The 64,526-nt window shown below is 39.5% G+C and overlaps 1 protein-coding gene across 1 annotated transcript; it reads right to left on the bottom strand.

Annotated features, from left to right (window-relative positions):
* Positions 1 to 6,511: 6,511 nt before the first annotated feature.
* On the bottom strand, positions 6,512 to 61,960 carry pdgfd (platelet derived growth factor d). Its single transcript, XM_034701503.1, has 7 exons — positions 61,443 to 61,960; positions 33,720 to 33,909; positions 32,261 to 32,438; positions 24,466 to 24,525; positions 20,932 to 21,145; positions 12,259 to 12,476; positions 6,512 to 9,678 (listed from the first exon to the last, which is right to left on the bottom strand). The coding sequence occupies exons 1-7, from the start codon at positions 61,558 to 61,560 to the stop codon at positions 9,544 to 9,546; spliced, it is 1,113 nt and encodes a 370-aa protein (XP_034557394.1). The 5' UTR covers positions 61,561 to 61,960; the 3' UTR covers positions 6,512 to 9,543.
* Positions 61,961 to 64,526: the final 2,566 nt, after the last annotated feature.

Below are 64,526 nucleotides of genomic sequence, written 5' to 3'. Positions count from 1 at the left end.
GAGGTTCCTGTGCTGCCAGAACAAACTCTTTTACAGCTAATACCTTCCTATACACACACATGCACACAGACACAGCAGTGAATCAGCTCCATCAAATTAAAGTGACTCCAGTGCCTCAGGGCTCATGTTATTTGTTTCTTCCTGCACCCGTCTCTCTTCCTTTCTTCCTCTGATCCCTCTGCCCTGTTCTTTCTCTCAATATGATGCTGCAATTTCCCAAACCTGGCTTTCCAGGAACTGAGATTTTAAAAGTAATACGTCAAACTTTTAAAAATCGAAGACAATGTTTCATGCATTGGAGGACCATGAAATATACAAGCAAAAAGCACAAGTGCTGTGATATACTGTCAGTTAAAATTAACAGAAGCCTTTCTGTGCAGTATTTCTCAAAGACTTGGAGTCACTCCTTGGATCATAATGGGGAAAACCTCACCCAGAAAGACACACACCTCAGTTCTTGACTTGCACTTAAAGTTAATCATTTATTTAATGGAACAGTTTGGATCTGAGAATGTCATTTTTATTGGACTATTTTAAATGTGTGAGTGAAGACTCACAAGCACGACTGTCCTTATTCTCCTTATGTCTGCAGATCCCTCACATACGGTCTTTTTCCATTATTCAAAAGAAATATCTAATATTCATACCTAAATGAAAGCTGTTCTATAATGTAGTGTGAAAGAGGGGGAAGACGGGAGCGAGGGACAAGAGTAGGGAGGGGGACTGAAGGTCAGGAAGGGCTGAGAAATGGTAGTGTATGTGTGTGTGTTGGTGTTTGAGCTAGAAAATAAGAGGAGAAAAACTGGAAAAGAATCACTGAAAGGGAAGAAAAAAGATTAGATGGTGGAGTCATATCTCCGTCTATACTTTCTAAAAAATCAACAAACATCTCTCATCCTTAGAGAGGAGTCAATTCAAGGTGTTTTGAGCTCTGCTTTTTTAACATTTTGTTAGTATGATGTGAACAGTGAAATTTGGATGCAAAAAAATAATCTGTCTTTGCGTGTAACACAGGGCAGCTCTGTCTAGCTACATTGTGTCTCAGTTATGGGTCATATTCTCACCATTCTTTCCTACCCGCCTCAGTGACTTCATCTGCTCTCCTCCACCTCCTCATCATCTGTCTGTGTGTCGATTTTTCTATGTCTGTCTGTGTCTCTACACCTCTTATTCTGTCTTTAGGCTTTTTCTTCTGTCGGTATGTGTTTCCTTCTTTCTATAAATTCACATCATTTGTCTCCCTCAACTCTTCTTGTCGAGCACCATCTTTCTGTGCCAAGTTTAACACCCCTCTCCATGTGCCTGTTTGTCTTTTTGGTCAATTCATCAACCCTGTCTATCCCAAACATTGTCCATCCTGGTTAATTATGATGAGCCTCCGCCCTTACTGACATCATGCTTTGGGTTTTTCTTCTTTTGCCCAATTTTCACCACGAAGAAAAGCCCTGCTTTACTTTTTGATGGACAACATGTGTTTAGGGTGGCAGAACTCAATCACAGCTCAACTAGGCACATATTTCTGAAAGACATTTAACCAGCTGGAGACACTAGAGATGACCCTCAGGACAGGAGAAACAATGTTTTTTCTTAAGGTCCTTTTTTGCACTTTTCATTTTCATTGATTACAAACTGTTAGTAAGTTAAGGTGTACTTATAGAGTCAGTTAACCATACAATCTTTCTCTTTAACTTCCTTCAGAGTTTCATAAAACTGTCTGCTTGATAGATGATGTCTTCTCCACCATTCTTGTCAAAGTAATATAAAAAAAAAAGATGATTTTGAATGATGTCACAACCCTCATGTTACTGTTGCTAGTCTGCAGCTGCGCCATGGCACGCCTCTGCCATCCCCACAGCTTTGAACTTTCATACAGACAGATCCCACTACTGTCTAATGTTGGAGTCTTAGTGATTTCACATTGCGTTGCAGAGAGTTAAAAACACAACAAGAGCTTCAAATACATAGGCAAACTCTCAGACATCCACACACATTAGGCTGTTCTGCCCTGCCTGCTCTGATGGCTCACAGTGATCCCATCTTGACCCTGTAACGCCTCTGTTTCTTCCTCCAATGCTAGTGATACAGCGATGGGACCACTTGGTCCCACCATCCCAACCACTGAGACATTCATATTCACGTTGAGACACTATAGGGGCACAGATATCATGCCTCTAAAGAAGAGAAGGGCTTATGACCCACGCCAGATCAAGGAAAGGCAAGACAAGGGTGGAGAGACGCATTACTTCATAAACTTAACTCGTAAATTTAATTGACTTACACACATGCCATCATCCACAGAGCTGGTCACATGTCTAAAGATCGTTAATTATTGATTAACTTCTAATATGGATGTTGATTTGAAAAACGATTCCCGAAACCTTTAACTTCTGTTAATTCTGTTGTCTTTAACGTTGTCGTTTCCATGTTACCTAATGGCAAAAATACACCTGATCCGTGAATCCATCTCCACTCTGTCACAGCAAGGGAACTGATAGGTTTCTATCCTAGTCAATGTGGTAACTTCCATTGGATCCGCTTGGTTGCATTGAGCCTAAAGTAGGTTTTCTAAAGCATTTTGAAATAGTGTAAGAAGAAAAAGGAGCCATGGAAGGTGTTATGAATGCAGGGTGCTGAACCTGTCACTTATACAGACTGTGAGATTGAAAATTGACACTCTTCGACACTGTCTCTAGATATGCACCATCAAAGAGAGTGAAATATGGGAAATGACAAACGGGATATAAAATATATAGGAAGATAAAGGAAGACGGGAAAGAGATATGGAGACAGAGGTTTGAATAAAGCTCCTCAGATGTTTCCCTCCATCTTTTATGGTTTCATTTCCTGCTTTCCTGGGTAACAGCAGGGTGGTGATTTGTCCCGATAAGAAAGACAAAGGGAGCATCATGGGACAGAGAGGATGAAAGAAAGAAAAAAAGTCAATAAGAAGAGAATCATTGAAACCAGAAATTCATGCAGTACCAGTGGGAGGCTGGGACACTGGCATAAAAAGCACAGTCGAGACTGAGAGACAGAGTAAACTACAGCAGGAGAAACAGAGTCAGGTAAAGAAAGGCCTCTTTGATTGTACTGATATATAAAGTATGTGGGTGTATTTTAATTTATGCATGTTGTAGAAAAATGGAGCAAAGAAGAGAACATTACAATCTGTAAGACAAAGAAATTCACATTGTGTGTATGCGTGTGTGTAGCGCAAAAGATAAGAAGCTGCTGACAGACACAAAGACAACCTTATATTAATGATAGCTTCAAAGTCTCTCTGCTGCCTCTTTCTCATTTCTGACTGATGCCTCTCTCTCTCTTTCTTTATGGTCTCTTTATTTACTTAACATTTCCAAACTTAACCTTTATTTACTTGACAACTTATCACATAATCTTAATTCTCTTAACTCTTTCACAGAACCTCTCACATCTCTGTCCAGACTAAGAGAGAGCTACTCTGTTTTGAATTCAAAATCTCCTCAGTGATGGACTGATGGATGAAAAGATTGATGGACAAACGACTTGCTGGTCAGTAGCCCGTGCGATATGGTTGGGAGCTTGTTCGAGACAGGCTGCTGTGTATTGATAGTGGTACAGGAAGGGTTACCACAGCAACCGCTGAGGCCAGGAAACAGCCTTGGGTGATATAGAAAAAGACTGAATGGAAGAACATTTTAAATGGAATGTTCATCCGAATGATGAAAAAGGCTATTTTGATTACTTTTAACTTTCAAACATTTGGTTCATGCTGTTCATTTCATGTTGGAGTTGGTGTAATTTCCCGTCTCAAAAGGATCATCATGTATGTTGTGATGATTTGAAAACAAATGTAGATCTGAGTGTCCTGAGAAATCCATCTTTGCTCTGAATAATTCTGAAGTGGACACTTGAAACCCATATTTACTTGAGGTTTTCTGAATGTACAGGGTTTTTAGCTATATGCTAGAGTCTTAGGATGCTGGTATTTTGTTTATCAGTCCAACACTTCAAAAGATGTTCAGCAGGTTATCTTGAGGATGAACTGATTTGTTTGTCTTTTATGATTCCCTGACTCTCGTAATGCTAAGGTCAGACTATAGACCACCTTTGTGGTCACTGTGTTAGATTAAGCAATCACAGAGCTACAAATTTGTGTTGTATCTTGACCAACGGACTTGACAGACTTCATGATGGTTACCTGACCAGTCATCTTGATGACATTGGAGAAGGAGCTGGGCTGTGATTTAAACGTTATGATGCAACTCTAGCTTTTTACTAACGCAAACAGCAGATAGTCACCTGGTTGCTGAAATGCATCTACTATTTCTCGCCAACATTTTTCTTCTTTCAGTCAGTCACAGTAGTCTGACGACATAACACAAAGACAGGGACGTTGTTGCCAAGGCTTGTCAAACTTCGATCCCACAGCACCGACTTCATCATTCTTCTTTTGCTATGTTGACTTTGTTTGTTTACCCTCGTAACTTTTGTTCTCATTAGTCTATGCCACTGATGTGATGGAAAACATTGTAGAATGCAGAAAGAATAATCAAACATGCTAGACTTTCTCTTTGGAGTGAGGCGTCCCAGATGTGGCCTTAATTGGTGTTCACAAAGACACACTAGAGGGGATAAAACGATTGATTTTCAGGGCCAACGGATCAAATGGCGTTTTTTTTTTTTTGCAATGGTAATGCCTATTTTCTACATAAAACCAATGCAGTTCAGTGTTTTTAGTGCTCAGTGTCCTAAAAGGGAAAAATGCTGTCTTTTTGTTGTAGTGCTCTTGGTTGAAAAAACTTGAGCGCTCACCAGTTCCACACTACATCATGAAAAATGAAGTTGCAACCAATGTTAAAGAATAAAACCCCAATGGGAAGCGCTAAAAACTGGAGTTCCTTAAATGTGTCCACTTGAGGCTAACTCTTAAAGCCTAGGAGCATGTGTACAGTACAGAGACGAGTCAACTGGAAGTCCATTCATATGAGAAGCTCTGTGATATCCAATGCGCCTGTGAAACTCCTCCCCTCTATAATATTTCAGTCTGAAATCTGCCTTGATTACGTTAAAAAACTTTGATTTCTGTGATGGATTTTGGAGAGACTGCATGACAGTGTGTTAGATTGGCTAAGGCTGCCAACTATCTTGGAGGCTATTTCCTTCAATTCAGTTGCCTATGTTGACTAATGAGTGAGTTTGTATGAAAATAAACTCTTTAATCTAGTTATAACACACTGTGAATCAATGTAATGTTATTCTGCCAACATGTGGTTATACATGATAAACACATTTCTTAATTCATACACCTTTGTGGGGCCGGGAGGGGATTATAACTCATTTGTTTTGAAGATGTTAAGATTACTAGTTTTGCATAGTCAAGCATAGTTAGCAGTGTGGCTGACTTGACTGACAGATGGGCACATTGTAGCTGTTAGCCAGGAGGCTAAATGCCTGCTTCTTTGGCTCTTGTGTTAGTACAACTGATGGTGGGGTTGAGCCAGCGTTTCCATTATGGCAATTGACATTTCTGGGCTTCAACACTCTGCTTCAGAGACCAATGGTTGACGTCACTGAGACTATGCCTATGTTTATACAGACTAGGGGAGAAAATCACCACACTTGTTATTTTGAGTAGACAATTTCTACAGATCTACAGCTGTTGCTAATGCTACGACAAGATATCTTAGTAATTGTTTTTATTTTCTTTTTAAAATGTGATTAAGCAAATATGAAGCATACAGAGCATTTGAATGCAGAATTGATAGTCACTGCTAATGGAATCTGTAGCAAAGGACACACATGAAGAACTCTGCAATCATGAATCAATTACAGATGTGAACACGCACAAATCTGTAAAATGGATCATGGTCCAATCTCCACCATCAATCACATGAAAGCACACAAAACAACTGAATCACTGCCCACATTTCAAAATGTTCAGAAATGTATTTGGTCATATTTTTCTCATTGATGGTATTTCTCCAGTTTGAAATATTAACCATGCCAGATATTTACAGGCGGTATCATCTTCCTGTGCCAAAAGCAGAATAATGGGCACAAAACAGGCAGTTAACATGGATGAAACTGTCAGATATGCAGATTTTTTCTGTCAACTTACAAAAGTGACAACTTTCAAACAAGCATATTTATAAAGTGAATGCAATGACTGCTCCCACCAACTCCACGCAAAGCCCTGTAATAAATATTAATTGGGTACTTGATCTGGTCATGCTGAAACTAGTACAATTGCCTCAAAACTTACGGTAGACTGTATGTAAAAGTAAAGACAAAGTTAGCTGTCAGGCTACCTTAACCTTCCTGTGTGGTGGTTCTCTTGCTATTCACAGGATCACAAGAGTGGGGGGTTGTAATTTGCAGATATTTGAATGTTGTAACACATAACCTCTCCTGAACTTACCACAGACACATTTGTCTTGAAAGCAGTTTTTGATTTGTACTGAGCTGTGTACCCAGTGTTGTGTGCTTGAGCGTCTTAAATGTTTATTATCAGATTACTGCCCAGTTTTTTCTGACATCTTTATTTTTTGAAGCATAGCAAATTCTTTATTACACTGTACAGGTAATTTAACAGAAAATGTGTACAGTCAAATACCTAAAAAATGGTGGGTTGTTGAGAAAGCAGTGGAGGCAGTAATGCTACAAACACTTTATTCATCAAGATCAACCGGCTGATGTTTACATCAAACAAAAAAAGAAAGATAATAAATTATTTATTAAAGCATACAGTTTGTCATGAATATTATTCTGAATACAGCAAAGCAGGTTGTTGCTTATAGTATCCCAACAACTTTTTTCTGAGTTGAAAATATGACAATACAACCCCTAAGAGGAGAAGAGCTGAATCTTTGCACCTAATCTTACTGAAAGCATGACATTTTCTCAAAGGTCTGTGGTTTTGACGTTAATTTGACATGAGTAAACCAAAGAAAAAAAAAGATCCTAATAATTACACAAGCAGCTTTTAATGCATGACGTTAAAGAACATGTGGTTCTATTGAAAATAACTTGAAGGGAAAACAAACAAGTTGTGTGGAAAAAGAGGAATGTCACTTTGGAGCATGCAACAATGGAATGTGCTGATAACACCAGCAAAACTGGTAGACACAGGATGCACACGCACATGAACACGCACGCACTCACGCACGCACGCACACACACACACCTCACTTTCATTTACAATCCATAAATTTGCAGGAAATCATGTGTTGGCATCAGTTCTGATGAAAGCCCTTACATTGTTGTTGGTACACTATCTATACTTCTCTAATTAAGCATCTTGAAAAAGAAATGTTACCTAATAACCATCTGGCTCGTTAGCAACTGAAAATATAAAAGGGTAATTTATCTGCAAACCATTATCTGTGAAATGTGTGTATGTGATGTGGAAATCTTTTTGTTTTGAATGCAAAACAGGGAGAGATGGCAAACTTTGAAAGACAGCAAAGTGAGGCTGTTTTCTTTGATGAACATCCACATCAACAACATCTGTGAGTGTGTGTGTGTGTGTGTGTGTCTGTCTGTCTGTCTGTGTCTGTGTGTGTCTGTGTCTGTGTGTGTATGGGTTTATTGCATGGATTACTCACTGCACGATCTGACAAACTCTTGGAATCTCTCAGATGGTTTTGTACCCTGCACCTGTCAAATAACAGCCTTGACTTTACAGTACTCACACATGCACATGAAAGCGCTGGCGGCACAGCTGATCGGGTTTCACCGTGACGATGAAATCGTCTCAGTGTCCACTCATTCTTTGTTTTGTCTGTCTCTAGAACAAAAGTAGTGTGTAAAATCCCATTTTCTCTGCGTAAATCCAGCCTGCAAGCCTGTCTGAGCGTGTGACGGCGGGACTCATGGGAGCTGATGATGACGGGGAGATGACAGATGACAGTGTCTTTTATTTCTAGCAGCTGGGTCATGTGTATGGGGATGATAAGCAGTTAGTTTGAAGTCTCCCTCTGTTGCTTTGATACTTGAGTTACCCATGCACACCATGCAAACACATTTTTCATGCACAGTCGCAAGCTTGTATGTGCTGCCAGCTCTCACAGACTGTCAGTAACCCTTCACCTCTTAAACAAAAGGACGTCTTCCTGAGCTGTTACACACACACACACACACACACACACACACACACACACACACACACACACACACACACACACACACACATACATACAGAGACACACACAAACATACTCAAGTTGTATTTCAGCATAGTCCAAAAACATCTCCCTAATTTCCACAGTTCTCTTTTAAGTTTTCATGCTACTGCAGACTTAAAAGGCAGTCATTCAGATCGTGCTTTATATCAGCGTCTTCATGAGGGAAAAAATAAAAAGAAGTGTGCCTTAAAATCAGGCTAGCTGGATTCACAAACATGCTGATTGAAACCACTGATGTAGCTGCAATCTTTCATGTGCTGGATCCTGAAAGTGGCTCCTCTCTCTGCTCTCATCTATGAGCCCTGGTAATCTACAAACAGGACGCTTGATTGTCCCTTTTCTGTCAGCCGTGCTTCCCAAAACACTCTCCTTCTCTCTTCCTGAGTGGCTCTCCCGCTTTCCTCTTATGTATTTAGGGTGTAAGGATGGCAGTTTAATGCACGTTCGGATAATTCTGGTTAGCAGCTGGAATGCCAGGAATGCTCTGAAAACTGGGCAGAGCGAGCTGCCCAGTCTGATAGATTCTTTGATGTGTGTGAGAGCGAGTAATGAAGGGCAAGAGGGAATCAGACTCCGTAAGAAAGGAGGAAAAGGAGTGAGAAGTGTATTGGTGCAAGGAAGTACAAAGGAAAGTTAGGATGTGAGCAGACAGGAATGTAAAAAGAAAGGAGGGCTTCTCTGAAATATAGAGCAGTGTAGACTTCAGTATAAGTAACTACAGCTTTTATCTTATGGTAGAAATAGAGGCCTGGAGTGAATGTGTGTGCTCGTGTGCAGTGCAGATCTGGAGGGTTGTAGTTAGCCTAATTTCACATCAAGATAAAGGGTTATTTTGGTTTACACTTCCTTCAACCCCTCTCCCTCCCTTCGTCTCCCTCTGTCTCATGCTCACTCATCTCAGAACGCTCCTGGCAGAAGACGTGCCTGAAGTTTCTAGAAACAGTCTTATGATAACACGAAGAGACTGGAGCACAAACACAAGACACAGGAATAAAAAACAGTTTACACAGTGGTTGGAGACAGTTCAATTTCAATTCAATCGAGTTGGCACCCATAAAAATATCAGGTTTTTGAAGAAAAGGAGCACTTTATGGTACTTTAGTGATGTTTAAACGTTACATGAACATTTGGATTCTAAGCAGAACAGCAAAATGAAACAGTCTTGCTAAAACATGTATGCCTTTATAAGTTGGTCTGTGAGCATAGAAAGGTAGATGGTCTACCTTTAAGAAAGAAATGGTCAGGTTGCGGTTTGTCAGTCAAAGTGTTGCCGTCTTCTTTGCTGCATGTGTTGCTGTTATAATACAAAGTCTGTTGTAAAATAGATAAAATACAAATTTGTCCAACAGTTCCAGATCCATGTGTCAATATGAGTGTCTCAGCGGGGAGGCTGGGAGGGACACGCACACTCGCACTTTTCATGGTGTGTGAGAAAAATCTCATCTATGACCCAGCGCACCTTTGGCCTCCGATGGCGCTGATGCAGGGAGACCTCTGGGGCGTACTTCAGCACCTTAAAGAGACAGAAAAGATGAGGTCAGTGAATTCCTTTTTGTCTAATACTTTGCTGGCCAACTGTTTCTAATGTAAATAACCCTTATTAATGACTTAGGTACAGTCCAGCAGGGGATGTGTGCTTTGGCGTGCTGTGCAATACTGCAGTACGAGGACAAAGAGACCCCAGGAGAAAAAGCATAGACCGTATGAAAAATGTGAGTAGAATCCGTGATATCGCCCATCTGTTCCATATTGGAAATGCTGAACACAACCTAACTTCTTCCAAGCTAGTGTGAGGTAAAGAGGAGGGCCTTTAGCATTTTCAATTACAGCTACAAGGTGCCCGCCTCCCAATCAAGTCAGCCATGCCCTTATTTGGGCAAAACTCTGAAGTTTAACATCTTCAAAAATAACTAGTTGTGAAAAAATTAACCCCCCGTACAGTCTGTGCCGATAGAGAAAATAGCTATTTAGCCTTAAATCATTTTTTTAAACCTGGCTGTAAACATCGCCTTTTTTGAATGGGTGTGTATGTAGTTTCTAGTGTTTCTGCAGCCAGCCTCCAGTGGACGCTTGATGAATTGCAGTTTTAAGCACTTTCGCATGAGCTTAATATTTAAGACCGGAGGTTGTTGCTTGGTGAAAAGGCAGCAATGATTCACTTTATCATCTGAATCTGAATGAAACAAACAAGCAACAGGTGTGACAGCACATTAAGATCAATATTTAAACAGTGGGTCCACAACAGCTAACAAGGTTCTGTTTACAGAGTCTATAAAAGTTGCTATCAACTGACTGAAAAGCTAGATTTAGTCAGCATTTCACTAGTACTGACTTCTTTTGCAGATTACCAAGCTGTGCACAGGTGACACTTGTAATGTGAAAATGGAGTGGAAGAACAAACTGTTCCAAAATAGATGCAGTGAGTTTCTTTCTACAGAACTCAGTAAAAGCAAGGCTGCCCAAGATTTATGTCAGGACTTCCCGACGCTGAAGCAACGCTGTGAGTAATGAAGTGTTTCTTTAGAAGTTGAGTCAGTGAAGGAAGCAGTCACAAGTAAGAGAACCTGCAAAGATGAGAGAAGAGGAGCAGGATGGAAATCAGTCACAAATACAAAAACACAAAACAGTAATCTCATACTGAAGAGAACCCACATGCCAGCAGTTTTAATGCACACACAGTACATGCAGACACAAACACACCTAATGCATGCTCTCACAGACAGTGACTTACACACACAAAGAACAGTGACATCCCAAATCCAACTTTTGTCTAAATTTCTATTGTATGATTTTTAAAAGAGAGAGGGAGCGACAGAGAGAGGGTCCTGTGGACCGTGTTTCAATAATGATGCTATACAAGAACAAAGACACAAAGAGATGGAGGGAAAAGAGAGAGAAAAGAATGAATGACAGGCTTAAAGAACAAGAATGGTGCATTGCAAGGGGATAAATTGAAAATGGGAATTGGGAGGAATGAAAGGATGATGGAAGCCCACAGAGGGAGAGGAAAAAAAGAGAGAGATGGAGTGCTAACAATGAACTCAGTGAGATATGGAGAGATTGGAAAAAGAAGACTGGGCCAACGTAGAAATGGATGGATGAGAGAAGCAGGGAGAGAGCGAGAGGCTGCTGGTGCAATGCTGCTTCATTGTTGATGCAGCACCTGGCTCTGCAAGCTCAATCTCTCTCTCTCTCCTTCTTCCTCACTCACTCACTCACTCACTGTTCACCATCTTGGCTCCTTTCAAATATGCATCAAAAATGTGCTGTAGTCTATGGTGGTCAACAGGGACAAATGAGCAGCTTCTGCCCAAGGACGACTCACATTTCAGAACACAAAGAAAATCTCTGTTAATGTATAAAGCTTCCTTTGGACTTTTGAAATTGATCTAGTTTATTTCGTTACCAAAAACTTAATCAGGAAGCCTCAAGTAGAAATCTGTTGTAGTCAAAAAAGGTACTCAAAATATAACTGGAGAAGTTTGATACCAGTTGCAGCAAAGCTTTATTCTCTTCCAGTGGCCAAATCCAAATTAACCAGAGAGCAGACTGAAAAATAATCATATTGACCATGGATTATATATTATAACTTTGTAAATGTTACCCTCTATAGATGTTTTGATTGGAGGATGACATCACACCACTATTTTGGTCCAGGAAACATGAACACATTCTCTGAAAGCTCCAAGTATTTTTAGGGGCTTGAACAAAATGCTGAGTCAGCAAAATAAAAACAAACTTGTACTAGCTTGTAACCCTCTCTCTTTGCTGTGCACACAAAAATGTGCATGACACATTAGAGTAGTCAGTATTTGTATCTATGTGTGTGTGTGTGTGTGTGTGTGTGTGTGTGTGTGTGTGTGTGTGTGTGTGTGTGTGTGTGTGTGTGTGTGTTGAATGCTTTGGAGCTGTGGCTCTTAGCTCTGTTCTTTATGACTGACTCTTGCCAAGAATGATTTAATCTGTCTTTTTGCATTTCCCTTGTCTTTATTTTCATTTTTCTTTATTCATCTTGATCCAAAGAAATGGAAAAAAGCTTCAGTGCTATTTTGGCAGGTCAACCAGGGTGTCTTGATGATGACGTAAGCCCTACCTCGTGTAGTTTGAGCAATGTCTTTGAGGCCTGACAGGTGCAGCCGTTGTTCCAACTGTTGGTTCCACAGCCACAGTTTCCTCCGCAGCGTTTGACCAGCAGACATCGAGGGAAGAATACAGCGTTGGTGGCTCTCAGCTCCTCACGTAGGTTTACTGAGTAGTTCCGAGGAGTACAGCTGTAGCGTTTCACGTCGTCGTACAGACGGTCAAGATCAACTGGAGAGTTGTAGAGAAAAGCAGATAAAATAACTGATTAGTAAAGGTTTCACGGTATTCATGCTTCCTTTTTCTTTTTTTTTACTTCACTATAGAGGTTGTGTTGAAAGTGTGTCTTGCGACCCATTTTTAGTTAATAGTAGTTGTTGGTAAGACAAAATACTGCTCTAATGCTGTTGTGTTTTGACGTTTTCCAGGTTTCCCAATTCCATGGACATATGGATCTGACCCCTGGCTGTTATTTCACTCCTTCCCTCAACACTCAGCATTGATAAAGAAGGTCTGCAGGGATATCAGGTAAACAACAGTTCCAAGCCTTCAACCTACACCTAGCCAAAAATACTGTTAGCCAACTTGCATTATTGCTTGCTTGGAACACATCCTTCATATTTCAGAACTGCTAAATGTTTATGCTAGCAAGGAAAGGGGCACCAGTTCGCCTGGCAATTACATGCCCTATGGATGTTGTGTTAGAAAAATGTTTGCAAGGAAGAAGTTGAAGGCTAACATTAGCCGTTGTCTAAAGCTAGCCAATGGACAAGCAAATATAGTGTTGTCCATTGAAACATGGCTTGTTTTTCAGATGCTAATCATTTGATGAATGATGAAATCATAATGATTTTTAACCATTTTTATTTTCAGCACCCTAAAAACCTTGAACACAGTGAACAAATACAAAGGTTTCTGAGTACCCCTCCCTCAGAGTGAGGTTAGAGAAAAATGGCAGCTGTTTGAATATGGTGAATTTAAATTTGAACATTTCTTTCGTACCCAACAACACTTTTATTAAGGTCACACAACTATTTAGAAAAAAGGGTGAAGGAACACAAATTGTTCCTATTTATCATTGTGGAAGGGAGGTACATAAGCTAAAGTCGCTTTAGTTTACACTAAAACATGCTAATAATTGTTTGAACAAAAAGGATTGAAAGATGAAGGAACTATGAAATACGAATACAATTATAACAAGAGTTGATTGTAGAGAAGGAAAGAGAGATAAATGGAAGATGGAAAGACAAAAAAGTAAAGATGGAGAACCCTGTGCAGGAGAGAAAGCAGAGGCTTATAATTGTTTGCAGATTGAGTGTATTAACTGAAGTCTTTCTTTACATCAGTACTTAAGAGAAAATCACCTCGTTTGTGCACACATGACCTCTGTTCATTGGGTTGCTCAAATCGTTCAAACCTAATTTCTGGATGAATCAAAGCGACCACTGTAAGAGCTAATAGGAAATCAGGGATTAGGGCACTGGTCCAGAGGGTAAAACCAGGAGACACAGAAAGAGGAGCTTGATTAAAAACTGACTGTATTTGCATTTGTTTTACTAGTACTGGCATCAGAGACCACGGACTGAATAACATGAGCCACATTGTTGCCTTGCACAAGGAGAGCCTGAGGCAAACTGTAGCAGGTAAGCTTTTATTTTGAAAGTTGAGGATACATTTGTAATAAAGCACTGGTAGGGATTTCCTGGGATGACAGTATGACCGTGGAGGGTGATCATAAAGTATATTTTAGGGAATATGGTGAGAACACTGCATATTGCCTACAGTTTGTTTGCAAATCAGAGAGACTTTGGGCGGTTTTAAGGAGGAAACGAAGACTAAAAACTAAGGAGGGAGAGAAAAGAAGAGAATGAAGCACCAATCAGCGACAGAGTGCCCTGTTACCAAGGCTATCCCCGGCAGGATAGTCATCACCAAACTGTCCTTATCATTGATGCTAATTTCACCAGGCTGTTAATCGAATGACCAGATTTTTAAGGTTGCTCTAAACTGACAGAAACCCACATTTGGTCTAAAATATTCAAAATAGCTTTAAAAAAAAAAAGCTAAGAAATAACGGTAATCAGTTGATTTTTCTTATTTGCAGTGCAGTTTAGTTTATCCATTGATAACACTGAAAAATAGAAATGGTCAAGCATCTTAACAGTAGTTCTGTGAGGGCAATCAAACCCCACCAGGTCTAGGTTTTAAACTGTGTATTTCCATTTTAAGAGCTGAGCCCAAAGACCAAAAAAGTAAGGTTACTCTTCCACTGGGACAATTATTCACCAGTGCGAGAAGAACTGATTCCAAAATAATTTATTTTTTTCTTACACTGATAAACATGTGAGTTAAAGGGTTTAAAGGAACATGAAATGATAAGAGAGCTTCTGGAAAGATGAGGAGCTACAACATGACCATGTCAGATAATTCACTCATTGCAGAATTCACTCAAGGAGAGGATGACTGGACAACTCTTCAGTAAAAGCAACGAGACATGAAAGAAATGGCTGATGCATTATTCTTTATGTAAGAACATGACTGTCCTTCACTTGAACAAAGCGTGAGGCCATGATTCTGTTGACTTTGCAGTAAAACATAGATGGTGGACTTAGCATTTGCATATGTGATACTATACTCCACAAGGGACACATACACTACACTAGACATAAATATTTAGCAGTCTACAAGGCATCAAGGCCAAAATCAGTAAATGCTTGTTAATGTACTGGGATCTGCTAACTCCATTTTAATCAAGATAAGGGCTTTAAGTTTACAGATTCACCAGTTGGTTTCTTCTACAGATTATGGCTCAGAGAGGATGAAAAGGAGGCAGACATGTGTTACTATTTCAAGCCATTCTTTCACCCTGTGAGGAAATTTCTGCATCATCATTGCTAAGAAAAGCATGCATTTCACAGCCAACTGTGATGTTGAGATGTCCACGGCAACCAAAAGCCTACAAGCGTAAAAGTCTTTGCTCTTGCTTCTCCTAATTCTCTGATACTGGATATTGATGTGTATCAAGGAAAGAGTGCATTTTGGGACTAAAGACTGGTCCCAAAGGTGTGTCAGCTGTCATGAGACAAGTATTTGACATCTACACCAGATGGTCCAACACAGAAAAGATCATGGTCCAGGTGAGATGAGACAAGCAGCTGCTGAGCTTTTATCCCATGTCAAAAAGCACCAATAAATCCACATCGTATTTGTTTCACTTCTCTGATGTTGCAGCCATAACCTCCGAGGCCCAATGCAAGTTAAACAACAGAGCATGGGACCACAAGGCAGAGGTTATCAAACAGAACTTGGATATCCAACCTGACTGAGATGATGAATTTTCAAGAACTGGATTAAATCAATAGAAACAAAAATACAATCATTTTGATGCTTATCAGATACGAAGGATATCATGGAGAAAGATGAAGTCCATGATCATTACAGCTAAAAGTTAGCATGAATAAGAAGTAATAAGGAACAACTAGAAATGGAGAACAAACTACATTGTTTTCGGTTTGATAATGAAGATAAATGTATCTGTTCTACTTAAGTTTCACGGTTCACTGATAAAATAAAAACACTTAAAGGACTCAGAGGAACCCTCAAACAGAAGGACAATATGTTCTCTTTCATTAAAAACAAACAGACATCAATGCAACAAACAAGGTAGACCGTCCAGAATGTTCAACAAATTTCCCTTTAATTAAGTTAGATGTATTCTTGGATTAATTGCTGCTTCTGTGAACACGCTCTAAAATATTAAACAAAACATTTAAACAAAGTGGACATCTAAACAGGTAGGACATCAAACTCCAAATTGGAATATGTTTTTTCTCATTTCCCAGGTGGTTAAAAAAGTTAATTTGCAGTGAAGATGAATGAAACTTTCTTTGGGCACCACTAGATTCTTCACTTCACTGAAGTACAATGGGTTTTTACGACCCAATACAAGAACAAAGGACTTGTCTAGATCAATACTCCCTGTGAACTACAAGAGAGTAGCTGGGGGAGATTGGCTTGTTTTTGAGCTTTGCTGCAACAATGCAACAATAAAGATCAGTCATGCATTAGAAATCCTCTAGAAAGTGCATGTCCTCCATGTTACTCGAACAATGACGGATTTGCTTGACATGCAGTAACATGTATGAGAGAGAGAAGCCAAACGAAGGTTCAGGGGGGTCAAGAGAAGCCTAATGGCATTGATAATCAATAAGCAATTGTTCGCTGAAAAAAATCTTTGCTGTGGGGGTTATCATTGATGACACAGAGGGAGGGGAGCACGATGAACAATAAAGAACAATAAGAGCAGGTGATATGATCGCTATAGTTTGACTGAGCAGAAGAACAGAGGTGAAGATATAGGGTTCACTATTCATATTTATATCTTGACATTTTCTTAAGTCATTTTCGGTGGCATGGAAAGATATCAAGAAAGCATACTAGTGTGTAAGCTGAATGTGTTTTCATACTAAAATCCCTGCTTTCTATCCTAGAGAGAGTTGCTGTGTGCACATCTGCTATTCAGATAAATGAAAGGTGGATTATGCTTGCATTGTGTGGGTATTAACAGGTTAAATGAGGCAAACCTTTTCAAATAGTCACATGGTTCAACAACAATCAAAACAGGGTTTAATTTAGATAAGTTAAACATAAAACCTGGAAAGTTAACACAGCAAATCATTTGCTGTGACCAAATCATTACAGCCTCTGGTTGTTATTCAGCATCAACTTATTTTCCTTTTTATAAATGTTGACTTCTCAAAGATATTTAAAGCATTCTGTGTAGCCCAGACCATTATCACAGGCTTCGAGGATGAATAAATGGATTATTTTTACAGCAACTTATGCCTTTTTTTCAGGACAAGACAAATAAGTCTCATACATTACTGTCAGAATGATGCATATGGCCCAGTTTGTTAATGATTTTTTATTCAAATGAGAGAATGCTGGATTTTCTGTTGCACTTTGCCACAAAAGAAAAATATGACACATTATATTTGGCCAAAGACACGATTCAAATCTATTTACTGACTTATTAATCAAAGTGAGATTGTGGAGGAAATATTAAGCTTTCAGAGTAATCTCGTGGTCTATAGGACCACATAATACAACTTAATGTGGTACAATACATTTACCTTTACATACAGACAACACATAGAGAGCTTGTTTTTTCTCCTGTGTCACTTTCTGTCAGGAAAAGCACAAAAAACAGACAACCCTTCATTTATGTTTTTTTTGTAGAGAGCAAATTTGAAGTTTTTTTTTTTGGAACTGCTCTTTCATAGATGGTGACAGAAATGTGCAAATGTCAAGAGTCATGACAGGTGTCTTTTAATTTTGTAATGTTTGTTCACACCTCCAGGGTTGGTGCAAGGCTTGAAGTGAGGGAGCTTGCACAAAAGGAAGCTGTGTCACCTGCCTCTGTAAAAGTCCGGATGGGCACTTTCAACACTGCTTTACAACACCAAACACAAGCAACAAGAGGTATGTGTGTGAGGGTTGAGTGTCTACGTTTATACAGTATGACTGGCGACAAAGGTTCAAGCATGCTTGACTGTGTAGTTCTGTATGAAGAATGTATGTGGTGTGTGTGCTTTAGGGTCAAGTGTGTCTTTTTAAATGAATAAGTGTAATCTCAGGAAATTTGTGGCACTGAACCCTGAGAATCAAACATAGTAAACCGAAGAGAAAGCAAAGCTGAGATGTCACTCACTCAGACACCACTGTGTAAAAGTTATACATTTGTGTGTGGTATTCTGCTCATTCTATGCAAAGTCATTACAGTGTAAGCTTCAATATGCTTTAGTTACTTGGACTTGTAAGTGTCCCAATTAATATTACGATCAGGCTTACTGTCCTTCATGGGAATAAAGGTGGGTGTGAGCTACCAAGTGTGTGTGTGTGTGTGAGTGTTTTAATGAAAACAAAGCTAAGCTGCTGACTGTGGCAGATTTCTGCTCTGCTGCACAGGTTGAATTTCCAATTAGGGGGAGCTACGCTAGTACAGTATATCAAAGACCTGCAGCAGCACCTACACACCTTTCTAAAGTGCTGCAACATGCATGTATACTCCCTGTATACAGAGCATTTTCATGCCAGCCCAGCACACGCATGCACTGATGAATAGAGATGGATTTGCTGTCAAGCACAAATATTTGGAACAGGAGAAGCCTGGGGTAGAAAGACAGAGAGTTGAGGAGTAATAGGTGAAAGAGACTCAGGTTTGTTGCAAGCTTGAATGCTTCTATAAATTAGCCACATACCTTCCTTATTGCGTGACATGAGTGTGTAATAAGGGTATACCTGTCTTTGCTTCATATCTTTTCAGTTTGAGGTATATTGCCTCAGTGACTCCAGGTTGATTGCATGAACATCACAGTAAAATAAAACCTTGAGCTGTTAGTCTTGTGTCACCATAAATCTGTCCCTGACTCTTGTTTAGACTCACTAGAAGGCAAAGTAATCATTGTATGATGCAATAACTTTGTCAAGTTATGTTATGCTGTTGCACCATTGGATAGGTAGGTCTAGTCTTTCCCGATGATCTTTCACACAAAACAAGAAAGGGGGCAAACATATCTCCTTTTACATAAATGTGTAATGCCAGTTTTATGGTATTTTCACATTTAAATTGATCAGACTCATCTTTCATTCTTAATTCTGTCCATTTTTTCTCTTAGGGTAATTAACCATCAGCAATCTATCATCGTCTGACAACAACATGGCCCTGGAAATAGATCCCAACTTCTCAGTAATTCTAGTTTAGACAGGGTTTACCTTTTCATAACTCCCAGCCAAGACTTCCACGTATGTCTACAACGCCATTTTTTTGGTATATTAAACACCATAGATGAACATTGGGCGCATGAGTGACTTCTCAAAGGGTCTTAAAGTTGCCGAAATATTGTCATTCAGAAGAATGACAAATTCAGGTCCTCAGAGGAGAAGAAAACAACATTTGAAATACTTATTTTGGATGAAGGCTGGCTTGATCAGTTCTGGTGTATCCTTAGACAGTGACTGGCTTTTGTGACACAGCATTAAGCAAGTGTGTCACTCAGGTTAAAAATCTAATCTAGAATGCATTATAAGTTTAACTTGCATACTAATGTCTGTTAACTGAGATAAACAAATCATATTACAGATTACTGCAGATGGCAGATGGGTGTCAGTCCACTGGATTACATTCTGCCTGCTTTTGCTCTCAACGTTGGATTGTTTCCTGCATAAACCAAACTAAATCCAGAGATTTACAACTCAGTGTCATAAATTGCTTTTTAGTTTGTATTTTCTTAGTTTTGTGTTTCATTCCCTTGTGTTCTTGTATTCGTTGTGTATGTATTTTCATTTGCGTTTCTTAGTTCAGTCTCCAGTCTTGTTCCTGTTTTATTTAGGATTACTTATTCCTTTTGTGTCTGATGTGATTTTACTTCCTGCCCTTGTGTGCTTCCCTCCTGTTTGATTACTCTAATTAGTTTCACCTGTGTCTTTAGTCACACCTGTGTTAATTACCCTGTGTGTATTTAGTTTCTGTTTGCTCCTCTCATTTTGACAGTTCCATGAGTCTTGTTTGTGTCTTTCCCTGCATCTTCCAGTGTACCTCGTGATCTCCAGTGTTTCTTGTGGATTTCAAGTTGGACTTCAGATTATGTTAAAAGTAAGTTTTGTTTTTCTCTTGGCCTTTGTTTATCAAACCCTTTTTATTTTTTCTGTCACTAAATAAAGTGGTTACAACTGGGTATGCAACAGATCTTGCCTGTGCTATATTAGATCAGAAGGCAATAATGGGGCTTAATCACATAATTACATAATTACAGCAATGATTTATAATACAGCTCAAATTGCCAAGCCATAGACCTTGTCCACCCTCAATGCTGCACCACTGCGTTTTCTGAAAAGACCAATAAGTGAGAATTGGTCCCCTGCTGTATGGGTCTTTGTCGGTCAGCACACTCTCCCTTCCATTTTCCTCTTTTACACCAGCTACCAATGACTGCACCAGTATGCAGCAAATGCTGGGAATGCAGCACTGGTGCCGAAGGTACCATCTGCTGCACTATATGTAAAAAACATCACAGCACTCAGCTTTCTGGAACTACTATACCAACTCAACATGGAGCTAGCACTCCGTCTTGTATTTACACACAGAGAGTCTTACTTATTCCAATAGTAATTTTGAGATATTAAAGATCTATTAAAATCGCTGTTGTTGTCCTGGAAACATAAAAACTTCCCACTGTTTTCTGGTGTCTTTGGGAAGAGGAAATAGCTGTGATTTTCCTTCACAACCAAAAGAACACTCACAAGAAACTTCAAGAGAGATACTGAATCAACAAAGAGCAGAGTGGAGCACAAGCTGAGCAGTGCAATGGACTTTCCATGCCAGGGAAATTTGAAAAGAGCATCTGGGTAGGTGTGTCCTTGCAAGAGATTTATTTGACCTGCCGAGTGGGCATGTGTGTTAACATTGTCCTAACAGGATGGCAGAGCCTGATGTCAGGTTCAGGCTAAGTCTTGTGAAGTTCTCTAAATGAGCCATGCAGGGAACCCGGAAAACACACCCAGGGACTACGCCAACATCCGTGTATCTCATTATTATGAGACTTTGCAGAGGTTTAATATGGACATTGTTAATAATAATAATATGACAAGAATACATGTGTTTGTACCTTTTTAAAAATAGTCTTACCTTTATTATGTCTGCTTGCCAGATGATAGGCCCTGGATCTATAATGTATGTGTGTTTGAGTGTAGATACTGTCCAGGTCCTGTCTCCAGGTGTCCGGACTCAGGGATCTAAAAAGCTGTTCGACAGTGTCAAAGGCGGCTATGGTCCGATCCAAGTCATCCAACGAGAAGGGAACCTCTGTGACTGCCACTGGCATATGGCCTCCACCGCTGTCCTGTAAAGAGCAAAGTCCAAAAGGTAAAGACTTTGATGAAGTTTGTTTCACATAGAGCATGTGAGGGAATCACAGGAGACCATGGGCCAAAACCTTCTTGGTTCACTTTATTAGTTTAACTTATTTAAGCCAGCGAGTAGACCAAGATGACTCACGTCTGGTAGAGAATCAAGTGGTTGTGCTGAATTGGTTTTTACCAGGTTTGTCTATAAAGTGTCAGAGAAATACCTGCATCCAAAGAGCCAGGATTGTTGCTTTTCTACACTTGGCATAGTCTTGACAGTTTTCATGGTTTCTGTATAGGAACACATTATTTTACCATGCAGTCACAACTTGTGTTAGGATTGAGAGGTCAGAACTGTTTCTTTACAAGCATTGAAAAGATATCCAAGGATTCTCAGGAAGATATTTGGAGATATCAACAGATAACCTCCACACAGCAACAAAGAGAGAAAAACATTGAAGTTCAGAGTCACCTCAGGTCATATTGACTCAGAATCCTCTTAACACATCCAGTCATTTAAGACATCCCTGCTAAACATCAAAGACAGAGCTTTTACTGAAATGGAAAACAGATTTTCAAGGAGACATCTTGACCTAATGTTAGTCTGTGTCCTCCACAGTGGAGCTCTGTTTTTTCAATAATGCTTTAGAATAGCACTTTTATTAAAGATCACTTTTGTAAAAGTCAGCGTGTAGTGGCATAGTGAAAAAAGAACTTAAATAAGATGAATACGAATGGTATAATAAGTAGTTAATTACTTCTTTGTTACATTTATTGATCTAACATACTATAACTGATATACTTCTGAGTGTGATTCCCTTTATACACGCACACAGGGTAACAAAAGCAGCAACATATACCAGAGACATTGTTTTGCTTCTGTTAGCTGCTATTTATCTAGCCAGGAGGCTAATTTCAATCAAACTCTTAGAGCTTGGAGGATTATTACACCTGGGACATTAGCTTCTGTAATCAGCCCTAACTTGCATCCATGTCAAAGGATAGGAATAAATACTGGAGGGATATTGAGAGTGGGCGGGGCAGACTTTGGAGATGAGGAACTCGATACAGTTTGAACAGAGGCATACCTACAACTATGAGGCTTCAACAGTGACCTCTGATGTATAATGTTCTTCTTTTATCGCTCTTAATGATCTATATTGTATTGTTTTAAGTGGTAATTCATATATTACCAGCAGTTTCTCTCTTGTATATGGTGGCTATGTTATGTCTTCTTTCTGTTTAGTTTAGCCACACAAGTTTAATCTCCCCAAATGCAATTCTTTTCTAAACTTCAGATAAGCTGTGCAGAGGAGGATTGTTATTGATGACATACTTTGAAGAATAATTCAAATAGAATGTAAAACCAAATTGTGTAAAAAAAACGTTTCTACGACTAATAAAAGGTGATACATATAGAATATATGTCTTTACTATGCAGTGGAAAGAAAAACATAAGGTTAATGATATTAATGTAACCACTGATTAATCACTGGGAAAACCAGAGATGCAGATCATGTTTCAGAGCGTCATTGAAATACAAGCGGAAGAATCCAGCAAACCATAACCGTACATCCCATCTGCCCTGTCACTGACATATCCATATCCCTCCATACACCCACAGATAACATACACCCACACATGTATGATTATGATCAATCCATGCAGCAAAACTGCCACACAGCTCAATACACACTTATTAGTATGGTTACACATGTCACTGAACCAAATGCCCACACATATTATACTGCTGTACTTATAAAAACATTATTCTAACAAAGCATGTCATCTGACATGTCAACTTTCATGCATAAAAGATGGGGTACATACATGCATGAATGTATTCTGTGTGTGGGTATGAGTAAGCTGATGCAAATGGACCATATGTGATATTCATTAGTGAAGCTGCATTGTTCTCAGAGTGAGTCAGAAGACGGTTATACTTGAGAAGACAGTGCTCAGGCAAGTTGGCTGCATGTTTAATATCACGTATATCTGTTAGACAAATGGCATGTTCCATCTACAAAACAAATTATCTAAAGTAACTCTAAGTCACTGAAATTACTTTGAAACAATGTTATCTTATCACAGTTAGAATGCTTTTTCTCAGCTGCACATGGCTGAACTTCAGAAACACCAGCTCTAAAAGCATCATTTGTTTAGAGGGGTTTATTATGTGACCGGTTTTGCATAAATTACAGAAGCTTTGATAGCCTTCATTATTACAAAAGTCAGCACGGCAGCAACCTGTGAGACTGAAATGTCAACTTTTGAGCTAAAATAAAAAAGAAGATTCAGATGTGTTGAATAATACAAAAGTTTAAACAAATTAATCTTCCTTGAATCTGTGCAGTCTGATTGTATTCTCTATGCAATATGCAGCATGTTGCACCCAGCATGTAGCATGTCAATAGCTCTTAGCCCATAGCCCATTGCCTGCCAGAAGGGTAATCCAAAAGTTGAATGTGTGATGATGGTAGACAGATTGTATCTGTTTATGAATTAATTTGTATTTCAAACATTAGAACTAGACAACCAAGCATTGCATTCTCTTTTAGTGTTCGGTTTCATCTGTGATGATTCTAAGTCCTCACCACCAGTCCTGCTTACTTTTGTTATTCAGTGTAAAGCTGGAACCATAATTCCCACCAATCCATGCACTTACATTCATCACTGTATAAACTGATTACATGAAAACTACTAAGTTATCGTTTGTCGTTGTAGTTTCATTTTCAGTCAATTATTCCTTTAACTCTACTTATTTTTATCGTCACTTAAATGCTGGGTCATGACCCAAACTATGGAAGAATGGTTACATTCCTTGTATGAGCTTTTCATACTCTGCAGATACCTTGTTCTTATGAGAATAGACACAGAATTTTCCTTCTCTTACTCTTTTTAATTATTGCAAAAGCTGCTCCAGCAAGCAGCAGATTAGTTCACTTGAGCATGAACAGTCATCTCTTGGGCTAAGAGGGAAGAAAAGTTTGGAAACTGTTGATATAATGAAAAAACTTTAAATACATTGAGTTTGGTGTGACCCTGTTGTTAGGAGAATGGACACTTCCTCTCTTCTTTTTCATGATGTTACTAAAGCCTCTGTTGGCTTGTTAGTACAGTTGGCAGGCAGTTGGCTTTCATAGGCTGGAATGACCAACTTTTGAGCCAAAATAGATTAAAAGTTTTGAAAGATATCAAAAAATATTGGAAAGTTTAAGCATCTTTAGTTCACTGTCAATAAAACAAAAACTTCAATCCGGTGCCACAGACTGTGTTACAGGGTTTTAACGAGTGTATATCTGTGTGAATGACTCACCAACATTGGCATAGTGACAGCCTCCCAGTTGGTGTTGGATGCAGGCAGAGGAGAGTCATACTGTAGGAACAGAGAGAACAGATAGTCAATCTTTAACTGATTAATTGAGAAGATAACGCATGAGTTACCGCACTGAAGAATAAAATAGGAAATAGGAGAAAGATCATGTCTTAGAGCACAAGTCAGATGCTTACACCCAATATATCTGTCCAGTGCCCTTACTACTTTAATACTCCAAATATCTGCCCTCAAACCCAGTTTAATCGTAGGTTATTCAACATATTCAGGTGTCTGCCTGTCTTTCTGATGGATCAGTGTGTCTGGATAATCCTACATGAATTTCCAATGAAGCTGGTCACAGCTTGCCTTTGTGCGTGTGCGAGTGCGAGTGCGAGTGTGTGTGTGTGTGTGTGTGTGTGTGTGTGTGTGTGTGTGTGTGTGTGTGTGTGTGTGTGTGTGTGTGTGTGTGTGTATGGATGTGTGTAAGAAATCAGACTCAAAGCATGTTAAGGGGATAAACACTCATCAGGCTGACATATCTGGCACACATGCACACATTCTTTGTATTTGTCTTTCACTCACACATGGACACACACCGTCTCTGGCATCACCGTCTCCGCTACACACACAATGTCTCCCTGGCTATTGAATCCTTCTTCTTGAAGAGTCTTAAATACCATCTCCGGTCAATATGGAGCAGTTAATCTGTCTCAACCACACTTCAAAGACACAGTGTGCTCACTTTGTCTCAGTGTGTGTAAGCGTGTGTCTGCTAATGTAATAGAGCTGACATCAAAGTGTGTCCGTGCGCAAAGGTTTTTGTTTAACAGATTCTTGCATGTGGCCTTTGGGTGAATCTACTCATGCACTTGAACACACACCCAAACCAGCTGGGAGTGAGGTCACAAGGTTTTCTGTAAGAGTGTGTGTGTGGTAAATGCATGTTTACAGATTCCTTGTCTCATTTCCTTTTAAGGTGAAATGCTTCATGTCAAGACCATCTGGGCCACTTAATAGAGTTGGAAAAAGCTTAAGAGACAGGGATCAGATCATATTGGGAGGATTGAAAACCTCTGAGAATGAAAACTGTTGACACTCTTGTGACACATGTTTTCTTGTGACATTTCTAGTGTGATGACTTTCATAAAACAAGTAACTGTTGAAAGAAATTAATATGCAAACTTCACTCCAAAGAGAGCAGATTTAACATTAATGCAGGCCTTTTCATCAAACCTGCTGACACCACTCTCATCTTTTCTTCAGTTTTACTTTTGCTTCCTCATGCTGACAAAAACTGCTTTATGTTCCAGTATTAGATCTTGAGTGTTGGATGTTTACACCTCTTAATAACAATAATCACTTAATATAAATCTACAGAGTTGTGTAATGTATCACTTTTGTTAAGCTGGGCGTACACTTTACGGTTATATAACGAGTGAAAACTTCCACAGGTGGAAGTTAATGTCAGAGAAGAAGGAAGTTTACATTTTTCATTTACATTTCTACCATGGATTATATTTCCACTACTCCTGTGTTTAATATCCATATGAAATATAAAAGGGGCACATTTGTTGAGTGTGACATTTTATACTTTAAAAGTTGCTGATGTACGTCATGTAACAAAATAAATAGCCAACGAAATATCGGCAGCCTTGATGACTTAGTGGTGGTTTTCTGTTTTAATTAATTCTTTGATTCATTATAAATGGAGCAATACTGTGGCAAAACAACCCCTGAATACAGACATAGTTGACTGATAACTCTTGGCAAAAATCGCTTCAAAAGAGCCCAGTGGCTGACAGCATTGAGTGTTAGACTTGAATGCTGTTCTTTTGAATCCAACTTGTACATTTCACTTTTCATTGGTGACTTTGATGAACTGCTCACAAATATTTGATTAATCTTGCAAATGGTTCTCATGTGTGATGGAGAATGTCTAAACATTAATGTTTAATCCAAGGTTTCAAATAATTGAAAAAAAAAACCTCTTTGAAACTGTCTTTTTAAAAATTTCAAAAAATGTTGCTTATTGCACAGAGGACTGCACCTATTCCTACTCTTTTTGTCACTGTTATGTGCAAATATTCTAATGCAAAATAACATACTCAGATCACTTCCTTGACAGGTCATGGTGTGCATATGAATTTAGTGCTACAGAATTCATGTGCTTGAGTCTGACAGGATCTTGGACAAGACTTTTTCTTCCATATGGTTTTGTTATGACCACAGTTTGATTGACAGGTCTATAAACATGCCTTAATAAACATCACAAAGCTGGTCATTGCACCAGAGCCTGTTTGAATATTGCAAACAGTTGCTTGTCAGGGCCCCTTGAGTAGTCTGTAATCTGAAATTAACTGAGTTAAACTATAGTTCAGATTATTATTTCTGTATTCATAGCAAAAACCTAAAGCTAGACTTTTTAATGTATTAATCTTGTGCCGACTTTTAATATTTGCAATGTGACAACACTCCATGTAGCATTTAAAAAGGAAAATATTGCTAAAAGAAGCTAATTTGTTTTTAATACACTTCCCAGTATTGTCTAGCACTGGTGCAATATAACCAAGTTCACCAGTGATGGGGGAACACAATCCTATTTACTGTAGCAGTCTAGAGGAGGGGACACCAGGGAGCTGGCCCCTATGACCTCCATTTTGTACAGTTGGACACAGGAACAACTGAAGATTAAGTGTGTGCTGCTTGGTGAGGAAGGCCAGAGCATTTCCTTGTCTGCTTTTACTCCATATGACCAGTTATCTCACTTAATGTCAGGGACATTTCATTTTGTAGATTAATCACAAGGCCTCATTTATGCTGTCTTATCTTTGTCTGAATCGTTAATTTCAAGTTAAGCAGGGAAAAAGCTCCTTCTTAGGTTGAACAGTGGCTTTTGTCTATTTTACCCAAATTATCTTCGCATTGATACTTACACCTGGATTTTGCCATCATATTAGAGAAAATGTACTTTTTTTTTTAAAGATACAGCAGCAGTAGTTTGCACTCAAAACACAATGAGACCATAACATCAAAAGCACAACATTAATGATAACAATTCAGGGAATTATCACTATATCCTATAATATTTCTGACGTAATAAGAAGACATTTTGAGAGCACATGATTGCTGCTGTTTGTCCTCCAGCTTAATCACACACAGACTGACTTACACATGAATGTGTTGTTGGTTTCTATCATTCCTTGGAAAATCCATGAGACTGCATGTCTGGGAAGCACATATGTCCAATGACTCACAATGGGATTCTGGGAACTAACTTAGATCATATTTCTCAATCGTTAGTCTTTCCCTGCGGTACCTGGCTTAGCAACACTTCCCAGGTCTACCCACTCAAAATACAATATAACTTGTTTAAAGTCAGACTAGAACTTGTTTGATGTCTATATTAGAAACAACCAAAGCTCTATGAGGTTCTAAAAGTCTGACATGACTAAATGTTGTGCTCAAAGAGTGTGTTTTTGAGCCTTTATAACCAAATAGCTTCTTAAATGTTAATATTATGCAATAAAAAGCACTCATTACTTCATGTAAGCCTGCACTGCAGATGAGTACGCTCACCCGCTGAAAACAAGATTTACAGAGGATCAAAGAATGATGATTTTGGAGGGGAAACAGTGACATGAATAATGAGTAAGGTCTCTGTTGCTTGGCTTTTGTTTCTTTGCAGGGGGAAGCAGTTCTACTTTAATATCAGATGTAAGGTCATATTAGGTCCCAAGCTATTAAAGCTTACCCAGAGTTGTTTCTAATGTAAGAAATTCTAAAGAAAACCAAAACAGAATAATGGTCGACCTTATGTGACCACATGTATACTCTTATCTTTGTGCATCTCATTATTTAAACATCCAAGTTTGTCATATGATGGTCACTTGATACTAAGCCAATAGGGATCTATATGACAAAGTTTCTGTAGCTGTTTGATAATGTCCACTATAACTACCCATAACCTTCAGTAATGATTGTGCAGAAATAGAGATAGAACACATAATTATCAGTGGTTCTTGGCAGATGTGGTTATTACAGACATTGCTTCCTCATCCAAAGCAATCAATGATCTCTCCACCACTGATCACTGAGTTATTAAATTGATTTTCCATCAGAAAAATGCAACAACTAATTATAATATTGGTGTTTACAGATACAGAGAGAAAGAAGGCAAATTGTTGGTTTCAATGGAATTTCAGTGGAATAGATCCAGGTCACTTATTCACAAACAGTTTACATCTGGTGTTACACTTAGGGATAGCAAAGAGGTTTTCTAAAAGTGACAGGTGAAAAAAACCTCTTAAGTAGTAGAAAAACAACAACTTTAAAGTCGTCATACAGAGAAAAAAAATCTATTAATATCACATCTGTTTTTTGAACCAGGCTTTAACATATTAGCTGTATAAAGTATAGAATTTTCATAGGGCTTCAAGTTGAATGTCGCTCCAGGACCTGCAGTATTTGGGACTTAAGTATTAGCCCAATTTCTTAGCCCCAGAGTTTGCTGCTTGTATCCAACCAGACTTTCTAATGTACTAATGAGAAGTATTTTGGGCTTGTCTGTAATCTCTCCAGTCCCCTTTTCCTTTCTCCTGACTTCACTCTACCTTTCTCTCTCACTTGCACTGTTTCACTTCACCTCATAGTCTTTCTTTTAGTCAGTCAACCTCAGTCCACTTTCACTGCCTCACAGATGCCTCTGTTTCCCTCTGCCTCTCTCAGCTCAGGTTGTTTTAGTCATTAGCTGACACGCTGATACCATCTCAGACACCTGTTCTCTCCTTCCAATGCAGCGTCTCCTCGCTCTCGCTCTCGCTCTCTCTCTCTCTCTCTGCATCTTTCCTTCTCTTTCCCACTCTCTCTGCCTCTCCTCCTCCTCCTCACCCTCCCTCTTATCTGTTCGACAGGTCTGGAGAGAACAAATTAGACCTGCTAAATTAAGCCGCACACACAGCTCTGGTCTCGCTGAAGGGGAAGTGTGCGAATGCCTGTTAGTGTCTGTGTGTGAAAAATGCAAAGACAAAAACACACTCAGACACAGGAGTTCTCTGAAAAAAGGTAAAATGGATCAAATGAGATAAGCCCCAAGAGGTAGATTCTATTTAAAATGTACAGAGGTGTGATTATTTGACCAGAGGAAAAACAACAAAGACAGGAAGACAGAGAAAATCAGTGAGAGCCTGAAAGAGACTGATAAGAGAATTACATGTTGAGTTACTTTCACTTTGTTGGCATAATGTCAGGTGACATGTAGAGAGCTTTCCCTGTGTATATTTGGTTGGGGTCATTAAAAGGGGGCAAAAAAAAGGAAATTTTTATAGTTGAGAAATATCTCTTATTATATCTGCCTATTGCCATAGAAAGCTAAGGTCTATAGATAATCTGTATCTTGATTGCATTCATTGTTTTTATACATAAACATTTACACACCTATAACTCTTATTCATTCATAAAGTATGATAGAAATGACTTTGATTCTGGTGTATCTGTATTAAGAGCTCTTTTGCTTCTGCTAATACCTCTACGGTGTACCATCAATTTAATACAATTCTGAATAGCAAACCTGTGGAGATTCTACATATTTTCATTGTTATTTCCTCTGATTTACTATTAGAACTTTTTAACTGGCTATTAAACACATTCATATAAATAGTTATGCCTGTATATGAGCTACAAAAGTAAAGCAGACCCTTAGCTCTATGATTGACTTCTCCCATAAAGTAATTTTTAATGCAAAGGCTTACATTTTTACAGCTTAAGTCCCAGCTCTTTCAGGAACACCTTTTTCACTTAATGATATTGATGCTATTACAGATATTGACAATGAAATCTGCTCTGATTTACACCCCCAGCACTGCCTGCACCTTTGTCCAATCAGACTTTTTGGCACTTATGTTGTTGTTCCTCAATGTCTAGATTATTTTTTGTGTTGCACTTACTCTCAGATGTACCATGCTTTGGACTAAAGCATCTGCTAAATGTATTGTAACAATGTAATATGGTAATGCCTGTCGCTACTGCCGTACGATCTCAACCAAGTAGTTGACAACATAAAGAACAATAGAGTCGCTGTTCACAAGTAACCCAGTGAGTGGTATGTGAAGAAGCAGGAAAAGATTATTAGAATCGAAATACTTCAACTGGATGTGAAGGACATGATTGACAAAAAGAAAATGACCACAGGGGGTGACAAAATCAACACACAATGAAAGTGCTTTATAAGTGATGTAAGCTCCTGAATAGAACTTCCAGTTTGTAATGTTTTAGTTTATTTTAGCTGACTTGTCCTGTATTCTATGTGAAAATAGTATTTTCTCAAGAAAAATGTTACTGCTTTATTTCAAAAGTCAAACATGTCACTCATTGTGAATATTTTCAGGGTAAAAAGTGTTAAAAATAGGTGTTTGTACAGCATGTAGTAACTCCATTCATCTCACACCTACCATAAAAAAACTATGAAGAAATCAACAGTCAAATTGGTAATGATCTTATTTGCCTACGTAGTTCACATCGAGGCCTCAGCATTAATTTCAGGCTGTTTCATTGCCACTTAAAAACTGCTCACAGGAGCTTTAAGCAATTGTCAAAATCAGCTATGTTCATGTTGCTTACCCTGAGACACAACCACTAACTTCTCTGCAAGATGATATCCTCAGAAAAATTAGCAACATTAGCTAATCCAAACCATTGTGCACACTATTTGTGATCAATGTTCATCAAATCGACATTACAATGATGCGGTCACTGCAGTTTGTTTGGTTCTGAAGCACTGGCCATCATACTGAAAATGTAATTAATCATTTCAAATTCACAGTGTACTCATTTAATTGACATAGCCAGCTCAAAACTATGTACATAAACTATTTATATTTCTGACATTATAAGGATAAAATGAGCTTTTAATTCAGTGCCGTAAACACGACTGGGTTGAAATAAACTTTATACTTTTTGAATCATTTTTGAAGATGAGAGATAAAAAGAATAACAACAGTCTTATCCAGTGATTAAAATATCAGAAAAAGCTTTTAGTACAAATTGTGATGAGAGCAGGGTAAATGTTTTCGCAGGGGCTGTAATGTCAAAATGAGTAAGGAAACAAAGACTCCTGCAAATACAGCATCTCTCTCTCTCTCCCCCTCTGTCCTGCTCTTATCCTCATCTGCGCTCATTCCACTTTTTTGTCTTCTTTTCTCAGATAAAAAGTAAAGCCTCCAGTTCAACTGTGATGTCTGTGATGTCTGTCTCTCTTCCCCTCTTTCTCCTCTGCACTCATGAAAGATCAATCCATGGAACATCTTTAAATGCTCTCTGTCTCTCTGCGGCTCTTTCTTTTCCCTTATGATTATAGGGTGGGAGAATATCTTGGAATCAGAGTCTCTCTTTTTCTTCTTTCCCCTCCCTGACAGAATGACGAAGCTAATCTCCTTATCTGTTCCTTTGACAGCCTTTAAGAGACCCTTTTCTCATCCTCTATCCTCCCCTCATCCCCCATAAGTCTGTCTCTTCTCTGCTGTCTAGTGGTTGTGTGAGAAAGAAAAGTTGACTAATATATTTTGGCATTTTACCACCAGTGTTGCAAGATCCCACTTCTCACCCGTCTTCTATCTTTTCCCATCAATTTCTCCCCTCTCGTCATCCCATCCCTCACTTTTATGGCAAAGTGGAGGTACAAGAGTGAAGAAGCATTTTATCTGACCCAATGTTACAAAAAATAACAGACAAGTTGAGCCACATCCTAAAGAACAGCGTGAGTGTGTTATAAAGTGTGTATTTGTCTGAGTGAAATTCTCACCAGCAGTGAATAGTAGACTTTGAATCCCGGCTTTGCAACAAAGTAGTCATCAGACTTGAAGGTGACTCTGAGCATGTTGGTTTTTGAGTTGAGACTGGGCGGAGCCTTCTGCCCACACCAGCGACCCCAAATTATAGTGCTGGTCTCTGATTGGTCCTCTACTTCCACAAAGTCATACCTGGAGCGAGAAAGAGAGAAGCGAAGAGGTGGATAAAGCCTGTCCTCACGAATAGAAGATGGAACACTAGGTCACAGTTGGATCTTATATCACTGGTTTTATTCTTCTCCTTCTTCTACTTTTTTTAAAGTCATATTTTTGGGCATTTTCACCTTTATTGATCTGACAGCTGAAGAGAGACTGGAAATGTGTGGAGGACATGCAGCAACTGGTCAAGGCTTGCAGTCAAACCAGTGACTGTCACAACTAGGACTATAGCCTCTGTATATGGGATGTACGCTGAAACTGCTAGGCCAACAGTGCCCGGTTTTATTCTTTTAATAACAAATATTTAAATGTGACCTACAGAGTTCTGTTTGGGGGAATTTGAGGTCATATAAATAATAGAGAAACAAAAGAAAAGTATGAAACTTTAACTAAAACACACAAACTTGGTTTGTTTTCATTCATTAAATATTTTATTTAAGAGTTTGGCAGTGTAGAAAATGTGCTAATTATCTTGGTTGTTTACAGCTAAATGTGAGGACATTGAAACCATCTTATTCATATGCTGAATAGTATGCTTCTGCCACATGTTAACTAGCTCAGCTTTGCTTAGCATGGCGGTGAGAAACATAGATTAGCAGGTGTGACTTTACAGGTCTGATAGGAGGAATTTTTTTACATTACAGGCTAGCTTTTTTTTTCCAGGTTGATGCTAAACTAAGTTGAAGCTGCTAGCTACTCTTGTTGTTTTACTCTCATCAGGAAAGCTCATCAACATTTCATACATTTCATATTACTCACTGGGATAATGTCAGCCGGGTCATTAGCGTATTTACAACCGGTCATGTCTTGGTGTATGTATTTTTTTCTTGAAGTGACTGGCTGTTTTTGTTTTTTTAATATGAGCAACAATTTTGATAAATAAGCATAACCATGGTCTTTGTACTTGATAAGTACTCTGGATGAAAAGTTTTTTGGTACATAAAATATATTTTTTTAGTGCCTAGGTCCAACACTGATTTCATCAATAAAACACATATAAATATAAATACTCACAAACACACAAAGTCAATGTGACAGAACAAACAGTATGTAAAACAAATGTTAAAGTTACTCTCTCCTTCTCCCTACTCTCCAAATCTCTTCGACTTTTCCCTATTTATGGCTGCTTTTAAATCATCAGTATATTCCTTCTGTCCTCTGTTCAGGCAGTGTTTGTCATCGTGCTCTTATCATCTTTTCAAAATTACTGTATTTGCCTCAGCAATACATATTTTTATCCTTTCAAAGATTTACCTGCAGGCTCCATTCTCAGCCTCCTCCAGGCCGAAGTGTCCATCAAACTCCAGGTGTATACGGCTCCCTTGCGGCGACAGCAGTTTCCATGACAACAGCAGATTGCGGGGGTAAGCGTTGGGGTAGCGTGGACTTTGGATGGCCCCACCCAGTGACGTGACGGTGATGTTTTCCTCCTTGCGGTACAAGTCTGTGGTGAGGCGATTGCTGTCGGTTAGTGGTTACAACTAATCAGTTAGTTAGTCCAGTTTTTAAAGAACACAAGCAAAGCAGCTTTTTCACACACAGACATTCAAACTGGCACAAGTAAAGATGCGATAAAAGAACAACATTCACAGACAAACAACACAGAAACAACTGTGACATTTCAGCCCAATGGTGATGGACAGTTTCACTCCCAGCGCTAACAAAACTTTCAACCAAACTCACAAACCCAAACTCTAATAGAGGAGTTGACATTTTTGCAAAAATAGTTTTTCAGATTTGTTCCAAATTTGAAATGAAGATGAAACAAGTGAAACATCTGGTGTTGGTTGTAGAGAAAATAAACTTACCTTATACCGCACTTTGCTTGACAGAATTACAAAGTGCTTTAAAACTAGCTAAAAAGGGAAATAGACCAACAAAGGTTAAGTCCCCTACTTTTCCTCTGATTTATATCAATATCAACAGTTTATTTTAGGCAAACCAGCCATGGCCCAACGCTGGTCAAAGGAAAACAAGAGATCCACCAAAACTATTAGGACAAGGAAAGAAAATGTCTGAGGAACAAAGGTTTGGATAAGAAAAAAAACTGACATTACAACTTTCTGAGCTGGAGAGTGTATATGTAATATACTTCTGAACAACAATAATCTATTGTGTTCTTTGTAATATAACGTATAAACCATGTTGGGTTTTTTGTTTGGTATGCTGTCAAGTATGTTTAAAAAATGTGTATGTCTTTTCCAGCAGTAATGGCACCACTGTGCTAAAACCTTAACATAAAAAAACATGTCATATCCCTGCATCCTAGCTGCTTCAGTATCAGTATTCAGTATCCTACTGCGAGCACGCACACACACACACACACACACACACACACCATCCTGTACATTAACTTGCTGTATGTGCATGCCTTACATATTTAAGGAGTGTTAGCGCCATTTCATAGACAAAAAAAAGAGATTTTCATAAGAAAGCCGTAATAAAAAAAAGAGTTGTATATATTTATAAGTATGTACTTATTATTTAAAGCTATGGTTAGTCTGTATGTTATTTTGAAGGGGAATATCAGAAGAGCAGCCAGCTGCCTGCCCTAAAGTGAAGAAAGTGGAGCATCTTTTGAAGTTATGCTTGTTAATGGCTTTCATTAATCACTGAATACTCAGCTTTTTAGTACATCAGCACTATATTGTCATAAGTATCAGGATTCTATATTTTGAAAGAAGCTAAGAAACAAGGCATGTTAACTGGCAGCTTGTGCACGCTATTGCAACCACTGTGTGTCCTCCTCTGTTGAGCATGTCTTCACAAGATGATCCACATTTCTCATTTATGTGCAGACAGCTGGCTGCTCTTCTGATATATATATGTTTTATGTTATGATATATGTTATTTAACATATACATTAACTATGGCCTTTAAGTAAAACTTCTTTCTCTGACAACTTTTTTCTTCTAAGATTACGATTTCATTCTTTCAGATTTTGGGCTTTAATCTTATTATTTATCAATGATTTTCCAAGTAAATTTGGGATTTTTTTCATTCACAAACCTTTATAATATTATGATTTAATTCTAAACATTTCAAAATGTTTTCATTCTTCATGTAACTTTGCCCAGCCATACATATCTGCAAAAAGAAAATGAGAAAATAAGAATCTGGTAACTTCTTACTGATAGCAATCTTCTTATTAGCTGAACTAACTTCTTTCACAAACTATAATGGTGCTTGGGAAAGTCTGGCAAAATAATTGCTCGTCAGATCAGATAAACATAATAATAACACCCCTCTGAATATCTAATCCTGATTAATCAATGCAATCATAAATCTGATTTTGATATGGCACAACACAACTCAATAATTGCTCCAATCAATTAATTGCCAACTTCCAAAAACAATTCAGAAAACCAAAAAGTCCTTGCACACACACATAGATGGAAAAACACCCTAAGGTCAGGCTGTGTGCTGAAGTAGGCTGAGAGGGCTGTATTTTCTTAGGGGTGTGTGTTTTCTGCTAGTGTGAGAGAGCTGAATGCATAATGAAGGCACCTCAGCATGTACCCCTGGGAGATGATGATGAAGCTTTGGCCTTCTCCTCCTCCTCTTTGCTGCAAACTTGCCTTAATTCCACCTCCTGTCCTTTCCCCTCCCTGTTTTCCCTCTCGTTACCTTGCTCTGCTTTGCTTCAGTCAGTAAATCTGTCTCATCGGTCATTCTGCGTTCTTCACGAGTCACAACTTCTGCCAAATTTGGCTCTGGTAATTAACAATGCGCCTACAGTTGTGTGTGTGAGTGTGTGTGCATGCATTTTGTGTATGAATGTGCGTTGCTAGTGAGCATTCATGCTCGTGTGGATGTGTGTGGGTGGTTGTGTGTTTGTGCATATGTGTATCTGAGGGTACATGTGTGAGTGTATGGGTGTGTGTGTGTTTGTGTATTGGTGCAGAGTTTGTTAGTAAAGGGATTCTTCCACTCTGCTGATCAGAAGCTTCACTGTGTGGGTCCATTCAGTCATAAAAGTGCTTATGTGTCAGGAACTTTTACCCAGTAAGGCCACAGGGGAAAGTGTGTGTTTGTGTGTTTTTGTGTACCTTTTGTATTCATATATATTCACAAGGGAATTTATGAGCATATATGTTTACTGATCATTAAATCTTGCATATAGAGTAGTGTACATCAATTTTCCTTTGGCAGAACATACTTGGTAGAAACCAAATACAGTGTTCGTAAATATGTTTAAATTAGTGTATAATCACCTAAATACAACATTTGTTTTATGTTAACTTATAATGAGGTTGTGTATCTACATAAAGAGAGGGTCCACTCCACAAAGGCCACCATCTCGCAGCACCACGTTTCTGTTAGCACAGAACAGATACACTAGTAACAGAAACGTTTCGTATTGAGTGAGTGGCTGTATGACATGGCATGCACCGGTTGGAAGACAAAGAAGAGAGTTGTTGTTGTTTGCAAAATAATTTGTATTACTAGATGTATTTGGGTAATCTGTCATTTTAGAACCTGAGAGCTATGCGTAAAAAGCACAGGCATGTGGATGTAGACCTGAAGGGAGGACCAGAGCTCTGCTATCATTTGCCACACATAGGAAAACCAACTGACATTAATCACCCAGAGACTCTGTGATCCTGTTTTTATCTGTGTTAAATAAATTATGCTCAGTTTTGACTGTTTTTCAGAGTCTTTCCTCACCTTTAGACTAATCAGCAAGTTGGAATTTAAATTTCCATTGAAATTACCAGGAAATTCTTCCTGTTTTTCCAAGAACAGCCACTTCATAAGTCTCTTGCCATTTTCGACCTCTCCATCAGATGCCCTCGGGTCTCCTCTCCACTCATTCACCCATCTTTGAACGGTTGTAAAGCAACATTTATTCACCAGCATTCTCCCCCTTCCTGCTTGCCTGTTTCCACTTTGCTAATCAGTCTTATGCCTTATACTAACACAACTTTATTTAGTTGTACATTTGCTGTTAGTACTTGCTAGAGCTCTCTTCCATTTGAATTTGTGTTTTTTATTTTGCAGTTTCTTTGTTATAAAACCACCTTTGTTCCAGTCCATCTGCCTGTTTTTCCTTTTGCCATCTTCCTTGCCTACCATCCCAAAAAACATGCCTGTAAACTTTTGACGAATACTTAATCACTTAATTCCTTTATTTTGCCTACAACCATCTGCTTTGGGGTTGTTTTCTCTTCTGCCTCACCAAGCTACACAAGTTTAACAGAAAGCAAAAACTTGATTTGAACAGGTAGAAACCTTCTGCCAAAACATCCTGACACATATAGAGGATGTGTCATAATGGTAACACTGCCTACAAGTTGATTTCAGTGCATAAGCCTAGGCTTTACAATATGAAGTCCTACTATTCAATTTCTATTATATTTAACAAAACCACAAAAGTCTGTCAGCATTTTACTGGACTGCTTCTCTTTAGCTGATCCTGACCTCCGAACAATGCAGCTGTGATTGATCAGATGTGTATGCACTATCTGTATCAGTGGACAAAAGGCTGAACTGAGGGAATACCATCTTCAAGGGAATTACCTCTTATGGAAGCCAGCACGGACTTGGCAGCTACACTTAGCATTTTTTGTACAATTTGTTGTTTTTCTCTAAAACTCATCTTTTTAATTGGACAAAACACACAACAGACATCTCTGGTATTTTTATTCCAGTAAAGGGATTCCATTGTAACAAAATGTACTTGCTTTGCAGAGTTGCTGCTGGCAACTACCACTTATTTTAAGTGTATCTGTAAGCTCATGTTTGTGTAATTATAGATCCATGAAAGCACATGCACAGTGCTGCATACATATACTTACATGTGTTCAATCATGCATGCAGGTTTATGTGAATACAGAGAGCATTAAGAAGAATGAAGACTCTAAATTGAGAATATATGTAAAGTTGCTCAGGCAGCACCAGGCTTTTTAAGATGCAGTTTCTGGATGACACCATTGACCTTACTATAAATCATGCAGTGATGTCAATGATACCTTTCCAAATTCATGCAAATGATACATGAAAAAAATAGGTTTCTGTACAATATCCAGTCGAGAGAAAAGACAGAACTAGAAAGTGGAAGCTACATTTCTCAGAATTCCTCAGTTTTATTTACAAACACAGTAGCTCACACTTTTTTAGCTTCAAAGTTCCCAAATTGCCATAAATATACAAACAGGTCCTTTATGGTTTGAGGGGGAATTAACTAAATTGGCCTTTTCAGTCTACCTGACTCTGTGCTTCACACCTTAAGACCAGACTGAGGGCAGAAAGCCCCATAATAAGCAGCTAATGATAACGGCTGATTAAGAAAGAATACAATGTCTTGTAGTTTACAGACTTAGTAACTGAGCAGAATGATAAGATATTTAATTTACAAACTCCCTAAGCATCTGTTTTAATGTCTTCAACCTCTTTAATTTCCTTATAATCTGATCCTTATAATAATCCATATAAAGATGCTACACTTGTTTTTTTGTCATTGGTGTAAAGTCAGCACATCAACATCAAACTCTGCAGAGTCAGCTCTTCAGCCCCCTAGTCCAATTAGCTAGGCTACAAGGCCAATATATATTAAAAAAAAAGAAAGTGTCGCCGTCCAAACTATCTCAGCGCAGGATGGGCACAGGATGAGTGAAATATGTGAAATTAAGAGAGGCTGTTACTTGGCTTAACCATGCATGTCAGGATATTTTCTGCCAGTAAATCGCCTCCAAACATGCTGCCAAGAAAAGTTTCCGTTTAATTTGTTCCTCTACTCACTTTTTCCTGTCTTCTTCTTCTCTTTCTTGTCATTACTGGTCCAGACCACCAAAAAGTGTTGTCAGATACAAGAAAATTACTAAAATAATTAATGCATTTATTACAGTTACTCCAAATCAGGTGTGTAATAGGGTTGTTCTGAAGCGAGTCATTTCCTAGTCGTTTAAACAGAAATTTAAATCCCAACAGACCAACTACAATAAAGATGATACTCAGAAAACATGGTGGGAACATGGATGGAACATAATCTTCTGCAAACCTGGAACCCATAGGCAGCCATCTGATGACAATTTGGCTTACATTCAATTTTTTGGACAGATATCCAAATGTAGTAAGTGCATCTGGCAATCTGATTTTAGATTCGGTTTCTTAACACTTACTCCTTTCATCCTTTTTAAGTTCTAAAGTTGCTAGTCAGGCTGTAAATAATGGTGGCACACTGGAAAGGAAGACTTGGCGGTCACTTCCACCGGCATATATCATCAGACAACAGCCAGTGGATTTTGAAATTGATATTAGATTAAATATATGGGCTGTTTCAGAGTCTTAAACTAGAAAACTTTGCTGCAGTTGGGATAGATTGACTTTTATGAACTAATGACAGTCAGAAACCTGGGGAAGTTAGGCGGTGAAGGAACTGAAAATCAATCAATGTCCAAAGCTAGAGCTTGAACTCAGGATGCTGCTTTGTGGGCTATGGCTACAGTACTGCTGTGTAAGCTGGCATCTGGCAGGTATTAATAATGGCTCTTAAAACATAACATTATACCACAAAATATTAATGCTTCTCATAAAAACTGCGAAACCAAATCATTAGTCTCGTTATATCATACATTTTACCAGAATAATGCTTTGAAACAGTTGTATAACACATTTCTTTTAAAGTTGACAGAAAATAAAGTTCTGAAATCTCAGGAAATAAAACCATGTCAAAAGTTCTGATTATATCTGTAACAGTCTGACTCACCCCTATTTAAACACACACACACACACACACACACACACACACACACACACACACACACACACACAAAGTACACGCAATGTCTGACACTCGCAATTAAGCCTTCAGCCTCCTGATCTGACACCTAAATAACCGTGACAATGATGCTGCATGACTGTGTGATATGTGTGTGTGTGTGTTTGTTGTGCGTGGGATCTATTAAATCGTGCTTGTGGATATGCCAGGGAAAAGTTCTTGTGTGTGCGTGTGTGTGTATTTGCATAGATGCATGTCTTCCGGGACATATGTGGTTAAATTCTCACTAATTAAACTTGGCTCCACCACCTCCAGAGCCAGGGTGTGATGTGCTTCATGGCTCCGATATCTATTTCTGATCCAAGTGCCAATCACGCTCTGATCACCCAGCAACCAGTGTGCATCACAGACCAAAAAATAGTTCTGTGGGGAAAGTAATAAACTCACAAGAAAATAATTCATGATCAAGGCGAGATATTAGATTTTTAAATTTCTCTTCTAATAAAAAGTTGACTTTGTTGAAGTCATAGGTCAGAAAACATTCACTTGAAATTAAAAACCTCCACTTTCCTAATCCAAGTCTGTATTCAGCAAACCAGAAACTATTTTCTTGAGTGACAGTGTGGATATGATACTTTCTCACTCAGAGACACACTCCCACAGGACATTACCTATAACAAGGCAACCCCATTTCCTACGTCTGCCATCCCATGTCTAACATATCCTGTCTGACTTTCATCTTCTCAAAATGAATTCTCATAAGCCCCAGCACTAGCTAACAGGACACACATAACACATTCACTTTCAGCTGTGAAAAACTCCCCAGAGACATGAGATGTTGCTGTTCTCATTCTTGGTGGCATTTCTACTTTCTATCTAAAACAGCAGGTGTTTCAAACAGTCATGGATGCAGGTTTGGTGTGCTTTCGGGGGGTTAAAATGGTTTTGAAGTATTAAATAGTTATCGCAAAATATGCATTACGGTTAAAAGAGATTTTTCTCTGGCACATTTCACCTCTGCTTGTCGACACTGAGGAAATAATGTGCTTCTGTTAGCATTGTAAATCATTAGGCTTATCATCATGGAGGATGATCTTATATTGGATCCTGTCCTGCAATCCAGATAATGACAGCAGAGCTGGTGTGAGCATCTCTTAGTTACTGATCACTAAGTAACCTGAACCGTTTGATTTCCCTTTGATGGGTATGTTCAATTTGATGTGAATGAAAACAAATATGTGGGTACATGTGTTTGAATTAACCAGGAATTGAAATGGTCAGTTTAATATGCTGTTAAGAATATGTTGGCATGGAAGCATTACCAACTGTAGAACCAGATAAACAATACTTTTTCAAGATGTATACATACAACTTTGGAGAAAAAACAAAACAAAAGAGAAAATCAACAACTACTTTAACATGTGCCAGGCAATGCCTTGGCTTTTGGGAACAATCCCAGGCTTGAGCTTGCCTAGCAAACTAAAGGACATAATTGTTTTCCAAAACATGTATTGCTTTCAATTTGAGAGGAAAAAATAAAAATGTAAGTACACCAACAAATCTATAACTATTTCAGGAACAGGGAATAAAAACAATCGGTCTGTTTGAATTTGGCAAACAGGCACATGAAAACGTCTGACATGATGTGGGAAATAAAAGACCATTTAATAAAGTGGTTTGGCATCCTACATAGTAGTATGTATGCAGCCAGCTCTACTCACATTGGGATTTACTTCTCTCGTAAACAAAGATGGAATTTTAGGAGGCTGCTGTAAGCCAATTTGACTCTGGCATGAATGAAACCTGGGAAGAAGACCAACAAAAAAACGGTAGGAATATTTACCTTTAAAACACAGAAATACATATTTCATGACCATAAATATTCATTTGATCATAACTAACCTTTAGCTGCTATACCCAGCTATCTGCTTAGCTGTTTATTCACCTGTGTTTGGACACAGAGTGTAAAACATGGCCCATTAGCAGCTAAACTGCTGGTAAACACTGCATGAGCATGCGTGTCTTTCACTCTGTGTTTGTGTATCTGTGCATGTGTGGATTTGTGTTTATGTCATGAGTTGTTTATGTGCGCTTATATAGTGGGTTTGTACGTGCACATCTGTTTGTCACTATATATGGGCCTATGTGTGTTTGTGTTCCTGTTTGTTGTGTGTGTGTGTTGGTTGTCGATGCAGGAAGCTGTACGTCCCCCCTCAGAGTATTTCCACCCATGAGAAATAACCAAAGCCTGTTCCATCTGGCTACATGTTAGCTCAAGGCCTGCGTGTGTGCGTGCGTGCGTGCGTGCGTGTGTGCGTGTGTGTGCGTGTGTGTGCGTGTGTGTGTCTGCATCACTGTGCTGCTTATCAAAGCCTGTGCTGGCTCCACTGTTTTGCCCCTCTCTCATGACAAATCAGCTTTAAATATTCTCCCTTGTTTCGCGGTCACACCCACGCGAGCATGGGGGCATGAAAAATAGAAACACATTCACACACACGCCCATGAGGTGAACACTACATGCCAAGGGGTGTCAGCTTTGGTCAGTGTCGGCTTTTGCCCCACATTTCTCCTCCCTCCTCTTTCCCTCCATTCCACACCATATCTCTACCTCTTTTCTCTTCCTTTTGACCACAATGGAAACAATGAAGCGCTGATTTCTCTTTATTCTCTGGTTTATGGAGGCATGATTTTTACATTGTCCAACTTAAAAGTGTTTCAAAAACTGGCCATGTGTTGAAAAATGAATAAATTGAAATAGTAAAAAAAAGAGAAGTCTACTTCTCTCTTACTTTTCTACATCAGATAACCTCTATTGCTTTTCTTTGACATTATCAGTTTGGTGTGTCCCCCAACCTCAACTGCTCAAACCAGTTTACTCCCATCACTTGTCTTTATGCAGATAGACTCCATGTTTATTTCAGTCAGTGTAAAAGTGTGGGGAATTGGGATTCTAAAGTGAAGCGATGGCATGACGAGGGCGGAATATAGAATGAATAGACAGGAGAAACCTTTCAGTTTAACTATCAAAATGATGATTAGGAAGCAAAGTACATGTTTGAAGAATGTCCAGTACATTAGGCAGGCCACACAGGCATTCAGCTGAGAGTTACATATGTGCTGAGGAAGCCTAGGGTGAACATATACATGAATTATAGAAAGCTGCAAGCCTGTATATAATTATAGAAAAGAGCATAGTGCATGCATTATATACCTTCAGTTGGACACAACATAGCTGCTGCATTAGCTTGATGGCCACATATTTGTTGTCAGAGTGTCATAATTGAACATAGACTTCTATCAAAACAAAGCAAACGCAAAATATTAAGATTAAATACAAATACAGTTTCTCTTTAAGTGCTGTCTTAAAACAAGTACCAAACACAATTTTGGCTTAGAAATGAGCAAACAAAAGTCTTAGATTGTATTTGAAGTCAGGGAAAAATCTTGTTGTTTATTAGTGATCCATGTCCTGTGTTGTTTTCCTTTAGTGTGTGTATTTTGACTTGTGGTTCATAGTCATCTATTGTGTTTCCTGTTTTATTTTGTTGTTCTTGATGCATGTGGGTCTGGTTTAATTTTGCTTCCTGCCCTTGTGTGTGTTTCCCTCCAGTTTGATTACCCCCATTAGTTTCACCTGTGTTCTGTGTCCACACCTGTTGCTCATTAGTTACCCTCTGTGTTTCCTCCATTCTTTGTTGGACCAGTACCTTGTTGTGTGTTCCCTGTGTTTACCTGCTTCTGGTGTTTTTTGTTGTTACATTCTCCTGCTCCCCATGGTTCCCTTGTGTTTTCATTTGGACATTTTGGATTGTACTTTTCTTGGATATTTATTGTAAGTTTTTGTTGAACCGTTTGCTTTTGCTCATTTGTTTAAGAAATTTATTTTTCTGTGCATGGGTCCTCCTCCTTGTTTTTACCCAAAATGACCGAGTATGGTTTAGTCTTTTTCCACTTATAAGTACAAACAGTTCTGTTATGTAAAAATTTTGTTTGAAATATGCACAGTTACTGCTGAATCATTGCTACTTTCAATTTTGGCTTTGTTGAACTTTACAGAGTGTTATTCATAACTTTTTCAATTAAAATAAGGCACTATTTTAACACTTAGTCTACGTAGCCCAGTGCAAATTAAATAAGGGCATGTTTGACAACCTTTAACTAGCTTAGCAATACACATTATTGGTCCTAACTGAGGTAGAGGGTGCAAAGAAGTAGGGTCAAGTCAAGACTTATTATTTATAAGTGTTGGGTGCAATATGAATCAAAATAATCGGTGTCAGCTCTCATTCCTTCAAAGAGCCAGGTGCACCTGCTCACAAGCACAGTGGTCTTTACATGGCAGATTTAATCATTCCTACTGAAAAGGAGCAGGCCCAGGCTGTAGTGGAGTCTGAGGTTTGTTTGTTATATGTACACAATGTGGGCACTTGGTGTTAAAATGAGGACTGCATCTGGTAGAAAACCACAGTGACACTTGCACTGCACACCAGGGCACTGGGTACATGACAGAGCCCATAGGTTATACTACATTCATATTAGGCTTGAAGCATATAGCTCATATTAAGCATGTTATTTCAAAGCTTTTTTGCAAATATTGGTACCATAGGAACTTCTTCAATGATACTGCATCCACACTGATGACAAAGTCTGACTGAAATCTTCCAAAAATCTTAATGCACACACATTTAACCTCCAATGCTAAACCCAACTCACAAGTAAATATAACCAAGTTTAGAATAAAGAAAATACATTCATAGAGCAAACCTTCGCTGTAGTCCTTTCTGTCACTACACTGTTTGCCTGTTTGTAAACTTCTCTTGTTATGGTAGTCTTGGTTCGATGTTTTTAGTGTGAGAGAGGGTGTGTGTACTTTGAGAAAGGGTGTGTGTACTTTGTGGCACATAACTTTGTTGAAAGTGTGTGTGTGTGTGTGTGTGTGTGTGTGTGTGTGTGTGTGTGTGTGTGTGTGTGTGTGTGTGTGTGTGTGTGTGTGTGTGTGTGTGTGTGTGTGTGTGTGTGTGTGTGTGTGTGTGTGTGTGTGTGTGTGTGAGAGAGAGAGAGACAGAGAGAGAGAGAGAGAGAGAGAGAGAGAGGAAAAGAGAGTGTGTATGTTCATTTGAAGCCGACACAAAGGAATGTCCTGTGACACGGACAGAGGAGGTTAGACAAACATCCCCAGACGTGACCACAACAGTTTACTGAGGTAACTCACTCACTTCAAAATGACTCCACACAAATTAGCGCAGACAAGTAAGAGTGTGAGCAGAAAGACAGACAGAGACAAAAATAAAAAGACAGACAAAGGGAAGGTGAAGAACCGTTAGGAATGAGAATGCACAGAGATAAATGAGAATGGGATGGATGAGAGAGAAAGATGGGATGGCAGTGACTGAGTGAGGAAGAGAAGAACACACAGAGAAGAAGGGTGAAAAGCAAACAGGGAAAATAAATGTTAAGATAGAACTGATGAAAAAAGAAGGAAAAAGAAATAGAACATTTCCACAGTTACTGTACTGTGAAAAGGACAAGAAAAGTCCACAAAACCCCAAGATACCTCAGCACATCAAACACTGTATTTGCCGCAACAAAGAGCATGTCTGAGTCACACTCAGAAAGAGGAAAAGATAATAAATGCTTTGTGTGCATCTGTGAAGTTATGTGCAGACTTGTGTGAGTGCATCACTTGCTTTGTTGAGATGTGTGCCTGATTTGTGCAAATTCATCATTATTTTGTCTTTGTGATCTACTTCAAAGGCAAAAAACAAAGAAGAGCGACATTACCAGAAAGCTGTGACTTGCACTGCATTACATTTTTCCTTTGGTGCTGGAGCTTTTTAGCTGGTCTTACATCTCCACCAGCGAGCCTCGATGGCCCTTTTGGGGCTCTGATTAGCATTAGCATCCACTTAGCTTCTTGAAGTGCCTCTCAGGCATGTATGATTCAACACCTGTTTAAGGGGACAAATTAGACTAATGGGTACAAAAAAGAGGGATGAGCTGCACTCTGCCAACTAGGCTGGAAAAATCCATGTTTGAAAAGTTGTAAAAGATAATGTCCATTTTTTTTTAAGTCATTCAACTTTTTCCTTCACATGAATATTCAAGCACAAAGCTATGATGTAATATGTTGTAAATAACTTGGGAATAGTTGAAATTGCTGTGATTTTCTTACACTCTCCTGTGGTTGAAGCTGACAGCACTTAAATGTTACTTTGTCTTGAACTCTGAGCTGATCTGCCCCCTTCACTCCCCACACACACAAACCATTTTCACACTTTTTTCAAACTGCACTAAAACAAAACTGAAAATTAAAGCACTAAATTATTTTAACCTCCCATTACTGACAAGTTTTCAGAAGCATACTAGTAATTTTAATTTTATATACAGTACATCTTCAGCATCTTTTTAAAATTAATTTTTGGGGCATTTTTGTCTTTATTAAGTCAGCAGCTGAAGACTATGGATGACTATGCAGCAAAGGGTTGTGGCTGGAATTCGAACCAGCGATCAATGCAATAAGGACTAGTCTCAGTACAAGGTACACAGTTAAACCATGACACTAAACCGGTGCCACATCTTAAGGAGCTGTGATGACATCCTATGCCACCCTATCTTAATTTGTATGTGTTGCATTTGAAGTGGAGATTTCCTCGTCACATTCTGCACTCTTCATATATATTTTTGCATAACTGTCAGAATCAATATGATATAGCTTGAGACAAAACATTAATGTCTCAGAGAAGAAGTATATTACAAAAGCATTGATGCCTCTGTCCAATACAACAACTTTGTAGAAACTAACTGTTCTCTAACATGGTACATCTTCAAAGTTAGAATTCACATGAACACAAATGGGGCATGGCTTTACTAGTGTTTCTACAAGCTGATCTCTGTATCGCACTAAGCTAACACCCTTACATTCTCTGTGTCTCCTGCCACTCTACTTAGCATGCTTCCACCCTCCGCTGTGATGTGCTCCTGCTTAACACCTTGGCTAAGCTTGTTGAATAATGCAGAGGGGACCAACACCTGCTGAGTCAGCACTGAAGACAGGTCAGTGGAGACACTATAGCAGAACTGCTGTAGCAGCCGTAACACCCAAATGCAGAGGTGGCACAAACAAGCAGATGCATGGGTGATTGGAACACCAAAATACACATCATCATAGAAACATATATAGAGGAAGGAAGAGGGAGAGAGAGAGAAGATGGAGCACATAAATGTAGAAGAAAGCCTATCCGTGTGAAAAGTGGCGCTCAGGGAATGAAATGCATAATCAATGCAGCATGTTACATAGTGGAAACATTCTCCTTTATAACAATGCACCATGGTAGCAAGAAGAGGGTGTAAGACCCCCTGCCTTTGGCAGGGATATGTTTCCAAACTGTTGGGACAGGGGCATGTTTACTATTGTGTTGCTTCACCTCTTCTTTTAACGCCACTGAATTCTTTTTCTGGAACCATGATGACCAGATTCTGCCATTTTAAAAGTGTGCTTTTGAAGTGTGCGCTGATATGAAGATGAGTGGTTCCTCTCCTTTTTAGAGGAAAGGATGCAACATCCATGATTTCCTAAAAGAAGGTTAGATTTCGATTTGTCTTATCACAGGACAGTTTTCAACTTCACCTCAGTCCATTTTAATCAGACACAGGCCTGGAGAAGTGGCCTTGTTATTTCAGGCTCAAAATTGTTTACTCTTTTCATGGTATAGTTTTTAACTGCTTTTGTTGATGCAGCAACAAAATGTGTTCATAGACAATGGTTTTAAGGTCTGATTTTGAGCCCATGCAGTGACTTCCAATGCAGTCATGTCTGTATTTCATGCAGTGCTGCCTGAGGGACCAATGGAATTTGGGTTGCGTCCTCAGGTAACTCAGACTCAGATAAAGAGGGCTTGACCCAGACACAGGTTATGGAGACTTGGCTAGGATTCTTCTCTGGTGACTCAAACTCAACACTGACTTGAACACTTGGGACTCAGACTTGAGGTTTGATGACTCAACTCCAATACTGCTCTTTGTTGTTCAAAAACTCCCAATTTTTCCCAAAGTAGCAACTCCCTGGTGCTGCTATGGTTATGTCACACCAAGTAAGATATAATATACATACATTACCTACAAAAACACTCTCTGGCCCATGTTTTCATGTTCACAAGCTGCATCACTCACATTCTTAGCTACTGTGTAGCAAAAATGGAGGGACAAAAGAGACAAAGCACAACATCAGACAGAAAGCTCCATCTTCATCTCTGCGCACTTGTATTTTGAAAAACAAACTCCTAGAAAAGGTGATTGATAAAGGGCCAGGGGATAACATGCACCAAAAAGTAGAAGAATACAGAGGGAGAGTTAGACAGAGATCCATCACTGCAGGCAGGAGAGACTGTACGGAGAGGTAAAGCAGGTGGGTGTGGAAAGCCAGCTCAAGTTGTAAGGACAGATTGTGAGGAGTGTCTGAGGGAGGGGGGTGAATAGAGAAAAGCAGAGGATGAGGGATGAGAGGGGCTTGTCCCTGTGTAACCTCCTACACTGTGATAGAGTGTATTTACCAACACTTCATCAGCAATATCCTCCTCCTGTGTGTGTCCCCTTCCTATGAGTGTGTAGCTTTACTGTGAGTGTGTGGCTTGATTCATTGTTGCATAGCATTTGCATTATCTTATCTGCTTGTGTGAGACTCTATCTAGTGTTAAGACTATGAATCATCCAACATACTGTTTCTGAATATGGATTACGAATAGTTCGGTGTTGTATAACTCTGGCTTAAGGTTGGATTAAGGTCCTAGCCTTTTTGTCACGTATCAAGTAATGCCAGGGGATTCTTCAGATTTCTCAACTTCTGCCAATCAAACCAGCAAATGTCAAGAATTACAGCTTAGGCACATCACACGGCATGCACTTTATGGATTTCTTAAGCTGCCACTGTGTGTAAATTTAGCGCATCTGTTTCTACATTAACGGGATAATGTGTGTGTGTGTGTGTGTGTACGCTTGTTAAAGAGCATGAGAGGGTGTGTGTGTATTTGTAAGGCTTGTTAGGGAAGCATTTGGCTCCTGCTGACAGCTACTGCAGTCTGAACAGCAGGGCTGACGAGGACAATCAATTAGCCTTGCATTTGCGTACCATGCGCGTGCACACACACAAATTGATGTTCGCGTAAATGTTCAGACTATATATATAACATAGAGCTAAGGCCATATACATTAACGATACATAATAAACATTAAATGTAATAACAGCACACAAATTCTGCTTCCTTTATATCTCCATGACTTTATGTTTGAACATATAACAAACTGTCTGATGCTAGGCTTTATGTGAGTGTGTGCATGTGTGTGTTTTAGCTAAGCCCCAGCTGTGGTAACACAAGTTTATCAAATATCAGCCTCCATCCCTCTAAGGGCTGCTTGGATGCTGTTTGCTAGATGTATGAATGTGTGTGCGTGTGTTTGCTCAGAGCGTCATGTGTGATGCTGAGCAGATGCTGATGTTGTGACAGCCATCCTGCTCTCAGTCTGCCTGCCTCACATCAGCTGTCCATGAGTGTGCGTTTGCGTGTGTGTGCGTTGGGAGCGCTGGGTTAAGCAGTGGTCTGCCAGTCAGTGTGTTTCTGACCTTCTATCTACCACTGGGATCACTTATCCTTCTGCCGGCTCCACAGTAGCCCATAGCACCATCCTCCTGCCATTTCTTCCCCCTTCTCCTTTCAAATTCTTGTCTTTTTAACAGCCTGTTAACTTTTCTTTATGCTTCTCTCTCAGTTTTCTCTCTTTTGATATCCCTTTAACAATGCCTCATCCCTTTTTCTTCTGTGCTCCAATCCATGTCCCCTATCACCATTTCAACTTCTCTCCTCTGTATTTTTATTCTCTCTGCTCGACTCCTCTCTTCCTCACTCTCTGCTGCTCCTATACCAAATACAGAGAGCAAATGATGAAATGAAAACAGGAGAGCGGAAGCTAATGAAGACAAGAAGAGACAGAGAAAGAAGAAGAGAGACAGCGGGAGAAATGCTGAGATACACAAATGGCGGATCAGAGAGAGAGAGAGAAGGGGGGATATGAGGAGAAATGCTGACAGTTAGAGAGGAAAAGATAAAAGTGTTTGACAGAGGAGGAAAAAAAGATTCTTTTTCATTTGTGTCAGAGCACCATTGTCACACTAACAAAGACATAGCACTCACAGAGCACTAGAGGATTTCTCTCTTTCTGTTTCTCTGTGCGCGCACACACACACACACACACACACGCACACAAATAAAACATAAATACACAGAGTGTTTATCTCTTTCCTTCAGCAGGGACGGATCTCCCGGGGTGAGAGCGGCATCAGCTTCTCATCATTCTGCAGTGTCATTTCTGACATTTGTCATGTTCTCACCCTCGCTTAGCCCTGCTAGCATAAACCCCCTGGCATCATAGCACTTTCTCAGAATCTGAAATGTTCTCACCCAGGGAAACCTAGGTCTAGATCAGAACAGATGGATGCATGGTTGGAGGATATAAAAAAAGCCATATGAACAGCAGCAGTACCTACTGAAGGCCTCTCTGCAGTGAACACACCTCTCACTATAAAACCACTGCCCTGCTGTCAAGGTTTCTTTAGATTTATGCAGCAATAAGTTGAGTTTGTCAGCTGTGGCATAACTGCAGTCTTACCAAACATCATCTATGGTTCAATATTATATTCTGTTTTACTTCATGATTGATGAAGGTAAAACAGATAAACATCCCCACTTGGGAAATGTTGTCAAACTGTCTGTAAATTCAGAAAAGCGCCCATGCTTTTCTTAAAGGACTGCCTCCTGCATGAATGAATAAATAGAAAAAAGGTTCAATAAATCAACTATCTTTTTAATACTACTTGACTTAATTCCTATGATGCAGGAAGAGCCTAATTACTCTGCTGTTAAACTAGTCCCCAAAGATTTAATTTGTGGATGTGAACAATTAACAGCAGCTCAGCTAGAGTCGAACACTCTTATGCTAAATCAATGCAAATTCAAAGACATGGATTGACATTTAACTGTCAACTTTTAAAAGGGGAATTAGGACAAGTCAATCATCACAATGTCAACCTTAATGACACTCAACTGCATACAATGGCATCCTCTAGACACCAACATCAACAACACAAACAACACAAACAACAAAGAACAAAAGCAAACCTAAAAAAAGTCAAATAGTCCATCACAATGCATGATGGGAAATAGGGCATGATGGGCTGCTGCTTCTCTGAGGCTGTTAATATTCAGTCGCAAATCATTCAAGCCACTTGTCTTTCAATGAAGCATGCAGCCAGCTATGGTGGCAGTCAAGGGCAGATGGTCAGCAATGGCCCCATCTTCATTAGGAGAAATATTCTGCAAGTGCAGTAACCATGCAATTTCAGTAGCACATGCAAAAGTCCTAAAAAGAACAACAGCTGAAAGTGCAGCGAAGAGCTGAAACAACTTCTTGAAGAGCAAACCAGCAGCAAATACACAAACGATGAAAAGTCAAAAACACACTTCCATTCCAGGCCACCGGCTCTGAAGACCATAGCCTCTGAACATGGGTCACATGATTAAACTGCTGAGCTAAATTTGGATAGTTTTGAGAAAGTGTGACCCAAACCTGTCTTTGTAAGTGTGAGCTATAGACAGGAAACACTTAACAGTCTACTTTACTGTTGGAAACCGCTTTGTTTTCAGCACTATTAACGCACACAACACGTGAATGTTTCTCCAACTGCAGCACACTGATTGTTTGTCTACAGCATACATGCCAACTTATTGTTACTTAAAAGCTAAATTAATAGCATAATAGCAAAATCATCTGGTAAAATTGGCCTCATATGCAGCAGTTGATAGCCAAGCTTCCATACCTGTTCTCTAGCCAGTTTCTTGACAAAGGGACCAAGTATAACCAGCATCTCCTAATAAACTTAAAATTGAAAAGTACTTCATACAGCACCACTTTAAAAAAAAAAAGAACTATCTTTTTAACATTAGTAATTTGCATACAGCTCTATTGAGATTCAAAGCCTTTCTGTTATATTCTAACTTAGATCTGAGTGATTCCCAAATAGCTGCATCAGAGATCCTAATTTCCCCAACAATCCCCTCTGAGAGCTGGTTTCTATGCAACACCTTGCCTTTGGGGATATGGATGTAATTAACACACCAGATGCAACTACAGAGGCACTGTTACACTCTGGAGTTATTTGAGTAAATATGAAGTGTGATGTGTTCCAGAAGCTGTCACATAGTGGTGGTCTGACCACTTACTAAGAGTACAACAGTTGCTGTTGGCTTAGACTTGTCACTCAAATGTATATTAGTTTATTCAGGAGTCCCTTTGTCTATGTGCAAGTTGTCTGGTTTAAAATAGGCAGTTTTTAGTTTCACACTGTTTAAGTGGAACTCTCTTTAACACAGCTGAGTGGTTTTTAAATACCTTTCACACTTTGTATTTTGGGTAAATTTACAAATGTTAATTACTTTGCTTAACGTACTGTTTCAACTCTTTAAGTGATATTCCAGGCTGCCTGTATTTGTCTCCATGTGTAAACACACCTCTGCTGTATGTATGAGGGTGTTAATGCAGCCAGCTTTTCATACTCAAACACACAGTAATATCTACATCTCCAACATTAATCTACTTCCTTTTAAAGCTGCACTCTCTCTTGCTTTCTCCGTTTCCTTACCCTTATTATCCTTCATTCTTATTCATTAGTGTTTCTCCCACTGTCGGGGGTGCCTCCCCGTATGTTCACAAACTCCATTCCTCTGTCCAAACTTTTTCTTTTCTTCTATACTCTTCTTATCCCTTAATCTCTTGTTTCTTTTTCACATTCACTGCTTATTCAGCACACTCCCTCCAACTCCCATTTCTCTCTGTTGTGATGCCATGCACTCTCTCTCTCTCACTCTTTCACACCTCTCTTCTGTCTCTTTTCATATCCATCTCTCTCTCTCTCCCTCTCTCTCTCTCTCTCTCTCTCTCTCTCTCTCTCTCTCTCTCTCTCCCTCTCTCTCTCTCTCTCTCTCTCTTGCTCAGCTTGCCTCGTGTTATTCCTCTCCCTCTCGCTCTTCCTTTAACCTGCTCGTCAGCTCTTTTTGTAGTGCTCACATATTGGCAGAATACCCCATCCCTCTCCTCCCCTCCTTCTCTTTGCGTTACCCTGTTCAACCCCTCATCTCCCCTTCAATTATAACTTTCCACTTGTTTATTCTCCCACTTTTTTTCCCCACTTCTGTTCATTAATTCTCATTTCTCTGTCTCTGCTTAGCTCTAGACTTCTTCTTTATTCCCTTCATGTTCCTCATTTCATCTGCTCTTCTATTTCATCCACTGGCCTAATCATATTCTTTCTTGTTCCCTGCATTTCTCTCATCCTGCCCTTGCACCATCCACCTCCTTCTTTCTTTCCGTCTCATTTTCCTACTCCTCTGTTCTCTGCAGCCACTGTGTCAGTCAAATGGCTCAACTACAAGACTGACTACAAGGACGAAACATCTGTCTCCTCTTCTCTCTCTTTCAGCCTTGCTCTCTAATTCCCCTCTACAGTACACTGTGTCCCCAGCTGGGCTTAACTTCTTAAGAGCATTATTGGCTTGTAAAGTGTATTAGTTTAGCATGAAACAGACAGTGTTCACCAGTGGGGACAATTAAGTCTGATAAAATCACAAATTTGCAATAACAAGTAACTAAAGACTAATTAATAAAGACCCATAATGTACAGTGTTGTGCTTGAACATGCTAAAATGAACGCTTTCATTAAACATGCTCAGATATTGGTGAACAGTGAGCTGAACTGCTCAATTTGCTACTCATGAACAGGGACATGAGCGTAGTTCCCTATGGAGACAGTAAATGACAGTTCACATTCTGGAAAGATCTGAGAGGGATTGAGAGTTATAGAGCAGTGTTTTATGGTAGCTCAAGTTAATTTAACAACACCTAGCACAAAATTGGAATGGCTTATACTGCTAGCACTTCATAGTAGTTAGCAATGCTGAGAGAGTCAGCTGTTGAGGACATTTGAAGGATCTGGCCCTAGATGGATAGAGCTCTCGTATTGCTGTTCGGACAATCAGCAATGCAAGCACATGAAATAGAAGGACAGTCCTTCACCCCTAACAGCTGGCTACACTGGAAGCCCTCCAAAAGTTGCCCCTTGTTTCTCGACATGAGGTTGGTTAAGCAACAGTTGATATCACTTCACTGTCTGATAACGTTTTAGTAAACACTGCAGTGATAGACACTTTAGGCATCTGTTTTGCTGGAATTAAAAGACCAAAATACAGAAAGACCATGTCCTAAACATACCATGTGTATAAACCAGTGAAAGAATACAGAATTTGACCACAACTGCATTGGCTTTGTCATTGTACAACAGAGTTAGCTTTGCTTTACTTCACAATGTGTTACTCCTGAAATATGTTCTGATCATGTTGGAGAAGTTTCACCTTTAAGTCCTTCTTGTGAAAGTTTCCTAACATAATCCCTATGGGCAGTCCATGTGTTTAATCTTTTTATCCACTCTTTTTAAAATAACAATTAGCCTTATCTAAATAGCAGATAACACATGATGATTATACCAACTGGAGTCACAACATCTCTGTGAAATCATTTAACAATTTTCTTTGTTAGGATATTCTGTGTATCCAGATTGTCTGGGGGAATTCATTGTTCTGTTAAACTATCACATTAGGTCATGGGGTGAGGATGCATAATTATGTTTCCACTTCACCCATTGTGCATCAATGACCCTTCCAGTCTGGGAAGCCAGATTGGTCTGGAGCCCTTGTGAGGGTACTACATGTTGACAGAGTCCTGCTTGTGCCGTCTTTTTATGCTTAACCTCTGAACAGAAACTCAGATCAGATAATCTGCTGATGTTTTGCTTTTTACTCCATCCTCTCTCCCTCTATCCAAAAATTCCTTATCTCACACCCCCTCACTTCACTCCTCTATCAGTCTAGCTTCCCTCCATCTCCTCTTTTATACTCTCTCCATTTGCTTGCTGTTGGTTCTTCTATCTCTCTTCCCAAGCTGACAGGGCAGAAAAGTGGAGGGACAGGTCTTTTTAACTTGGCATATCTCCCTGAACACACCTTTTCCCTCTCCTCTCCTCCGTGCCCTCTAACTCTCTAAGCTCCCTTCTAAACTTTCACTCTTCCCCTGCTGTCCCCTCGAACCTAAAATCCAAGCGCAACTACATTTTTCACCCTACACCTATCTCCAGTTAATTTCCAAGACATAATCTCACTTTCTGCTACTCTCTTGTTGCACACAATCCTCTCCTACCAGGCTGTCCAAGTGGTCACCACCCTGTTTTTTTCTGCGCAAGGGAGGAAAGGAATGTCTGCCAAATATTTAGGGGTGGGGAAACTTTGGCACATGCAATCCTTGCACAAAAAGTGTGTGTTCGTGAGAAATGGCAATTGTTTATTAGGGGGTACCCTTGAAAGGGAGATCCTGTAATTGTGTTTGTGTTTGAGAGCAAGTCAGACGTGGTGGGTGGGGAGTAGTTTCTTGCCGGGTGTCCTCGGTGTGACTCATAAATTCCAGTGACCCCCTCCCATGCTGTCATCCTGCAGTTTAATATGGTGTCACAGAAACATTTGGATACCATTTGCATCCCGTCATCAATCAGTTGTGATGTTATAAAAGGGATTGCCCAGGTTAGTGGACCTCTGGTAATGCTACTAGCAAATCTGTTTTCCTGCATCTCAGCTTTAAATGTGAGAAATATGCTTGGATACAAAATTGTACCAAGAGTGTGAAGATTGAGAATGAGCAAGACCCCTTCTTGTCAGGGTCCTGTTCACCTTGTCAGGATTCTACTTTGACACCAAGTGCTGACTTATAGGTGACTTTATTGTTTCAAGTATCATTTATTTATACAGCTCTGATTCCACAGTCATGATAACAGATTTTTAGCAGCCTCTTTGCAGGATGATATTTGACATTTCAGTCCTAATTCACCTCTCCTTCTTCTTCAGACTGTGCAGTTGACACTTTTAAACTTAAATGATGCAAAAGTCACAATTTTTAACACTGTTGTTATTATTATCCCTACCCCATATGATTTGAGTTATGATTGCTACCAGCAGCTTAGAGATGCTCGCAACAGTTCAACTTTCCCCTATCAGAGATGGTTTTGGCCCAGATCCACCTCAAACCCCTCTCACATCTGTGCCCAGTAACTTTCATTGCTCAACGACTCTCAAGACCAGCCTGAGATCAAAACAAATGTATTTGCCACAGTGTCCACAGGCAGAGGTACAGGGTGGCAGAACTCCTTTCTGCAGATTGATTTGGTATGTGATCAGGATGACCTAGCATTGCTTTTGCTATTGAGAATTGATCACCATTGTGACAGTGTTTAAGTGCTCATAAAATATATGCACCTATCACTCACTTATGCTTATGCATATATAATATCTGCAAAGGCAAAATAAATCTTTACAATGGACTTTGAGGTTAGATTTAGTCAAAGGTGCTTCTTGCATTTTGTCCCCTTGCACACTTTTTGGTAAGATGTTGATTTACTCTATAACTTGTGTGTGCCTATGTGAGAGTGTCAGAAGCAAGGCCACCTTAAGTTTCCAGACAAACTCAAGTAGAAGGACGCCATACTCACTGATATTACCAACTTTTTAAACCCAGAATCATTGCTTACTCCTCCATGTCTGCATCTCTAGAGCATGACAGTGGGGGATCCTTTAAGGGTTTAAATGTCAGTTGCTTTACAAAGGTTGACCAAATGCATGTCCCTGTTCAGGTAGTGAGTGTGCTAGGTTGCATGCCTGTGACACTGTTTGCGACATTATATTTGCTCACAGAGCCAACAGGTTGAAGAGGCTTTTGATTAAAAGGAGATGAACAGATGGCGGAAGATAAAGGCAGAAATGAGAAAGGGAGAGATTGAAAGAGGAGGATCTGGGGAGATGGACTGATATGTGGCAAGGCAGGGACTGATAAGCCAGCACTGAGAGAGGAGGGCAACAGATAAGAGGAGAACCGTTGGAATAAAAAGAGGTAGAATCAGGAAGACGCACCAGAAGCCTTTATATAAGATAATGTGGTTCTTTTTCTGAATAGAAGTTACGTTTCTGTTCAGCAAAGAGGCCATAATGGTAACCAAATTAAAATTATGTATTTTAAGTTTTCAGGCTCTGTTTAAATATGAAGTTAACCATGCCCTTTGCTAAAAGTTTGTTTAACAAGCAACATCTCAATTCTGTCATACTTCTTTGAAGTGCCAGTGTGTTTGTGTGTGAGTAGTATTGCATAACCTCAACTAATCTTAAAGTCTAAGGAAAAGAGAAAATAGTGATATCTCTGGAGAAGTTGATTCATTCCCAGTACTCACAAAGTAATGCAACACTTCCTCTGGACATCACTGTGTTTGTATTCACTTGATTCGACAACAGCCATTTTAACCATGCGTAGGAGCCTTTATGTAATATCCCATAAAAATGGCAATATGTAAATTGATGAAAATGTGTCGAGAGTGTTTAAGCTATCAAAGAAGGGCTGATGAGAGAATCTGCCGTTGAGACTTGAATTTCGATATTTAATCAAAAGTTGAAGTTCAGACAGGGACCTAAGCATCCATACTAGGCTACATGATATCGTCTAAAAAGTAACATGAAAACTACAGTTAAATAAATCATAAACTGATAGTGTTTATGGAAGCTTTTCATGAGAGTTTAATCACTGAAGAATGGTGCAAGCCCATGTCAACGGGTTTGTCATTGATGCAATCTATTTATAGCCATTCAGTGAAAGTGTCACCATACCATTCAATGTATTACAGACTTTTACTGTCCTTCTTTCAGTCGTCCAAAAAGCGGAATGTGTCCTAGACACTGGTGTGACCAATAAACAAGTGCAAAATGGAGACATACTTTATCAAGCATAGCTTACCCTGAAGATGGTGCTCAAGGAAGCAAGCAGACACATCGCTGTGCAAAGCATGTTGCAAACATAGTGAGGAGGACCACTCTGCTGGGACACTTTTAGACAGCTTTTCATAATCCTGCTTTTACAGAAAACAGTGGTATAGTGGGTTAATTAACCTTGTTGGAGCTCATCTACCAAAGTGTTTGGCAAAAACAAATTGTTCTAAAAAGAGCTGCACAGAAACTGCAGATTGCTTAACATAAAGAAAGTCTACATGCTGGAAGACAGTTTAAGCCTTTGTTCCTCCAGAAGACTCCCCCCCAAACAGATTGTGTCTAAAAAATTGAGCAGGACTTATGCAGGATTTAATGGTATTTACTTTATGATACCTTAATGTTACACTCAGCATGATTTTTCAGTGCAAGTTTAGAAATACTTGCAGCAGATGACACAGTGTGTGACATAAACATAATACTGTATATGTGCCCCAGATAATTACAGTTTGAAAATGGAGTTGATGTCTTATATTTCAGTACGATGGTAGTTCACCCCTAGACTGTGACTCCTCCCTGTGTGAAAGTGCTTGTGTCTGACTTCTGTATGTTTGTTTCTGTCTGTGTCCCTGTACATATCTCTCAGCCCACAAGTTCTGATTACTCACACACATACATACTCACAAACATGCACACACAAACAATTTGAGACATGCATTATATTCTGTCTGGGTCTCTTCAGCGGAGAGGATAAGATGCTCAGGGCAAGAAGCCAAACAGTGTTTACTTTGTTCTGTGTGTTTACATGTGTGTTTGTGTGTTTCCTTTTTCTACAAATACGCTCTGTCGCCTTATTTCACCCCCTAACTTATTCAATGCAAACACACACAGACACACTTTACTGGCAGACAAAAAGTACCAGAAAACCCCTGAACCAACAACAGAAGAAAAAAACCTTGGGGGGAATTCCTTGAAATGAGCTAAGACATTCTGACATTCTGACATTCTGACAGAAAACACACACACACAGGTACACACATAGGTACACTTGAGCACATTCACTGCAGTTAATAGTTGAATGAAAGTTGCAGAAATCCCTATCTGTCAAGGTTTACTATTGCACACAGGAATGCAGCTATAAGCGCTAGTGACTAAAATAACTTAGCCTCAGTGTTTAACATGCCATGGATTAAAGAGCCGATACAAGCCCGTGCAGCATATAACAACCTGTCTGTCTCAGCAGCAGCTATTACAGCGAGCCTTTGTCTTTGTGCAATAAAAGATCATAAAGAGATGAAAGAGTTTGCTTTGATAACGGTGATCTGATTTGATATTTACAGTTCGTAAAGACGCCTCGACAGCTCTGCCAGCAGGATCTGATGTGAGTGATGGCTCCTCTCCCATGTGACAGTGTTCAAAAACTTATGCCATCCTCAAAGCTCCTCTGACAGAATGATTTAATTGTCTGCAACTGTGCAACACTAAAAAACCTGCAGTTAATACTCAAATGAAGCATGTTCTCCAGCCAAGTTCTGAGGGCATTTCCTTGGATCTAATAATTTCCTGACAACATCAGCGGGTGTTCCCGCATTTTGGATTAATTTGACAGATGGCAAGTGTAGACATCTCAGGGGTATGTACAAAAAGGAGACTGTTTATTCCTTTTTGATTCAAGTTAAACCAATATCAATCAACCTCAAATATGTGTTTATGTTAAAGAAGAACTCATTCAAGGCCTGCCACGGCTTTCAAAAGAACACCAAGACGCACCCATGCTCCATGGAGAGAAGTGGTGGACTGTCTTTTTAAAGGAGAGTATGAGGCAGAGTGTCTGCTTTTCATCAGGGTCTTGTATATATAGAAAACTTATTACATTGTAATGTAAAGGTTTTGACTGTGGTAAATTTCTACCTGTAAATGTTGGAGGAAAGGAAGATAAAAGCGTGAATGAATATTAGAATTACGTGCTTCTTTCTATATCAACTTGAGGGGATATTATCTGTAAAACAAAAAAAGGCAGATCTGACAAAATATGTTGGAACATGTTGTAAAATCTCCAATTTTCCAAAGTATTCATAAAACCATTTTAGCAAAACAATAAGCTTGAATCTGATTAGTCCTGCCTGATACATTTTTCTACTCCATTCAGCAAGAGATGAGACTCTTAATATGACTGAAAAGGTTGCAATCCTGCAGTCAACATCATAGATGCTGCACACTCAGGTTAAAACAACAAAACCCTGATATTAACTTTTCCAAGTGTGTTTAGATGCACTCAGTACATGCACGGCGTGTTTGGTTTCTTAAAATGATTTACCTTGAACAGTCAAGTGCACTCAGGAAACATTTGAACTTTGGAAAGCTCAGGGGTATTTGATGGAGGAGCAAATGCCACCAAAATGTTGGTGTAGACTTTAAGTCACGACCTCCCCCTCTGTGTTATTCTTTTGTTATACACACACACACACGCACACGCACACGCACACACACACACACACACTGGGGTGAGAGGTGAAGGGGGCCTGAGGGGCAGTCGTCCAGGCTAGAACCTAATACAGAGGTATTTTCATGTTTCCCAGCCAAAAGCAACCCTGCAGCTGTGTGAATGCCTTCGTGTGTGTATGTGTGTGTGTATGTGTGGGTGCATGTGTGTGTGTGTGTGTGTGTGTGTGTGTGTGTGTGTGTGTGTGTATAATCAAAGGTACTCTAGCACAGCGACTTTAGCCTCAGGGCCAAATGAAAAGTAAGCATGGCACACCTGCAGGAAGTGAGACAGGCAAGAGGTTCGGGGAATCTGAAGACCTCAGTTTGAATGAAGGAGACGCCTTGTTACAATGACAGAAATCACAGTTTGCCTAAGACTGATTCAGATTTCAACATCTTGTCAAAGTGGAGCAGCTTTGTCATCCTGTAAACTGTGCTTTTCCATTTTCTAAACAGCTTCTTTTACCCACTCATCTTTTCTCCCTCATTCAACCACATCTGGCTGCTGCCTCCTAAAGTTTTCCACCGGTGGGTCAACAGGTTATTCACTACAACCTGACATGTTAGTCATTTGTCACACTTATCAATGTTGTCTGTATTAGGAGTTTGGGCCCCCAGTAGACAGTCAGTAAAGTTGTTATATCATCTCGAATAAGCATTACAGCTGATAAAGCTCATGTATAAGAAACACTTTATAACCTACAATATTATAGCTTCAATTCACACAAAAAAAAACACAAATATAACAAAAATGAAAGGGATTTTTGTTCAAGTGGACATCCTTTCAAGCTTTTCACACACTCCAACAGAGTCTCAGCAGTACATCACACAAGCAATACAGCGCAACAACAAACAAGTGGAATCACAAAGCCACAGTCTCACCGTCTCGCCTGATGTTGCCCCTCATCACTTTGGCCGTAGAGACCTGAGCCCTTCCGAGTCTGGTAACAATCCCCAACGATAAAACCATCCACATCTGGAAAACCAACGGTCCACTCATGGTGATGACTAAACTCGTTGAAGTTTTAAACACTTACGAGGAGTTCTCCACGTCTTGCGTAAAAGTCTAAGATTCGATGAAAAGCCTCGCGACCGGGGAAGTTTAACTCAGATGTAACTTTCCATTCAGCAACTTTCAGCTGTCGTAACCTCCCTCCTCCTTTGCCCGTAAATGAGAGCCACTTGTTGCACCCTTTGCCCTTACGCCTCTCGCACACGGTGTCCCGTCCTGTGCCAAAATGCCTCAGAATGCAAGTTTCCTCCTGAAAGTTACGCACACGCAGACACAAGAGAGTGAAACTGCGAAACAGTGATGTGCACGTGGAGGGTAATATAGCTCCGTTCACGGTCAGGCAAGGGTTTAGAGGCGCCGTACTTCTTATCGTGGTGCTGCAAATGAATTCTATTATGTCACTCTGAAATATCCCGCATAGATTTGTTGTTTCTAAATGGCGCGTGTGAGCAGTGAAAGTCAGCGCGTCTAAGTTTGCAGACTGAGTGGTGCGCGCTTGCGATGTGTGTGTATGCGTCTGTGTATGTGTGTGTGTATGTGTGTGTGTATGTGTATGTGTGTTTGTGTGCGTATGTGTATGTGTGTTTGTGTGCTGGGGTGGGAGGTAAGGAAGAGAGGAGAGAAACCCCTTAAAACTCAAGTTAGAGGGTGAACTTTAAAATCATCACTTTAACCACCACTTCTTTCTATCTAGCTTGCAATATTTTATTTTGTCAATATTTTATGTTAGGGTTGGCACACTTTCTCCTCAAAGTGAACCAAAGAGGGAGATTTTTTGGTAGGAAACCCTTTGAGGAGAACACAGGGAAGATCACCACTTCCAGGTGCAAGAGAGGAAACAGCAGGAAACTCGAGAGTGGAAGTATCTTTAGTTAAGCCCTTGAGTGATTGGCATCACACTCAGCAGAGTTAGGAAAATAGCTGACATGAGTTCAAATGGGTTCTGCAGACAGGGCTGTACCTTTAGTAACACACTCGGTTTGTAGGAGGCCACACTGTTTTGTGTCTTATACCAAAAAAGTGACCCTGATTGACAGTGTCCCCCTGTTTCTCCTCTCTTTCTGTGATGGAATCTTCACATCACTCACTGGTTAAAACAAGCTGTCAAAACTCGTCTAACACAACACAGGCGACATGAATGCACTTGTTCAGAAATTCTAATAAGAAAATCCTGGAATCACTCAATAGGCAGCTTTGTGCACACCAAAGGCTGCCAGTTTATTTCACATAGACATTGCATTTGAAGTAATTTCAGTGAGCACATTTCAAAGTGATTTATCCAGCATTGTAAAATGTCAAGGTGTTACATGCTTTATTTTTCAGCAGTGGCTCCAGCATTTGCACTGGGTTTATTAATGTGCTTATGATCAGATGTACTCCCCTCCAGGCACTGTCATATGTTTGATTTATTCAACGCCACTGTCACTTTCTGGATTTGTAACGTCATAACTCACTGGTCATATTTACTGTCAGCATCTCCCCTTTCCCTCTCCTTTTTTGTCACCCCTATGGACACCAAACACACCAGCAGATCTTAAGAGTAATTTAAGGTTTATGGGATGAACTTGCCAACTCGATGTTCCCACTGACTCAGCACAAAGCTTTCCCATTTACCCCTGCAATTGGCTAATGAGTAATGCAGCACCTTTTAAAACTCAGAACCACTTAGGGGATGATATAGGTTATTAATAGAGAGGGGAAATTAATTAAAATTAAAAGCTATTAGACTTCCCTGCTGAGCTTCAAAGGCATTCTGCACCCGGGGAATGAATTTGAAAGCACATATAAAGATGGCTGGCAGGCTTAAATGTATCATATGGTGTGCCATGTATGTTCATGATGCACACATGAGCATTAACACCCTGGGGAGGTTATTATATTTATAATAACTATAGGGAAACTTTGAAATATCTGGACATCAACATGGACGGTGATTTCACATGAGAAGAAATAGACCACATCATTGAGAAATAACCGAAGGGTGTTCATTTATTCAGCTTGATTTAACATTCAGAGCATTGCTATTATTCACTGCAAAGTCAGGAGTAAATATATTTTTCTTTCTCTGTATTTCATCAACTCGCTTTCAATGTGTGTGTTTGTGAGTCCAGAGCATGCGTCTGCCTGAATGATCCAGCATTATTAGTCTTGTCTCCCCTGAAGCGACCTCACAGTGCACAGATGTACTGTAAAGTAGCCGTACTGTCTAATGTGCATCTGTGTATGTGTGGGTGACAGGCTTGCTTGCAGGCAGGTACGTAAACCACTAAATTAAAAGGTGCTGGTTTAATCTTCAGAACTAATAGAGCTGTTGTAACTGCTTGAAGTGGCCTTGAGCAAATCGCTGCCCAGTGATGTGTCTGGTGCGAGGACACGTCAGCATTTGAATAAATACTGTGTTTACCAGGCTGACAGAAGAGACTCAAACCTAGTGGGGACCCAAATGTTCTGTGTCTACCAGACATTTGTTCACTTTCATGATTTTTGGTTTGCATTACGGTAGATCACAGGTGGGTGGGGATATGCTGGATTGAGCTTGGCTGACTTTGAAGTTTTACATTTAAATGTACACTCATTAATTTTGACCTATGACCCTTTTCTAGTGTTTCAATTTTTTTGAATGACAGCGCATTCATAAAATAAAATTTGGCTGATAACTGCCTCTGATTTTTAGATATCTTATGTATCATAAAAAATGAATTGGGGACTAAACTTGCTAGGAAAAACTTTGACCAGGAAAATTTGATTTTAAAACCAAAGAAAGTATAAAAAATAGTGCAAATGGTTAACAGGTGCATAGCCAGTGGATAGCCAGTGAAGCTAATGATCAGTTTAGCTCAAATATTCTATCTTACTAACTTTGTCCCATCTTTCTAATGTTACCTTTGCTTGTGCGATAACTGTCCAGTTTTAAATCTTCCATGTTCGCAATACCTAAACAATTACTTATCTAT

Source organism: Notolabrus celidotus, chromosome 14, assembly GCF_009762535.1.
Source record: "Notolabrus celidotus isolate fNotCel1 chromosome 14, fNotCel1.pri, whole genome shotgun sequence".
Taxonomy (NCBI): domain Eukaryota; kingdom Metazoa; phylum Chordata; class Actinopteri; order Labriformes; family Labridae; genus Notolabrus; species Notolabrus celidotus.
Note: the sequence above shows the minus strand (reverse complement) of the source record. Positions and strands in the feature narration are given on the sequence as shown.

Bases quoted from the DNA above. Each gene is read 5' to 3' on its own strand.
- pdgfd (XM_034701503.1), bottom strand. From the start codon at position 61,560: ATGAGTGGACCGTTGGTTTTCCAGATGTGGATGGTTTTATCGTTGGGG. The intron at 33,910-61,442 runs GTGAGACTGTGG...GCCTCACCACAG, and splicing joins GGGCAACATCAGGCGAGACG to ACTTGTACCGCAAGGAGGAA. The intron at 12,477-20,931 runs GTAAGACTATTT...ACAACTCTCCAG, and splicing joins GGCAAGCAGACATAATAAAG to TTGATCTTGACCGTCTGTAC.